This window comes from Oryctolagus cuniculus, chromosome 5, assembly GCF_051225735.1.
Source record: "Oryctolagus cuniculus isolate XC-2025 breed Fujian yellow rabbit chromosome 5, ASM5122573v1, whole genome shotgun sequence".
Lineage (NCBI taxonomy): Eukaryota > Metazoa > Chordata > Mammalia > Lagomorpha > Leporidae > Oryctolagus > Oryctolagus cuniculus.
Genome location: NC_142871.1, coordinates 125755890 through 125810635, shown reverse-complemented (window position 1 = coordinate 125810635; position 54746 = coordinate 125755890). Strand labels below are relative to the sequence as shown.

The window sequence follows — 54746 nt, the reverse complement described above, 5'->3', positions numbered from 1 at the left end:
ATATAGGGATGGCGTGAGTTCCAGGATTGCTCCCGGATGGCCTGGAGGAACTGGGAGTGGACCAAGGTTGTAGGCCCAGGGGCCTCTCAGCACCCGGTCCGGAGTCCTCAACCTCACAGGTGGTTGCCCTGGCACTTTTCTTGTCCCCTGAGTCACACTCCTACCACCAGCAGAGCAGGGCGGGAGTGGGGGCAGGAGGAGGCCAGAGGCAGGGCGTGCAGGAGAGCCCACTTCACAGGCAGCACTGGGAAGCTGCGTTGCCAGCCAGGATGGGGGTTCTCACTCCTGGAAGAGTTGAGGGAACTCTCAGCAGGGCCTTTGGGTTTCCTATCTTGCTGAAAATGTGTGGGGTCGGCCAAGATGGGAGGGGTAGGATTAACCCGAGATGGGGGGTGAGGGGGAGGCAGGAGGCAAACTAAGTCCAGACCCATTTCTCGGCCCCAGAACGGCCCCTCCCCCACCCCGCCCTTCCCAGCCCTATGGGGAGCTCCATTGTTATCAGAGACAATAGCTACTTCCTGTCCCCAGCCCAGGTCCTCCGAGCCCATCGCGCTGTTTACTGCAGACCCTGGTGGGGCAGGAGCATCTGGTTCCAGGCCCCAGGTCCCAGGACCCCACAGCTGTGGAAGCTGAGGCTGGGAGGGGTGGCCGGGACTTACCCAAGATCACAGCAACCGCAGACCTGGGCCAGTGATTGGCGAGGTCCCCAGAGGGAGCCCTGAATTCTTCATTTGTTTATTCTTATGGCCAAGCAGTGGAATCCTAGCAGCAGGCAAAATATGCGGGTCCTCAAGAAGTTCATGGGAATGTGTATTTTGAAAAAGCTAGTTGTGGATTTGAAGTTTTTCTGTATGAAAACAAACTAATCTTTTTTAAAGAATGTATTTATTTATTTTCATCTGCTTGAAAGGCAGAGCCACAGAGGGTGGCGGCAGGGACAGGGGAATCCTCCATTTACTGGTTCACTCCCCAAATGCCCACAACAGCTGGAACCGGGCCAGGGCAAAACCAGGAGGCTGGAACTCAGTCCAGGACTACAGAAGGCCCTCACTGACAGGCACCTGCTTGCTCCAAGCCTGTGGAAAGCGCAGGGTTCCTGTCAGGACAGGAAGCTGGCTGAGGATAACATTCTCAGCACACCAAGCTCCCACGCCTCTGCCTGGGCACCCAGAATCTCTTGTCTTGTCTCTGTTCTAAATTTCAGTTAGTGGATGGAGACATCTGTGTGTGAACTAGTTCTTAGAGGGTGACTATTGTTTGTAGGTTTTTGCTTTTACTGTCTGATTCCTTCCCTTCTTCCTTCGTCTCTTTCGGGTTCTTTGTCCTAAGAGATTCTCCTTTTGTCCTGTCTCATGTCCTGAGAGCTTGGCTTTTCGAGAGCACTCTGAGGTCTCTGCCAGCCCCCAGGGTTGCACACGTTGGCTGGCTCCAGACACACAAAGTGATTCGCAGCGTGCCCTTTGTCTGATCATGCCAGCTCTCAGGGGAGTTCGTCTTAAGAGATCCCGGTCCATAAGGGGCCTATGTTACTCAAACTTCGATGTTAGATTCCTGCTGGGAAAGTCCCATTCAAGTAACATCTGCCTGGTGTCACAAATATGCAGGTTTGTGCCTGGACATGTCCCACATTCCCCTGGAGACCAGAGACGCCATTGTCCCAAACACTGTCCTGAACCAGGTGTGGTAAATACTATCTTAGACTATTTCTGGGAGTGAACTTTCTGGATCATGAAGACTGCAACTTCCCACTAGTCTCGGTTGCTCCTCTTCCAGTCCAGCCCTCTGCTGTGGCCCGGGAAGGCAGTGGAGGATGGCCCGAGTGCTTGGGCCCTGCACCCGCATGGGAGACCAGGAGGAAGCACCTGGCTCTTGGCTTCGGGATCGGCGCAGCGCCGGCCATATCGGCCATTTGGGGAGTGAACCAACGGAAGGAAGACCTTTCTCTCTCTCTCACTGTCTATAACTCTACCTGTCAAATAAAAATAAAAGTGAGAGTCACACAAAGAGAGAAGGAGAGGCAGAGAGAGAGAGAGGTCTTCCACCCACTGGTTCACTCTGGCCACAACAGTCAGAGCTGCGCCGATCTGAAGCCAGGAGCTCCCTCTGGGTTTTCCACGCAGGTGCGGGGGCCCAAGGACTTAAGTCATCTTCCACTGCTTTCCCAGGCCATAGCAGAGAGCCGGATCAGCTGGGACCTGAACCGGCGCCCATATGGGATGCTGGCATTGCAGGCAGCAGCCCTACCAGCTACGCCACAGCACTGGCCCCTAAAGATTTATTCTTTAAAAAATGTTTACTTTATTCAAAAGGCAGAGAGAAGGAAAAATGACAGAGAGAGATGTGATATCTGCTGGTTCCTTCTGCAAACACGAACAGACAGCTGGGGTTGGGCCAGGTTGAGAGCCAAGAGCCCAGAATTCAACATCTTCCACTGCTCTCCCAGGCGCATCAGCAGGAAGCTGGATCAGAAGTGGAGCAGCCGGAAACTGGTGTCCGTACGGGATGCCAATGTTATGAGTGGCAGCTTGACCCGCTCAGCCACAATGCCCACCTCTACGTTACCTTTATGGACCCTTGTTATTAACATGTGTTCCAGAAATTGTATGAAATTCCTGGAACTCTGATATGCCCTGGTATAACGTTGTCATTCATAATTCTAGTTATCATACAGAGTTCATGTCACACACACACGGAATTTCCTTGTCAATGAACTTCCATCAGACATGTAACCATGGCCAATTCCAGCCTCTGTCATCCACAGCGATTATTTCACGCTGATACTTCCCTTGAAGGCTTTTGCAAGCAGCTGTAACCCTGTGTCTTCAAGGATATTCATGGCAAGGACTGAGAGTGACAGGTTGCCAGTAACTTTACCACCATACCATTGGACTGGATTTAAAGAAACCTTTAGCAATCCAGTAAAGTATACGTTTTGTAAACAGAATTGGAATGCTTACTTCTCCCTATGGATCCCTCCGGAATTTAGAAACTTTTAGTAAGCATTCTTATTTTCATGGCAATATTTTCATTTGCATAAGTTCAATCAGAATCTGTTCTTTCTTACAGGATGCAGTTGGAAACGTTGATTATATTTCCAAGACTTTGATTAGAGTGTCCTATTTAGACATGTGTGTCACTTCAGGCAAGACCAGATAAGCTTTAAGGGACTAAGCTGTCGTTATGGAGCCAATCAAAACTGCAGGGAGGGGTGAACATATGACACAGAGTTTAAGTCACCACTTGGGATGCCCACATCCCATATTGAGGGGCTCCCTGGGTTCAAGTCCTGGCTCTGCTTCTGATTCCAGCTTCCTGCTAGTGCACACCCTGGGAGGCATCAGATAACGGCTCAAGTACCTGGATCCCTGCCACCCATGTCGGAGACCCGCATGGAGTCCCTCAGTTCCTGGCTTCAGCCTGGCCCAGCCCTTGCTTTTGCAGGCATTTGGGGAGTAAAGCGGTGGATGGGATGGGTGATTGCTCTCTTCCTCGCTCTCCCTCCCTCTCATTGTCTTTCTGCCTTTCAAATAAGTAAAATAAAATAATCATAAAAATGTTGAAGTCCTGTCCTTATTAAAAGTTCCAGCAAAGCAGACGTGAAGAGACCCTAGATGCTGAGTCACAGTTTTAGCTGTGTTATGTAAAGAGGTCAAGTTCAACAAGACCAGCCTTACTGCCAATAGATCAGTCTTACCACATATCACTAGTAGAAAAGGGTACACAGGACACTTATGTTTCAGTAGAAAACGGCCCTGTGTCTGTTACTGGATTCTAGTCCTGTTCTTTGAGGATTCTTTACCTACTTGAACATTGGACTGGATCTTTTTTTCTCCTATAGATTTATTTATTTGAAAGCCAGAGAGGTCTTCCATACACTGGTTCACTCTCCAAATGGCCACAATGGCCAGAGGTGGGCCGATTTGGTGCCAGGAGCTTCTTCCGGGTCTCCCACATGGGTGCAGGGGCCCAAGGTCTTGGGCCTTCTTCTACTGCTTTCCCAGGCCATGGCAGGGAGCTGCATCTGAAGTGGAGCAGCTGGGACTTGAACCAGCACCAACATGGGACGCTGGCACTGCAGGCGGCGGCTTTACCTGCTACACCACAGCACTGGCCCCTGCTGGGTCTAAGTTCTAGTTTCCTCCAATGTCAGCTAGGCTTCTCCAAACTAACATTTCTAATGTCTTCCACCCTTCCACTTGGAATCACTAAGGACAAAAGTGGCCTTGCCCTTGAGGCCCCGCAAGCTGCGGCTGGGTGAGTGGAAGGACCTTGGCGAAGTCACCCAGGACAGCCTGGTGAATTCAGTCGCCATGGAGTCCACTCATGCATTCAAATTGCAAAAGGTGCTTTGAGCCCGGCATCAGACAATCTCAGCTGGCTGTCAGCCAGACTCTGTTTCGTGGTCTGCTCCGATCATTGTTTTCCTTTTGTTTCCCTCTTGAATGGGGACAAGCTACGAGCCGGTTGGTTTCTAAAATGTGAAACCACTAGGGAAAGATTCAGATGGGGAGTGTTGGGGCTCAGGACGTATCACCCCGGAACATGCCACCCCAAAACAGCCCTCTTTGGCAAGTTGATTACTTCAAGTGGGTTATTTTGAGAGCAGCTCTGGGAAGCCACCCTTTTGTCAAGGAAAGTGACATAAAGGACATCTTCGCGAGTGGGACTGCATCTGAGGAGAGCTGCTCTGGGGCCCTGGGCTTTCCATCTCGCCAGACATGCTTACTGACTACGCACTTCTCCCCCTTTCCCCTCTACCCCCCCAGAAGCCGCACAGCCCCATTCCCCTCTGTTGCTCAGGGTGGCAGCCATTGGACAGTTTGAATAGAAAAGCAACAGGGCTGACTCCTGTTGTAGAATGGTCATTCTGGTCACCATGGGGGAAAGCAAGACAGGAGCCCCAGGCAGGTGGTGACTGCTGCAATGAATGCCGGTGAGAGACGGCAGGTGGTCCCAGCAGCACCAAGGGCAAGTGCAATTCTCAATATGTTGAAAGGGAAGCTACCATGAAGTCAAGGGTAGCTTCCAAGGTTTTGGCCAGGTGAGTAGAAGCAGGTAACTGTCCCTTACAGAGACGGGACAGCCTGGGCCGGGGTGAGACAACAGATCTGGGGGAGAATGCGGCCACTGATCTGCTTGTGACTGGGTGAGCTGTTCTCTCCCTGAACTTGCTTCCTCATTTGTACCATGGTTATGATAACTGCTCCCCTGCAGGGTGGAGGTGGCGAGGACTGAGTGGGCCATGAACTCAGAGGCTCAGCATCTCCCAGCCACAGCCCTGGGCTAGCACACGGCCGTCACACCTCCACTTCCACAGCAAGCGATGGGAGGAGAGGAAGGGAACGCCTACTAATCTAGACAGAGACAGACGGTTCACTTCCAAATGCTGGTTCACTTCCCAAATGCCCACAACGGCAGAGGCCCGGCCAGGCCGGGAGTGAGCAAACCAAGTCACATCTCCTGTGAGGGTGGCAGAGACCCAGCTGCTTGAGCCCTCATCACCTGCTCCCTTCCAGAGTGCAAGTCAGCAGGAAGCTGGACCCACGAGGGGAGCTGGGACTTCAACCCAGGAACTCTGATACGGGATGTGTGGGATCTCACCCACTACACCAACTATCCCTGACCCCCACCGCCACCGCCACCGCCACCGCCACCCCCACCCCCAGACACATGTATTTGAACCAGGAGAATGACATACTAAAAAAAATTATATATCTATATCTATATCTATCTCCCAGGTTTATAAACCCACTGGGATATACCTGGCCACCTTGTGGAACCTCATTTAATCCAAGGCGGCTGAAGTGGGTGGAGGTCCTGTCCTAGGGTGAGACTGTCACTCAGCTGTGTCCAACTGTGGCCAGCTATGAGCTGGATGGGGCCTGCGCTTCTCTGCCCCATACACCTGCCCAAGCCCCAGGTTCCCTGTCCGTGTCACTCTGAGCAGGCCCAGGCTGTAGCCTGACTGCTTCGGAGGTTTGGGTGAACGGGTCTCACCCATGGTTCCATTCCAGTTGCTCGTCCCTGGTCCTCTCAGTGACTGGGGTAACAGAGCAAGGGCCTAGAGGCCAGAAGACTCAACACGCCACAAGTAACACGAGGAGCAAGTGCAGTCTGGGAGCCAGCTCTGAGGGCCGTACCCAGCCCCAGGAATTTCCTACACATGCCCCCTCCTCCCACACTACAGGAGGGGGCCAGCCTAGCCACTTCCCCCCCCCTCAGCCCCCAACATACCAGGTGCCGGGGTGACAGCTGTCTCTTTGCTTCTCCACCCAGGCAAGCTGTAGTGGGTGGGGCCGAGCTGGATGGGGCGACCCTGTGCTGTGTCCATGAGGCTGTCTCCACCGCAGGCAAAGCCAGCCTGGACTGACTGAGCAGCCGTTCTGACCGGTGAGAGCTGGGGGACCGGGAGGGTGGGGACTGTCAGGTCAGGGGAAATCAAGAGCCCCCCAAGGGAAAAACTAGAATTGGCGGGGGAAGAGCTGCTGGACTGGGGGGGACGGGGAATGTGGGGCCTGGAGACGTGCATGAGCAAGGGGGTTACAGCGACGGAGGGTGTGGAGGGTGGGGACAGTAGGAGCCCCTGGAGGCCCGGACCGGCAAGTTGCAGGCCCTAGCTCCAGCTATATCGCTGCCTTGGCTCCATCTCCCTATACCTTGCCAAGAGAAAGAGCTACTCGAAAGTAGAAAACAGTCCAAGAACTGAGGTCTGGCGCCGGCGCCGCGGCTCACTAGGCTAATCCTCCGCCTAGCGGCGCCGCCACACCGGGTTCTAGTCCCGGTCGGGGTGCCGGATTCTGTCCCGGTTGCCCCTCTTCCAGGCCAGCCCTCTGCTGTGGCCAGGGAGTGCAGTGGAGGATGGCCCAGGTGCTTGGGCCCTGCACCCCATGGGAGACCAGGAGAAGTACCTGGCTCCTGCCATCAGATCAGCACGGTGCGCCGGCCGCGGCGGCCATTGGAGGGTGAACCAACGGCAAAGGAAGACCTTTCCCTCTCTCTCTCTCTCTCTCTCTCTCACTGTCCACTCTGCCTGTCAAAAAAAAAAAAAAAAAAAAAAAAAAGAACTGAGGTCTGGGGAATGGGAAAGCAAGAGGCGAAGGGAGGAGGAACCCGTGGTCACCCCCATGTCTTTGCAGGCCGAGGCGGCAGCAAGAAGTGCCAAGTCTAGAGCCTGGGTTGCCTTCACAGGCGGTGACCCTGCCATGCCTGCCCCCCTGCTGCCGCTGCTGCTGCGAACGCTGCTGTCCCGTCTGCTGCTGCCCGCTGCCCGCCTGGCCCGCCGGCACCTCCTGCCCCTGCTGCGCCGACTGGCTCAACGCCTGGGCTCCCAGGGCACGCGCGAGGCTTTGCTGGGCTGTTTGCTGTTTGTCCTCAGCCAGAGACAGCCACCAGATGCCTCTGGGGAGGCCTCCAGAGTGGACCGACCGGAGAGGAAGGAGAGGTTAGGCCGCCAAAAGTGACGCTGGGAGTCCTGGCAGCAGGTGTATTCCTCAAAATGCTGTCTCTTGGATTAACAGAGTCCTGGCAGCAGCCCTGCCTGCTGTGTAGAAGATACAGTGGGGTCTAACACGAGACGGGGTCTGGCTTGGACGTGCCTCTCACCTCCCAGCAGAAGTGTGTTTCTGGGGGCCGGTGTCACGCTGTAGCAGGGTGGGCTGCCGCTGCAATGCCGGCATCCGTTATGGGCGCTGGTTCGTGTTGCGGCTGCTCCACTGCTGGTTCAGCTCCCTGCTAATGGCTGTGAAAAGCAGCGGAGGATGGCCCAAGTCCTTGGGCCCCTGCCACCCACGTGGGAGACCCAGAAGAAGCTCCTGGCTCCTGGCTTCAGCCTGGCTCAATCCCCAGCCGTTGTGGCCAATTGTGAACTAGTGGATGGAAGATTCTGTCTCTCTCTCTCCCTTTCTCTCTGTAACTCTTTCAAATAAATAACATCTTTAAAAAAAAATGTATTTCTGGAAGGCTACCCTGCGTCTAGCAGAGCCCTGGGCACTGCCCTTCCTTCCTCCCACAGGTCCTCCCAAAGCTCTCTTCTAAACCATCTCTGGCCTCAAGTGGGGAGGGGAAGGGACCTCCAGGCAACTGAGCAGAGGGAGACACCAAGGTGCCGTGGGGGACACTGCTTAACTAGCACGAGTCACACATAGCAGAGAGATGACATTTGAATCCAGGCTGTCTTCTAGAGACCTCCCTGAAAAGAGGAAGAACTCAGGGCCAGCATGCAGCAGGTGCTCAATAAACATTTGTTGAAGTCTCTGGCCAGGTAGTTGGGCTAGGGGTGGCAGCGGGGGCGGGGAGAGCTGAGGGCAAGGCTTCCTATGGCCACCTGTCCACGGTCGGTCTCGGTGCTCACAGCCTGGAGGTCTCTGCAGCATCTATCATCAGTCAGCAGGTGCGCTGTGACTCAGGCAGACGGCTGGCTGTCCCTCACAGCCGTCAGGAACACGCCCTGGGGTGAGTCTGCAGCCTTGGCCCCCAGCCGCGGTGGGGACAGGCAGATTTATTTGCTGAGGGATCCTGTGAGCCCTCCCAGGTCGCCGGGGTGGGGGAGACCGGAAGAATTCACTTCTCTACTTTCCTTCCCAGCCGGAGGCCCCCGGGGCTCCCACAGGGGCTGTCAAGCATATTTGCATCGCGGAGCCCAGGGAGTTTGTTTGATCCCAGGCAGTGTTTCCCAGTCCCAGAGCGAGTCCTGGGCTCCAGGTTGCGAGGGTTAGGAATATGGGCTCCTGTCGCGGTCGGGGGCAAGAAGTGAGACCTCAGCGGCGACTGCTCTCCACACACCTCCGCAGGTCTTTCCGCCAGCACCGCCCTCACCATCTGCTTCCTCCCGGCTCCTCAAAGCCTGTGCACGTGCTACCCCCACCCCGCCCCAGAAAGCGGCCTGCGTGCGGGAGGGAAGGGGAAGAGAACGGGGTAAAGGGGTCCGAGCCGCCGCCCCTCTAGCCCCGTCTGCCGGCGGCGCCTCCCTCTCCGGCCCCGGGGCCCCTCCCACGGGGCCGGCCCGGGCCTCTCTTCCCGCCCGCTTCGCGGAACGCCGCACGCCCCCGAGCGGCGAGCGGCGGGACCGAGAGACCGCGCCGAGGCGCGGGGCGCGCGCCAGGACTGCCGGTTGCAGCCTCTCCCGCCCCACGGCAGAGACGGGTCAGATCGGGTGCGGGCGGTGCTCTCCGGCCATGGCTGCGGCCACAGCCCCGAGGTGAGGCGGCCGAGAGGGGTGCCGGGAGTCTGCCGGCCTGGGAATTCCCGCCCCCTGCCCCCAAGTCCGGACGCCCCTGCAGGTGCGCGGGGGACGGGTGGGGGCCGCGGGCGGGGACCGGGCAGGCCGGGGTGGGGGCGGGGTTTGCGCGGGTCTCACGCCTCCGGCTGGGCGGGCGGGGCTGGGGGACTTCCCGGGCTAAGAGACTGTCCATCAGAGATGTCGCAAGCTTTGGTCTCTGGTGGAACGGCTACTTTTCTGGGACTTTGGAGGCCCGAGTTGGATGCCTGTCTCTCAACCCCTCCCGGCTCTCCCCCAAACACAGGTGCCCCAAGGTCAGAGGAGCCGTGAGGCCCAGACTAGGGAACAGAGTAACGCCTAGCTGAACCCTGATCCGGCAGCCACCCTGTGTACACACCTGCCTTTATTTACAACGTCTTATTCATCGGGGGTTCTTTGCATTAGCTTTGATTTAGAAGCATTGCATTGGATGCATCTTGATTTACTGAGTTTTTAGCACCCCCTTTTAAATTTTGTGCCTCGGGCAAGTGGCTCACTGGCCTCTCCCTAGTCCCAGCCCTGCGGTGAGGCTCCGGAACTCGAACGTGTGCAGCTGACAACGCCCCAGCTGCAGCAAACACGCTTCCAGCCAACACAGATGGCTTGTGGGTGACAGCTCAGAGAACATGGCCTGGGGTGGACAGGACGGTGTGCCCAGTGGTGGAGAGGCCCTGCTGGAGGCTGCAAGGGGAACAAGCCACAATCCTGAATAGGGTGTGTGGGGTTTGCAGCTGTACCAGCCCAGTCCTACCCACTCCACCCTGTGCCCAGAACCTGAGGGACTCTGAGTAACACTGGGCAGAGTGAAGAGGACTGGGCAGACGGACCCATGGCGAGGCCTGTTTGAGTCGGGCTCCCCAGGCTGTCCAGCAGAGGGCCCTAGCACCCAGCAACTGTTGCTGCCTGGGGACACGGATGCGCAGGGGTGTGGGTGCTGGCTGGGGGCCCAGGTATGGTGTGGGTGTGTGCCAGATGGGCCCGTTTCCAATAGCAGCCCTGGCTACTGCCGTCTGCCGAGCAGGCCAGGCCCTGTGGGGGTAGGGGAAGGAACCAGCCTTCCCCAGTTGGCCGGGGGACTATGACCACTTCCCTCCAGTCTCCATCCTCGTCCAGCCCCCATTGCACATTGCTGTAGCCAGTGGCCACCGGCCTGGGCATGCTCCCCGACCACCAGGCCTGCCACCCCCACAGGACCAGGGCAGGGAAAGGAAGGTGGGAGGGAGGCAGGGGGTCAAGGGAGAGAGAGCTGCGGGCTAAGAGAGGAAGGGAGGGAGACTGGACAAACACGGGGGTGGGCTGGAGAGACATGAAGCCACTGTGGGCCATGGGGCAGTGCCTAGAAAAACACCACCCAAGCCCTTCTTCCTGTCCTCTGTTTGCGCAGGGCCCGGCTGGGCTGTGGGTGGGGCACAAGCCCTAAGGCTGGGGGACATACTCCCTCTGGGATGGCTTGGGGGGGTGTCTGCTGATTCCAGGCAGAACTGCTGCTTTCCCCTCGGGGCCCCAGTGTGTGAGTCTGCACCAGCCCTGTGATGTTATTATAGACTGCTAATTGTTCATTTGTGTCTGTGGCTTCTCCCAGGGACAGGCCCCTTGGGTCACTAGGAGTGGCCTGGGCAGCCTGGATTGGATTTGCTCCCCCTCTGGCTCTCTCCAGCACTGAGTGCGGGCATAGGGGCTGCAAATCACACTCCCCCACACTTACACACACACACTTACACACACACACATACACACACACACACCCCTTTAATGCCCATCAGAAAAGGAGTCTCGCTCTCCCTGGGACGTTCAGGAGGGACCACCTCCGACCCCGTCCCCTGCAAGTCCACCCCTCCCTCTCCAGGCAGGGGGAGGATGTGGAGCAGAGCGAGGCTTCCAGGCAGACAGCAGCAAACATCCCCTGGCCAGGACAACAGGATTTGCTCAGGATGTAAGGCTGCTCCTGGCTTCCTCTCCTCCCCTCCCCAGCCGTGCCTCAGTTTTCCCAAGTGCTGAATTTAGAAAGGGTGAATCACCAAGGGGTTACCCCGTTCTCCTCCCCAACACACACTCACACACACTCTCTCTCACACACACACACACACACACACACGCGCGCGCGCGGGTGGTGTGTTTGTGTCTGTACCAGGAGGGGGTGGGGAAAGCTCACCACACAGGTCACAGAGGGGACTGCCCCCAGGGGATGGGGGTGGGCACAAGCCATGGAGAGGGTTCCGGAAGGAAGATGGGTGAACGGAACCTGTGAGGAGGGGTGAGGACCTGGGGGCGGCCCGACCTGTGGGAGCGCAGGCTCTGTGGATGGATGGGAGAACCCCTAGATGGAATCTGGGGTGGGGTGTGTGGGCCTAGCCCCCGCCCAGGGGGAGCCCAGTGTCGGGTCTGCACCCTCCAGCCCTATGTGCCCCATGATGGGCTAGGGCAAGACCCAAAGAGGTCCCACCCACAGAAATAGGAAGGGGACCCGGCGGCCAGGGAGCGCAGGGTCACGGGGTGGGAGCCCAGGGCGTCCGGCGCGGTCGTGGGGGCGGCGGGGCAGGCCAGGGGCGGGGCTCTGGGTGCGCCGCTTTGCGGGGAGGTGGCGGCGGGCGAGGGCCGGGGGCGGGCCCAGCGGAGGGCGGGTTTGAAAAGTGCTCGGGCGGGCGCGGGAAGCTGCGGAGAGGGCGCGCAGATCCCAGTGCTGGAAGACTCCTTCTCCGCCAGGTACTCCTCGGGGCCTGGATATGGGGTGCTGGGCACTGCCGGGGCGGAAGGCGCCGCTTCCCTCCTGCCACGAGGGCAGGGCGGCCGGGCCTGACAGCTTTGCGGCCGGGGGAGGGGACGCCGGGCGGGGCCCCAGCTCCCCGGTGCGGAGTCGCGCAGCACGTGGCGCGCACAGGCCGGAGCGCCTGGGGACCCTAAGGGGAGCCGGACCCCAGCAGCGCGTGGGTGGCTAGGCTCCCGGGCCCAAAACTGGCTTTCGCCACGCTGACCGCCAGGGGCAGGCGAGTGGACGGTTAATCTCGATCGATCTCCTTGTTGGTCCAGGGGAGGGGCCACGCCGCTAGCTGCGCCGATTAAGGGGGGATGGGGATGGGGGGCCGCGAATGGAGACGTGGGAGCCGGCCCTTTACCCCCCTACCTTTTACTGGCGCAACTCGCGTCTCGGGTCCCTTATTCCTGGGCGCCTCCTCGTTTACGATCGGCGAGTGGATGAGTGACACAGGGCAGCCCCCTCCCGCCCCGCCCGGGCTTTCTTCCCTGGGGTGAACAGTGATGGGTGAAGGCTGGCTCCCCTACTCCTGCCCCTGACTCCTCTCGAGGCCTCTCTCCAACGCCCTGGCCGCCCCTTTGCCCACTCCTCTCAGTAACCCGTGTGTGTGTGTGTGTGTGTGTGTGTGATGGGTTGGGAGTGTGGGATGCCTTACACCTGATGTTCAGGCAGGCTGCCATTGAACTTGGTCCCCACTTTATTTTTTCCCCTTTAGTTGGAGCAGAGCGGCTTCTGTAGGAATGGCTGGGAAGCAACCTTTGCACCCCTCCGCACCCCACAGAGCCTAGATTAATTAAGCTGTGCTTTGAGTTTGAATCGCAGCTCTGGCCCTAACTATCCCTGGGACCTTGGGCAACCGTCTCCACCTCTCTGAACCTAGGCTGGCCCATCTGTTCGGTGAGAAGGATCTGATACCAGTTTCCCAGGTTGTCAGGACAAAGGGGCATCTGCAGGTGGTGGTTGGCCCCGTGTGGGATGGGGGAGTGAGAATTTGAGGGTGTGTGTGGAAGCTGGGGAGCAGGAGCAGAAGAGGGGTCAGGAGTCTGGGGCAGGGAAGTCCTCGTTGGGTGACTGCTTCCTGGACTCCATCTGGGCAGGCCAAAGGCATGGCTTGGAAGGTTACCAGATGCCCTGGGCTGCTGTCAAGTCCCTGGTCGCTGCAGGGCGAAGATAGACAAAAACAAAAACATCTAGGCTGGCTTAGGCTTGCTGCGTGTCAGGATGAGAGCAGCAGGTGGGCCACTGTCCGTGGAGTTCACTTGTGTTCAGGAACGGGGGTGGGGGCAGCTGGAGCCAGGGGAGGCAGAAAGAAAGCCTAGGCCAGTTTCGCTAAGGGGAAGGGGCACTTTTGTCCCCCACCCCAACCTCCCATCTGCTTTGAGGCCGTACCTGCTCTGAACTGCCTGCGAGTTGCCTGTGGGGTGCAGGGTGGGGCACAGGTGTCCTCACAGGGTTGGGGTTCCCCCCCCCCCCGCTCCCATGCCTCTAGGAAATATCAGTGCTGTTGTTCAACACTCCATCTCCCGGTGCCTGGAGCAGTGCGTGGCTGGTGTGCTGAGGTCCTGTCTAGATATCAAGGGGGCTTCAAAAAGTTCATGGAAGAATGAATTAAAAGATGAATTTCTTTTGGTGCAAACGTTTCTAAAATCCATGCGTACAGAGAGAGGGTCTTTTAAAATGTCATGGAAAGTGCACGGGCTGAAAACCTATAGATGGATTTCAAAAAATTATGTACACCAAAAGAAACTCATCTTGTATTTTTATTTATGTTTTCATTCTATTTGAAGGACAGAAAGAGAGAGATCTTCCATCTGCTGGTTCATGCAACAAATGCCCATGACAGTTCCAATCAGGAGCCTGGCACTCAATCCAGGTCTCCCCCATGGGTGCCAGGGTCCTTGCCTACCAGGGTGCACATTAGCAGGATGCTGGGTTGGAAGTGGGGGAGCTGGGACTCGAACCCAGCAATCCAATATGGGATGTAGGCATTCCAAATGGTGGACTTAATACTTGTGCCAAACGCCCACCCTAAACTCATCTTAAAAAAAAAAAAAAAGGCAAGGTGTTTATTTGCAAGGCCATTAACAGAGAGAGAGAGATCTTGCCTCTGCTGGTTCACTCCCCAAATGGCCACAACCATCAGGGCTGAGCCCACCATGAAGCCAAGAGCTAGGAACTCATGAGGGTCTTCCACGTGGGTGGTAGGGGCCATCTGCTGGCTTTAAAGGTACATTAGCAGGGAGCTGGGTCGGAAGTGGAGCAGCCAAGACCAGCTTAGATATTCGACCCCAGCATCACAGGTGGCAGCTTAATCTACTGCACCACAATGCCAGCTCCTAAACTCATCTTTGAATTCTATTCTCTCGTGAGCTTCTGGAAATCTCCTTGTGTTTGTGGAAAGAACAATTGGAAGAAGCCCTCTGCCTCTGCCCCTCCCTCTCCTCTCTACCTCCGGTGTGTGCTGGGGTCTGTGGACGCCCTTTGGAGAGGCTGGACTTTGGCCAGGGAGGGTGGGAAAGTCCCCCCTTCCAGAGTCCCTGGGGACCAGCTGTGTGTGTTTGACGCAGGGCCTGGAGCGCACTGCACCTGCGAGCAGGCCCGCCCCTGCCCCCTGCTGAGACTCCTGCTCTCTTATCTCCGGAGCAGCAGGGTGGTTCTGTATCTCCTGGGAGTGCTTCTGTGCTGGCTGGGGAGGCTTCTGAGAATGAGGCCCGGGCAGCCTGCGGGGTTCTGCCCTGATAGGCCCAGTGCCACCCTTTTCATTCCGGACCCTCATCCAGGAGCCCACGGACAAGTCCTGTCGCCCGAGCCTGGGCTGGGACCACCTCCTAGGGACCGCCCAGGCCCCCTCTGCCTCGGCTCTTCTGCTGGCGAGCCTGGGCATCCGGTGAGTGCTAGACAGGGAGGGTGGGGATTCTGTCCTGAGACCCAGATAGTGGGCCAGGTCCCCTCAGGCCCGTGGGGGGGGGGGTGGAGGGCTGTGCTCCCAGGCCCCTCTCCCTTGCTCAGGCCAGCTGCAGGGGCGTTGCTGAAGCCGCTGGTGCTGGGGGCCCCTTATCTTCGGGGCCACCGTCAGAAAGGGGAAGAGGACAAGGCCTGGGACTGAGTCAGAGAGGAACTTAGGGGGGATGGGGTGGCCCTAGGGTCAAGCCTGGGGGTCGGGGGGGCTGGGTGGGAAGGGACCAGGCCAGGCTGTGGGAAGGGCTGTGTCCCAGTCCCATTGTGAAATCTTTTCTTGGGAAAGTGACCAAGGAACTAGGAAGTCCCTGGGCAGTAGCTGGCAAGGAAGGTTTAGGTGTCACCAGCAGAAGCTCCAGCTAGGGGGCACGAGGAGGGGAACCCCCCACAGCCCACCAGGAACGCAGGGGCTCAGCAGGGAGGGTGCAGGGGTCAGACTGGCAGAGGGACCTCGCCTTCCCCTTCCCCCACCTCTGCTCATTCCTGCCTTTGTGTCTGTCCTCCCATTGTCACCACGGTCCCTGACCCTCTCCTGTCTTCCCTGCCTCTCCGACTGTCTCTCCCTCCCTCTCCCTCCTGCTTCCTCCTCCTTCCCGCTGCTCTCCACCCTCCTGTCTCCCAGCTTATAAACTGCTTCGGCTGCCGGATAAAAATAGCGGTGGCAGCGGCCAGGCGGGGAGCCAGGTAGAGCCTGAGCAGGCAGGGGGCCCCGACAGGACTGGGCTGCTGGGCTGGGGGCCCGGGTCTAGGGGAGTGGGGAGCAGTGGCATGGTCCTAAGGGGCAGGGCCCCAGGGGGGTCCCGTGGGATGTTTCAGCTAGCTGCCCTGCTGCCCTGCCGCCCTGCCACCGCCTCCTCTCCACCAGGGACTCAGGCGGGCTGTGGGGAAGCAGGGCCAGGACAGGGCCTCACTGTGCTTCTAACCCCAGCAAGCGCCAGAGGGAGGGAGCTGTGAGCCGGGCACCACCGACAACACCGCCGTCACCATGACAACCAGTCACCAGCCACAGGACAGGTACTGGGGAGGGGACCTGGGCTGGGGATCCAGGGGGCTGGGTGCTTTGGAATCCCAAGGCCGGTGCTGGCTGGCCTTGCAGCCAGGTAGCTATGAGTCAAGTGCACCCCAGGGCTGGGGAGCCTGCATGCCTTGGCGGGGTCCTGGCCGGGGTGTCTGGGTTGGCCGCCAGAGTGGGCGAGCAGGCCGTCAGTGTTTCCACTGCTGCTCTGTGGCGGGCCAGCAGCTCGCGGCTTCTGCTGCCGACTCCGTGGGGGAGATGCTGGGCAGCGCCTCTTGTTCCAAGGCACACTGGTAGAACTGCCCTCTCCAGCCCGCCTGGCTCTTCTTGGACGGACCCAAGAAAGTGAACTGCGCCGTGAAGCCATGCCTGGGGCCCAGAGCACTCTCCTCCTTCCACCCTGAGCCCCTGAACCCTTCCCTTCTCCCCTACCTGAGGCTGTGGAACCAGGCCACTTCTTCTTTTTTTTTTTTTTTTATTTGAAAGGAAGAGTTAAAGAGAGGTCTTCCACCCGCTGGTTCACTCCCCAAATGGCTGCAAGGGCCTGAGCTGGGCCAATCTGAAGCCAGGAGCTTCTTCTGGGTCTCCCATGAAGGTGCAGGGGCCCAGGCACTTGGGCCATCTTCTACTGCTGTCCCAGGCCACAGCAGAGAGCTGGATCGGAAGTGGAGCAGCGGGGACTTGAACTGGTGCCCATTTGGGATGCCCGTCCCTGGAGAATGAAGGTCACTTCCTGGGAGTTATTTGGAGGAGAGGGGATTTTAGGAAGCATGGAGGAAGCGCAGGCCCTGGTGGCTCCCACACTTGGTGGTGCCCCAGCCCAGCCTCAGGTGTCCCCTGGCCCTGCCCTGAGTCCTCACTCCCCAGCCTCTATCCCGTGTGCTCTAACCTGGGAGTGTTCCCTCCATTCTGGGCCTCTGAAGCAAGCCTTTAGCTTCCCTATGGGGGCTGCAGTTGTAATAGCTCAGATCTGTCCACTTGGGGGCGCTCCTCCAGCCTCCCCCCAACCCTGCCCCCGTGAGGCCTGCTGGTGGCTCAGGCCAGACCTGTGTCCTCACTGCCTTGGGCTTGGTCCCTGCCACCTCTGCGCAGAGTGCAGCTGTTGGCCTTGAGGACGCTGGTGGGGGTGGGGGGACACATCTGGATATCATGATGGGAGGGGCCAAGGTCACTAAGCCCTGCCTGGAGGGCTGCAGGCCTGGCCAAAGCCAGGTGGCCGTCTTGGGCAGCTTGGTGTCCCTACAGTGAAATACCCGAGACAGGCCATCTCTCAGAAGGAAAGAGGCTTGTTTCAGCTACGGTCCTGGAGGGTTATAACCCGAGGCTGGGCGGACCCCATTTTGGTTTGTCCCCTGGGGGTGGGTTCTTGCTGGTGAAGTCCCCAGGTGGCACATGGCAGGAGACAGGGAGCATCTGTCCTTACAAAAGTCCCCAGATTGGATAATGAGGGCTCCAGCTTAATGTCCTAATCCGACCTGGGCACTTCCCAAAGGCCGGACCACGGTGCGGTGTTTTCCAGTCTTAGCACCACCGTTAGCATGTGACTCTGCGGCAGAACCGCCCAGTGCGGCGGCCAAGCCATGTCCAAGCCGTAACCGCGGCCCTCACTTGGGCTCAGGCCCAGCGGATGTCCAGGGGCCCTGTCCGTACCTCCTAGCCTGCCCCAGGTGGTATGACCTACAAAGCCGGTTCTGACTGGCTGGAAACAACAGCGCTAGCTCCGTCGCTTGCAGCCACCCGCCCGCCCGCCTGCTCCACTAGGTTCCAGAATGGTCTGGGAGTTTCCTGACCCCACAACCCTCTTCAGGGAACCACATGGTCTGGGTCTCTGCTCAGACGGCGTAACCGCTTCCAGCCTGCCTGCTGGGGAGCGGAAGACACTGCCTGCCTTCTGCCTCTCCCGCCCTCCCCAGCCCTGCAGCAGGCCCTCCACACCCCTCCCCGGATGTGTGTGTGTGGGTCACTCTGGTTCCCAGCCTGCAGGGTCCCCCGAGTCTTCCAGGGCTGAGAACCATGGTCCGTTCAGTCTTGAGTCCCTGGGCCCCTCCCCCTCGCCTCATCTGGCGCCCTATCCCCTGTCGGAGGACACCCCCCCACACACACACCCAGGAGGACGCAGGGGACAGCTGGGAGGACTGTCGGGCAGGGAGGGAGGGTGGCTCTCCCCAGCCCCTCCTCCTTGCATTGCAGATACAAAGCTGTCTGGCTTATCTTCTTCATGCTGGGGCTGGGCACACTGCTGCCCTGGAATTTTTTCATGACGGCCACTCAGGTGAGGCGGGTGGGCAGGGGGGTACTGGGCTGCAGGGTACATGTCCTCTAAGCCCTCAGGGCCTGGCTCTGTGCCTGCAGGCACAGGCAGAGAGCGAGAGTGTGCGCGCGAGAGGTTTCAGTGCCCCTCTGTGCAACCCCTGCAGTATTTCACAAACCGCCTGGACATGGCCCAGAACATGTCCTTGGTCACTGCTGAGCGGAACAAGGACATCCAGGCCTCAGATGCCCCCGCAGCGCCGTCGCCAGAGCACAGCCCTCTCAGTGCCATCTTCAACAACGTCATGACCTTGTGTTCCATGCTGCCCCTATTGCTTTTCGCCTGCCTCAACTCCTTCCTGCATCAGAGGTGGGCGCCCACCCCCTCCCCCGCCGCTCGCACCCGACCCCCGCCGCCTCCCGCTCCCCTCGGGGCTGAGTCCCAGGCCGGCCTGCCCTTCTGGCAGGATTCCCCAGTCGGTGCGGATCCTGGGCAGCCTGGTGGCCATCCTGCTGGTGTTCCTGGTCACGGCCATCCTGGTGAAGGTGCAGATGGACGCTCTGCCCTTCTTCGTCCTCACCATGGTCAAGATCATGCTCATAAACTGTAAGCCCGGGGCTGGGAGGGGCCGTGGACTGAGGCCTGACCCACCGTAGTCAGAGAGGAGCCCGCGGGCCTTGGGCAGCTGGGACGGGGCTGGGGGTAGGGACAGGGAGAAGGAGCTGGGTGCAAGGCTGGGTGACCGCCAGCCCCAGCTCCTCTGCCGACACCCACCTTGTTCCCAGCGTTTGGCGCCATCCTGCAGGGCAGCCTGTTTGGTCTGGCTGGCCTCCTGCCCGCCAGCTACACGGCCCCCATCATGAGTGGCCAGGGCCTGGCTGGCTTCTTCGCCTCAGTGGCCATGATCTGCGCCATCGCCAGTGAGTCCTCCTGCCTTCTTGCCGCTGCCCTGGGGGTGTGGGGGAGGGGGACGGCCGGTCTCTGACCACTGGCACCGTCCACCCCAGCTGGCTCGGAGCTGTCAGAAAGTGCCTTCGGCTACTTTATCACAGCCTGTGTGGTTGTCGTTCTGACCATCATCTGTTACCTGGGCCTGCCCCGGCTGGTGAGCAAATTCGGGGAGCTGGGGCCTGGGGGTGGCGGAGTCCAGGGCGCCAGACCCACGGTGATCTGAGGCCCACACCTGGGGGAAGGCAGGAATTCTGGGGCTCCTGCTTCTGACCGCACCGCCCCGGTGCCCACTGTTCCGCAGGACTTCTACCGCTACTACCAGCAGCTCAAGCTCGAAGGGCCCGGGGAGCAGGAGACCAAGCTGGACCTCATCAGCAAAGGTTCGCAGGGCAGGGGCGGCGGCGAGGACGAGAACGGGCACCCCGTGCTAGCTGGCAGCCAGGGCTGGGGGGCTGGGGGAGAGCCTGCACAACCTGGAATGCCCAAGGCATGTGGGCTGACGGCAGAGCGGTGGCAGTTTCAGGTCGGGGCAGTCGGGCCCTGGGGGACTGAGCTGCAGGTGCGGCCGAGGGCTCCGAGCGACCCCAGCCCTGCCGGGGAGTGTCTATGTCATATATCTCTGTCCTCTCCACAACTCAAAGACCCTCCACCACCTCCCCCTCCTCCAGGAGAGGAGCCGCGAGCAGGCAAGGAGGAGTCTGGAGCCGCAGCCCCCAGCTCCGAGTCCGCCAGCAAAGGCCACTCCATCCGAGCCATCCTCAAGAACGTACGTGGGTACTGCCCTCCCCTTCCTGCTGGCCAGACGGTGGTCCTTGCCCCCAGCTTCTCTCCCGGGTGGAGGGGTGGGGGTCGGGGGAACCTGGCGAATCCCCTCCCCCTTCCCCGTAGATCTCAGTCCTGGCTCTCTCCATCTGCTTCGTCTTCACCATCACCATCGGCGTGTTTCCCGCTGTGACCGCTGATGTCAAGTCCAGCATCGCCGGTGCCAGCGCCTGGGGTGAGGACGCTATGGGCGCCCAGCACGGGGAGTGGGGCACAAAGGGGCCCTGGGTACCTCCTCTCCGGGTGCAGTCCGCTGGGTCCTTTTGCCCCTCCTGGGTTGGGAGCTGAGGCCCCGTGAGGGCCAAGGTGGCCGTATCTGACCCTGGCCACCAGCGTCTCCTGTCGTCTCCTCCTTCTCCTCCAGGGAACTACTTTATTCCCGTATCCTGTTTCTTGACTTTCAACATCTTTGACTGGCTGGGCCGAAGTCTCACGGCCATCTTCATGTGGGTGAGTCGAGGCCGGGCTGGGGGTGGGGGCACCAGCTGTGAGACCCTGAAGGGGAGCCCGAGAGACGAGGGGGGTCCTTTTTCCTTTTACATCAAGGGGTCGTTTATGAATAGCCCAGGGTGTAATCTTAAGTGTGCAGCTTCCTGTAGAGACGCGTGTGTGCTCACATACCCTGATCAGGAGGTAGATGGGCTCCACAGGGCCCTGGGTCCCCATCAGTACCCCCGCCGAGTGCCAGACCTGGAGGTGGTCTCGGTGCAGGCTCTTGGGGGCTGAGGCTGTTCCCGGTGCCCCCCTCCCCCACTGCAGCCGGGGAAGGACAGCCGCTGGCTGCCGGGCCTGGTGCTGGCACGGCTGGTGTTCGTGCCGCTGCTGCTACTGTGCAACGTGCAGCCGCGCCGCTACCTGGCCGTGGTGTTTGAGCACGACGCCTGGTACATCTTCTTCATGGCCGCCTTCGCCTTCTCCAACGGCTACCTCGCCAGCCTCTGCATGTGCTTCGGGCCCAAGTGAGTGCAGGGGGTGCGGCGTGGGAGGGGCAGCCGAGGGAGGGGCGCACCATGGGGCTGAGGTCCTGCCCTTCCTTGTCCTCTAGGAAAGTAAAGCCGGCTGAGGCCGAGACGGCGGGAGCCATCATGGCCTTCTTCCTGTGCCTGGGTCTGGCGCTGGGGGCCGTCTTCTCCTTCCTGTTCCGGGCGATCGTGTGACCACAGATAGACAAAAGGACCGCACTGCCCGCCTACCTCCTGTCCCCTTCCCTCGTCCTGCCCGGGCTGGGCACCAGTGGCCTGGAGGTTTTCTCTTCTAGCTGACTTCTGCTTGCTGTGCTGGGCCTGGCTGCCCGGGCCTCGAGGTCGCAGCCTCTGTGGATGGACGTTGGGGACACTGTGGCCTTTTAAGGGGTGCAGTCAGGGAGGGGTGCAGCCTCTGCACCTGCGTGAGTACCCCCACACCTGGCTGTGAGTGATCCCTGCAGGACAGGCTCCTGGGCTCAGAGCGGATGTGTGCATCAGGTCCGTCTGTCTGTCTGCCTGGACGGGGACGGGTTGGGGAGCCCAGGGGACAGGACTGACCGTTGTAGGGTCTGATCCGATACCCCCTCCCTCCTTTCTCCCTGTGCCCGCCTGCCCTTCCCTGTGTTCCCCTTCCCATACTCCCACGCCTCATCCCTACCCATCATGCACCCTGTATAGTGCCGTTTTACTGCCTTTTTTATACTCGACAGAAACCAGGTGCCTTCAGAGGCTCTCTGATTAAATAAACATTTTTTTGGTCTCCTCAATGGTTCCTTGTGTCCTCCAGCCGTGGCTTCCTGCCCTGGTCACGAGCAGGATCCAGCAGGGGCTGGGTCTCAGAGGAAGGAGCCGCAGCGCCCCCTGCTGGGGCTTCAGGGGAGGGACCGGCGTGGAGCCAGGACACCCTGATTGTTGGTGCAGACTGCGGAAGGCCAAGTTTTTTTCTGCGGCTTCCTTCCCTCTTTCATAGGACTGGGGACAGACAGCTCCAGGCCTCTCCTTTGTCTCACTGCCACCCCCTTTGCTCTGTCCTCTGCAACCCTGGCCAGCTCCCCCCGCCCCCGCACCAGCCCCTGGCCGCACTCCCACACCACGGGCAGGCAGGAAAAGGCTAAGGCCTACCTGGCACCCTGCCCCTACACCAAAGCTTGGCCCGCGGCACTTCAGGGAAGCAAGAGCCCTACGTGGCTGCAGGGGGAGCCCTGACCCTTTCCTTCTCAACGGTGGGGGGTGGGGAGGTGAGGAGGGACCAGACTGTCGGAGCCTCTGAGTGGGGACTCCTGTCTGTGGTCTGCCCGGCTGGAAGTGGGCGCAGAGCCCTGGCCACGGTGCCCCCAACCCGGGAGCCCCTCCGGAAGCCTGTGTGTCTTCCCCGGTGCCTTCACCTCCTGCCTGGCCTTTCGGGACGTGCTTTCTGATCTCATAATCCACCCCACACGTGGCCACCAGAATAGCTTGAAAACAAACAGAGCCGCCGCCTGGAGCAGGCTGCTAATCTGAAGAGCACTTCCGGTTCCTCCTGCAGCCGCAGCCGCAGCCGCACCGGGCAGCTCAGGGTCTTCCTCTTGTGCCCCCTCAGCACTTTCGTAATGTGGGGACTTCCGTCACACTCTGATCTTTGCCTGGCTCCCAGACTGTCCGTTTGTGTGGTTAGGGTCTCTTCCTGGCGTTGCAGCTCTTCCGGCTGTAAGAGCTATCCCACAGCATGGCGTTCTCCACACTTCAGGGTTCCCACCTGTAAATTTGGGCGGGGGCGGGGGCGGGGGGGGGTGCAAAAAAGGGGCTCCCACTTCTGCGGCCGCCTGGCTGCAGTGACGATTCTCGGCCACAAGAGGGCGCGCTGCAGGCAAAGTCATGCTGTGGTGGGGGGGGCAAGGATGTTCTCTCTCAGTCCTCAGCATTTTGCCCCCATGAGGTTCGGAGGGCTGTGCATCCACCAGAGACCCTGGCTGGTTTCGCACAGAAGGGTCTGTGTCCAGCTCTGTCCTCCCTGGGGTGGCTGCCACTGCAATACACGATTGTCCCTCTTCCATGGCGAGATGTTGGGGCCTGAAGCTCTCTTGCAAAGCTAGGAGCCTGAGGCCAAGCAGCCAGGCTGGAAAGTGGCGAGGAAGCCTCAAGCACGAGCCGAGCCGGGAGTTGGCTGCATCCGTGAGTCCTTGGGCGCGAATATGGAAAGAGCGTGAAGGTGGTAACCCCGGGGGAGTGGCCGGAGGGCCCAGTTGTTGGCAAAACCAACTCAGTTACAGCTACGAGTGTTCAAAATGGAGGTGAGCAGAGACATGCAGAGTCACTGTAACAGGACCAGCCCCGCCTGAAACCCAAGGCCGGCCCACGCACAGACAGAGTGGCCAGCGAGTGGGCCAGGCCCGCAGTGTCCGGTCCCCGCCCTGGCCCCGGCTCCGCCCTCGTCAGCTGTTCTGCGCCCTCATGCACTCCTTCAGCCTCAGCGGGACCTGGCCTCTGGGGGTGGGGACCCTCGGCAGACCTGGGGCACCCTGTGACCCAGCAGGGTGGCATTCTGGCTCCAGGCTGCGGGGTGAGGGCTAAATCGAGTCAGCAGAGCCCCAGAAGGCGTTGCCCGCTCCCTGGTTGGGATTCAGGGCTCAGGATTCTGTCTTGAGCCCGCCATGTACCCGCGGTGCAGCCCTGGCTCCTCTCTCTTAAATGTCCTTAGAACGGGTCCTGATTTCTTGACGAGGCGCAAAGACCTGTCGGGGCCAACACCTGCCCCAGGAGACGTGTTAAAGACCCGCAGGGCATCTGCAGGACAGCCTGGGAGGTGAGGTCCCCAGAGCCACGGGGCGCAAGGGTCTGTGGGACCAACCTGGACATGGTCTGCCCAGCCCCCCACCCCGGAGACTCGCTTCCCTCCCCGCTCCCGAGCCTCCGGAAGCTTCCAGAACCAAGCCTCATTAATTCCACCCCAGCCATTTCCAGTGTGAACCAGTGCTCACGGGGCGGGAGCGGGCGGTCCGGACCCAGCGGACCCAGTGCGCAGCCGGGGAGGGGGCGAGGAGCCAACTGGGGCCTGCCTGTCCCAGCCCCACCCCGCGGGGGGTGGGGAGAGGAGGAGGATGACGGCACCCTCTGGAGCGCCCCCTGGCGGGAGCGCGGCCCCCACCCACCCTGTACATCTAAGTCCAGGCAGGTGGGTGACCAAGGATGTCAGACCGACTGCACTGCCCCCTTGTGTCCAGGTGACCTTGAAGCACGCACTTTCCTCGCCGCTCGCTGTAGTTATACTTGCCCTGCCTACCTGGCCGGCTGTGACGCTGCACTGAGATACTGAGCAGGGAGAGGACTTAACACTCTCTTCTGCTGTCACTGTCTTATACACCCGACCCCATCTGATCCCCCAATAATCCTGCAAAGTCATGACCACTGCTGTGCCCACTCCAGAAAGCCAAGGCCGAAAGGGTAAAGGATGCAAAAATATGCAAATTGCAAAGCTCCAGGTAAGTAAGTCTCCCCCGCCCCCACCTGGTGGTCCATTGACTCTGGACCCACCCAAGCTTCCTGGGACACTGAGCTCATGTCATCCTGCCCAGGTGAAACCAGCAGAGAGTCCTTCCTGGTGCCTAACCTGGGCCCCCACTGTGTGCCACTTCCTGTCTGCCCAGCAGGAGGTGAGCCAGTCAACAGCCCAGGAGCCCTGCGTACCCAAGAGGCGTGGCTTGTACCTGGACAGGCCAGGCGGCAGGCAGAACAGTTGAGTAGGGCAGGCTTGTTTGTGGTGCCACCTGTTCCCGCACCTCCCCCTGACTGTAACTCGCTCTGGGCTGAACCAGTGTGGGGTCCGGTTTTACCTTGGTAGTCAAGGGAGGCCCAGAACACCACACGGCCCTGCCACAGACGGAAAGGGGTGCCTAGTGCGGGTGATGGTGGAGGAGGACAGACATTTGAGACTGCGCCAGCAGTGGCAAGGAAAGACTGAGTCACACCGTCAGGCCGCTGGTGCCATGGCTGGCCTGGGCCAGGCGACACGCAGTCAGAGGCGTATTAATAGAGTAGGTTCCTGCACTTGGGGAGTGGCTCTCGCCCTCTCACCACATCCCTGAGTGATTTTGACCTTGCCCGTGACTGCAGCCGGCAGCTTGATGGTGCCTGGATCTGCAGCTGCAGGTTGGCCTCCCGCACATCCCTCTGCCTGCCTGCTGGCCGTCCCTCCTCAGTGCCCACCCCTCCTCCCGCGGTGGGTCTCTGCCCCGCGGCCCCCATCTCCATCGCTCTGCCTCAGAGGAGGCTCTTCGCTCCGCTCCTCCCCAGCTTTCCCACCTCCCTTCCTCCCAGCTATGGCCGGTGTCGCCAGCACACGGGTGTGTTCGCTTGACAGCATCGCTTTATTTAATTCAACAGCTGGAGGACACGGATTTTTGCTCAGGGACACATGGAGCATTTGCAGATATTAACCACATTCTAAATTACAAATTTTCAAGTACAAAAACCAAACCAAAACAAAAACACAGGGACAGGGGCTGGCGCGGCAAGGCAGTGGGTTAAGCTGCATCCCATATGGGCACCGGTTCGAGTCCCGGCTGCTCCACATCTGATCCAGCTCCCTCTTAATGCACTTGGGAAAAGCAGCAGAAGATGGCCCAAGTCCTTGGGCCCCTGCACCCACATGGGAGACCCAGAATGAGCTCCTGGTTTCCGATTTCAGCCTGGTCCAACCCTGGCTGTTGCAGCCATTTGGGGAGTGAATCAGTGTCTGAAAGATCTTTCTATGTCTCTCCCTCTGTCTTGTTGCTCAGCCTTCCAAATAAATAAAATGAGATCTTAAAAAAGAAAGGAAGAAAGAAAGAAAGAGTAAAACACTTTTAAATTGATCAAAAGAGATACCTTCAGGGAAATCAGAAAATCCTTAAAACTGAATTATAATAAAAATACTATAAGTTGGGGCTGGTGCTGTGGCATAGCAGTTAAAGCCACCACCTGCAGTGCTGGCATCCCATGTGGGCACCGGTTTAAGACCCGGCTGCGCCACTTTTTTTTTTTTTAATATTTATTTATTTATATGAAAGTCAGAGTTACACAGAGAGGAGAGGCAGAGAGAGAGAAAGAGAGGTCTTCTATCCACTGGTTCACTCTCCAGTTGACCACAATGGCTGGAGCTGTGCTGATACGAAGCCAGGAGTTTTCTGGGTCTCCCATGTGGGTGCAGGGGCCCAAGGACTTGGGCCACCTGTCGCTCCCCCTCTTCATGGAGGAACAACACTAAACCCTGCCTAGGCTTCATATCCGAGTCACGGCACCATTATGTCGCTCCCCCTCTTCGTGGAGGAACGACACAGGACCCTGCGCTGTTCTTTTGTCTGCTCAGCCCTTCCCGGGTTTGCTGCTGGTTCTTCCCGGGTTGGCTACCGACCCTTCCACCTCCGTGGAAGGGCGGTTCCCCCTGCCACTTTCCCCACTTCCGCGGGGGAGCGGCACACCGCCAGCCGGCTCTCTCGGGGGCTGCACAGGTGTTCCTTCAGATAAATGTTCCTGGTGCATGTTGTCTCTCTCCTTTATAGTCCTCTTCCACCAATCCCAACTCTGCTACCCACATGCAGAGTACGCTGCTCTCCTCCAATCAGGAGCAGGTCCTGCTGTTTATTGGTTGAACTGGAGGCAGCTGTGTAGAAGCTGTTTGCTCCTCTCCGAGCGCCATATTGTGGGAGAGCAGATGCATAGAATAAGTCTTAATTCAAGTAACAGTCTAGTCTGAGTTGCTCCCCACAGCCACCTTCTACTGCTATCCCAGGCCAAAGCAGAGAGCTGGATGGGAAGTGGAGCAGCCAGGACTCAAACTGGCAGCCATATAGGATGCCGGCACTGCAGGCGACAGCTTCACCCGCTACGCCACAGCGTCAGTCCCTGCTCCAGTTCTCTGCTATGGCCTGGGAAAGCAGTAGAAGATGGCCCAGGACCTTGGGCCCCTGCACCCATGTGGGAGACCCGGAGAGGCTCCAGGCTCCTGGTTTCAGATGGGCCCAGCTCCAGCCCTTGCAGCCACTTGTGGAGTGAGCCTGTGGATGGAAGACTCTCTCCCTCCCTCCCTCCCTTCCTCCTTCCTTCCCCCTCTGTAACTCTGTCTTTCAAGTAAATAAATCTTAAAAAAAAATCAAACAAACTATAAGTTGAAATTTGTGGAATGTAGCCAACATAGCACAGGTGCTCCTTGATTTACAACAAGGTTACTTCCTGTTCAGCCCATCGTTAAGAAGAAAGTGCATTTAACACACTGAACCTGCCCAGTGGCTCAGCTGAGCAACACAGCACATGGGAGGGCGTGTGATGTTTCCCACATGGTCACAGACTGGCTGGGAGCTGCGGCTCTTGGCACCACGAGGGAGAGGATCTTACCACGTGTGGCCCACCTGGGAAAGGTCAAAATTCAGAATCTGAAATACAGGGGCGGGCACTGTGACACTTGGGCCATCTTCCGCTGCTTTCCCAGGCACAGGAGCGGGGAGCTGGATCAGAAGCGGAGCAGCTGGATTCATATGGGATGAGTGCCCATATGGGATGGCGGCGAGGCAGCTAGTAGCTTAACCCACTGTGCCACAGTGCCAGCCCCAAATGAATGTCTTTTTTTTTTTTTTTTTAATAAAGACAGAGTTACAGAGAGGGATAGAGACAGAGAAAGAGGTCTTTCCATTTCCATCTGCTGGTTCACTCCCCCGGTGGCCGCAACGGCCAGAGCTGCGCCGACCCGAAACCAGGAGCCAGGAGCTTCTTCCAGGTCTCCCACATGGGTGCAGGGGCCCAAGGACTTGGGCCATCTTCTGCCTTCCCAGACCATAGCAGAGAGCTGGATTGGAAGAGGAGCAGCCGGGACTAGAACCCGTGTCCATATGGGATGCTGGTGCTTCAGGCCAGGGCGTTAACCTGCTGCACCACAGCGCCGGCCCCATGAATAAGTCTTTAAAAACATTTTTTTTGATGATGTATTATAAACAAGAAACATGAGCTTTAAAAATTGTTTTTGAAGTACACTTTCTGTGAAAACCGTTTTCACATCGTCGTAAGGTCAAAAAATATTACGTTAAGGTCGGCGCTGCGGCTCACTAGGTTAATCCTCCGCCTTGCAGCGCCGGCACACTGGGTTCTAGTCCCGGTTGGGGCGCTGGATTCTGTCCCGGTTGCCCCTCTTCCAGGCCAGCTCTCTGCTGTGGCCAGGGAGTGCAGTGGAGGATGGCCCAAGTGCTCGGGCCCTGCACCCCATGGGAGACCAGGAGAAGCATCAGGCTCCTGGCTTCAGATCAGTGTGGTGCGCCAGCCACGGCGGCCATTGGAGGGTGAACCAACGGCAAAGGAAGACCTTTCTCTCTCTCTCTCTCACTCACTGTCCACTCTGCCTGTCAAAAAAAAAAAAAAAAAAATTACATTAAGCCATCTTGGGTCAGGGACCGTGCCTGCCTGTCCTGAAGAAATTTGGAGCCTTAAATCCTTATGTGGGGAAGGGGCAGAGGCTGAGACTGGATGTGCCAAGTGTTGAGGTTAAGATCACCCACAAGCAGGTTCTGGGAGAGAACACCGAATGGCAGGTGATGCAGGTGCAGCAGGAGGGCCCCGGAATGGGAGGCCACGGAGGCATCTGGGGCTGCTGTCACGGCTGGGGTCGGGGCTGGTGAGGCCGAGGACAAGGAGTGGCTCCCTGTCACCAAGCTGGGCTGCCTGGCCAAGGACAGGAAGCTCAAGTCCCCACAGGAGACGTCTCTTCTCCGTGCTAGTCGAGGACTCTCAGGTCGCTGGCTTCCTCCTGGGGGCGGCCCGCGAGGCTGTGGTTTTGAAGACCTGGCCAGTGTAGCAGCAGGTGCGGGCCAACCAACGGAGCAGGCTCCAGGCATTTGTTGTCAGGGGACTCCAGTGGCCAGGTCAGCCTGAGAGTGACGTGCTCCAAGGAGGTGGCCACCGCCATGCGAGGGGCTGTTGTCCTTGCCCAGCGTGGGCGGAGAGGCTGCTGGTGGAACAAGATCTACAAACCCCACGCCGTGCCTTGCAAGGTGACAGGACCCTGTGGCTCTGTGCTGCTGCCTCAGTCCCGCTCCCAGGGGCACTGGCATCGGCTCGGCCCCTGTCCCCAAGAAGCTGCTGCTGCTGGCTGGCACTGGCGAATGCCACACCTCAGCCAGTGGCTGCATGGCCACCCTGGGCAACTTGTGGTGCCATCTCCTCGGCCTACAGCTCTCTGACCTCCGACCTCTGGAGAGAGACTGTGTTCACAGACCATCTTGTAAAGACTCACAGCAGGGGCTGATGCTGTGGTGTAGTGGGCTAGGGCCTCTGCCTGCAGCACTGGCATCTCATATGGGCACCGGTTCTAGTCCCCGCTGCTGCTCTTCTGTTCCAGTTCCCTGCTGTGGCCTGGGAAAGCAGCAGAGGATGGCCCAAGTGCTTGGGCCCCTGCACCCACATGTGAGACCTGGAGGAGGCCCCTGGCTCCTGACTTTGGATCGGCTCAGCTCTGGCCATTGAGGCCATTTGGGGAATGAGCCAATGGCTGGAAAATACCTCCCTCCCTCTCTCTTTTTGTCACTCTGCCTTTCAAATACATTTTTTTTTTTTTTTTTTTTTTTTTGGACAGGCAGAGTGGACAGTGAGAGAGAGAGACAGAGAGAAAGGTCTTCCTTTGCCGTTGGTTCACCCTCCTCCAATGGCCGCCGCGGCCAGCGCGCTGCGGCCGGCACACCTCGCTGATCCAATGGCAGGAGCCAGGAGCCAGGTGCTTTTCCTGGTCTCCCATGGGGTGCAGGGCCCAAGCACCTGGGCCATCCTCCACTGCACTCCCTGGCCACAGCAGAGGGCTGGCCTGGAAGAAGGGCAACCGGGACAGAATCCGGCGCCCCGACCGGGACTAGAACCCGGTGTGCCGGCGCCGCTAGGCGGAGGATTAGCCTAGTGAGCCGCGGCGCCGGCCTTCAAATACATTTTTTAAAAGAATGACATGAAAGACAATTTCAGGAATGAAAAAGAAGACATACTTTATACAAAAGAGCAGTTCAATGGTACCCATGGGATAGGCATTTGCTATAGTAGATGCCAGCTTCCCGGAGTGCCTGGTGCCAGTGGGAGGCAGCAGGTGGTGGCTCAAGTGGTTGGCTCCCTGACACACCAGGTGAGAGGCCTGGATCACTTCCCAGCTCCTGGTTTCAGTGTGGCACTCTGGGCCTGCCTTGGTGAGCATGTGGGAAATGAATCAGCAGAAGTGAATGCTCTCTCTTTATCTGTCTCTCTGCCCTCAAATAAATTAATTAAAAGATACAGGGATAGGTGTTGGGGCACAGTGGGTTAAGCCCCTTCTTGGGTCCACATCCCAGCTAAGAAGTGCCTGGTTCAAGTCCTTGCTACACCACGCTTCTGATCCGGCTTCCTGCTAATGCACCTGAGAAGCAGAGGATGGCCCAAGTCCTGTTTCCCTGACATCCATGGGGAAATTCCAGGACGGAATTCCCAGCTCCTGGCTCTGGCCTGTCCTAGCCCTGGCTGTTGCAAGCATTTGAGGAATTAACCAGCAGGTGGAGGATCTCCCTCTCTCTCTCTCTCTCTCTCTCTCTCTTCCTCTTCCTCCCTCCCTCCCTCTTTCCCTGTCTCTCAGCTTTTCAAATAAATAAGCAAATTTTTAAAAATTAGATAAATAGGGGCTGGTGCAGTAGCACAACAGATAAAGCCACTGGCTGTGTTGCTGGCATCCCATGTGGGCTCCTGTTTGAATCCCGGCTGTTCCACTTCCCATCCAGCTCCCTGCTAATGCGCCTGGGAAAGCAGCAGAAGATGGCCCAAGTGCTTGGGCCCCCGCCAGCCATGTGGGAGACTTGGGTGAAATTCCTTGCTCCTGGTTTCTGCCTGGCCCAGCCCTGGCCATTGTGGCCATCTGGTGGATGAACCAGTAGATGGAAGATAACTCTCTCTCTTTCTGTCATTGTACCTTTCAAATAAAAAAAGAAAAGTACTTAAAAATCATTTCAGTCTTGTGCTACAAAGTCTAGGCAGCAAGAATCTGGCATGATGGTTAAGGCACTGCTTGAGATGTGAGCGTCCCGTATCAGAGTGCCTGGGTTTGAGTCCCTACTCTGCCTCGGATCCTGTTAACGCACACCCTGGGAAGTGGCAGATGCAAGATCAAGTGATTGAGTCCCTGTCTGTCATGTGGGAGACACAGATTGAGTTCCTGGGTCCTGGCTTCAGCCTGGCTCAACCCAAGCTGTTGCAGGTATTTGGGGAGTGAACCAGTGAATGGAAAATCTCTCTCTCTCCCTCCCTCCCTCCCCACCCCCTCTTTCTCCATCTTAAACAAAATAAATTTTAAAAAATTTGACATATGAGGCAGGTGTTGTGGCGTAGTGGGTTAAGCTGCCGCCTGTAGCATCAGCTCCCAGGTGGGGGCCAGCTAAGAGTCCTGGCTGCTTTGCTTCTGACCCAGCTCTCTGCTAATATGGCCTCGGAGAGCAGCAGAGGATGGCCCAAATGCTTGGGTACCTGCACCCACATGGAAGACCCAGATGAAGCTCCTGGCTTGGCCCAGTCTGGCCACTGTGGTCATCTAGGGAGTGAACCAACAGACGAAGACCTCTCTCTCTGTAACTCTGCCTTTTGAATAAATAAATCTATAGGCCGACGCCACGGCTCAATAGGCTAATCCTCCGCCTGCAGCGCCAGCACACCGGGTTCTAGTCCCAGTCGGGGTGCCGGATCCTGTCCCGGTTGCCCCTCTTCCAGGCCAGCTCTCTGCTGTGGCCCGGGAGTGCAGTGGAGGATGGCCCAAATGCTTGGGCCCTGCACCCCATGGGAGACCAGGAGAAGCACCTGGCTCCTGCCTTCGGATCAGCGTGGTATGCCGGCCACAGTGGCCATTGGAGAGTGAACCAACGGCAAAAAGGAAGACCTTTCTTTCTGTCTGTCTGTCTCTCTCTCTCTGTCTCTCTCTCTCACTATCCACTCTGTCAAAAAAAAAAAAAAAAGAGAGAGAGAGAGAGAAATAAATGTATAAAAATGTAAATATGAAAGCAGAGGCAAAGCAGCAGGGCCCACACTGTGTAAATGGCCCGGTCTATCTGAAGGCCAGGCTCCTTGGCACGGGACACAGTCCCCGTGGAATTCGGAGATGTAAGCCCCATGGGAGTGGGAAGGCCCGGGAAGTCACAGGACACAGCGGATGGGCACGAGGTTGGCAGGTGGCTTGTTCCAGGCTCAGGCTCCACGGCTGCCCTCCTGTGGATACAGTCCGAGGCCCTGGTGCTCCAGGTGTTTTCTGTCTGTTGAGCTTTATCTCGCACCCCTCAGCAGCCTCTGTGACGCCCTCGCACAGTATTCCCTGGGCAGAGTCTCTGCGCTCCAACTGAGACTTAGCTTTGTCTAGTGCAGGGCTGTTTTCTTCTTTTTCCTTTCCTTTCTTTTATTTATTTATTTTTTTAAAGATTTATTTGTTTTACTTGAAGGACAGAATTAGAGAGGGAGAGGCAGAGGCGGAGAGAGAGAGAGAGGTCTTCCATCCACTGGTTCACTCCCCAAATGGTCGCGACACCTGGAACTGGAGCAGTGTGAAGCCAGGAGGCAGAAGCTTCTTCCAGGTCTCCCACAGGGGTGCAGGGGCCCAAGGACTTGGGCCATCTTCCACTGCTTTCCCAGGCCCTAGCAGAGAGCTGGATGGAAGAGGAGCAGCCAGGACTTGAACCAGCGCTGCAGGTGCTACACCACAGCGTCCACAGGACTGTTTTCTATAAGAGGTAAGAGAGTAAGTATTTCAGGGCTCGCAAGCTATCTAGTCTACTCACCATTGTCCACTCTGCTGCTACAGCAAGATGCCATGGAAGCAAATGAGTGTGGCTCGTTTCCCTAAAGCTTTATGGCCACCAACATTAAAACTTCATATAACTTTCACATGTCAAAATACTATCTTTTGGCTGCTGCCGGTGATACCAGCATGCCGTGTAAGTGCTGGTTTAAGTCCTGGCTGCGCCGGTTTCCATCCAGCTCCCTGCTGGTGCACCTGGGGAAGCAGCAGCAGATGAAGCCAGTGCTTGGGCCCCTGCACCCACGTGGGAGGCCTGGAGGCCCAGCCTGGCCCAGACTCAGCCATTGCAACCATTTGGGGAGTGAACCAACAGATGGAAGACCTCTTTATTTTTTTAAACTTATCTCTCTTTTGCTTTTTTTTTTTTTTAATTTAATTACTTGAAAGAGTTGCAGAGAGAGGGAGAGACAGACTGACACACTGATACAGGATGCTGGCAACATAAACAGCAGCTTAACCTGCTCTGCTGCGCCATAATGCCGGCCCCTTTTTTATTTATTTTTTATTGCAGGAGCTCTTACTTTATTTTTTAAATATTTATTTATTTATTTGAAAGTCAGAGTTACACAGAAGAGGAGGAGAGGCAGAGAGAGTCTTCCATCCGTTGGTTCACTCCCCAGTTGGCCGAAATGACTGGAGCTGTGCCAATCTGAAGCCAGGAGCCAGGAACTTCTTCCGGGTCTTGCACGTGGGTGCAGGGGCCCAAGGACTTGGGGGCAGCCTCTGCTTTCCTAGGCCATAGCAGAGAGCTGGATGGGAAGTGGAGCAGCTGGGACTTGAACCGGCACCCAAATGGATGCCGGCACTGCAGGCAGTGGCTTTACCTGCTATGCCACAGCACCCGCCCCTGCCTCTTTATTTTTTAAGGTATTTTTCCTTTATTCCATTTGTAGTACTCAAAGCACTTTATATATCCTCCTATCCAGGAAGCAGGAATCCGAGGCAGCACTTAACTGCTGCAGTAACCACATGGCCCTGGGTAGCGCTTCTGAGGCCTGACGTGGAATAAAGCGGGCCTTGGGAACAGCAGTGGTTGCAAGTGTTGCCGGGAAAAAGGCTCCTGGAGACTGAGCGGGTCTTGTGCCTGCCTTTACCAGCCCTCACCCTTCAGGTCAGAGCTCGGGAGCAGGGCATGGGCAGCCCTCTGTGCCCTAACGCCTTTTTGCAGGCCCCCTCAGCGATTCCTGTGCTATGGTCCCCTTGTCTTTCCCTTTCCTGGGAGTTGTCCTGTGCTGTGGCCTGGCTGGCTGGGGCCTGCAGTTGTCCCCCTCCCCAGGGTAACATGGGACCCTCTCACAGTCCTCAGTGGGTTGGGGGCTCCCTGGCCTGGCTGTACAAGGCTCCCAGGGTCGGGGGAGGGGAGGGGACGCATCAGTGAAGGGAAGGGATGAAGCTCCTGGACTCAGGCAGCCGTCTCCTGCAGGGCTTCCTGGGAGAGAGGCTGGATTCTGAGATTTAAATTAAAAAGACGTCCTCAGGGAGCCTCCGGGATGTCTCCGGTCCTGGCCCTGCTGGGGTCCAGCTCAGGGAAGTCCATCCATCCACAGGGGTGGTTTCTGGTCTGCTCCCTGAGATGTGGAGAGCGGACCCCCACTCCAGCGCTGGAGCAGGGGTGTCAGCTGTGAGCTGATGGACTCTGGGACCTGCACTGTCCTGTTCCTGGGCCCTGCAGACTCACTTCTGGGGGCTCACTGCAGGGTGGGGGGTGGGGCTCAGGAAGCCTCTGGGCACTGGGAACAGAGTTATCATTAGCCAGGTCCCCTGCAGTCAGAGAGGGAGGGCTAGATGAGAAACCATGCAGATTTGTTTAACTTATTTGAAAGGTGGAGTTCCATGGAGGCAGAGGGAGAGGTCTTCCATCCACTGGTTCACTCCCCAATTAGCTGGAATGGCTAGAGCTGAGCCAATCTGAAGCCAGGAGCCAGGAACTCCCTCCGGGTTCCACGTGGGTGCAGGGGCCCAAGCACTTGGGCCATCTTCTGCTTTTCCAGGCCATAAACAAGGAGCTGGATCCCGGGTTGCAGGCCCGGGCTTCGCCCGCCACAGCAGTGCCAGCCCTGCTCCTGGTGTCTTTTTTTGTTTGTTTGTTAAGATTTTTTGTTTACTTATTTGAGAGGTAGAGTGGAAGATGGTCCAGTGCTTGGGCCCCTGCGCCTGTGAGAGAGACCCGGAGGAAGCTCCTGGCTCCTGATGGGCTCAGCTCTGGCCGTTGCAACCAACTGGGGAGTGAACCGCTGGATAGAAGACCTCTCTCTATCTCTGTCTCTCTCTGTAACTTTACCTCTCAAATAAATAAATAAAATCTTAAAAAAAAAAATAGGTAGCGTTAGAACCTAGCACCCTGAGGCCTTCCGGGCAGGACCCGACGCCTCCCCCACCCCATTCAATTCCCCCAGCCACAGGCTTCTCACAGACCGCGGTGAAAGGGACAAGGACATGGAGAGAGACCCTTGGCCCAGTGACGGCCGGGACGACCACGTGGACAGCGCAAAGAAAAGAAGGGTCCTCCTTTGTTCTCTGGAAGCCAGCATGCGGCCAAAGCGGTTAAGGAGGGGGAACCGGGTGCCGGGGCTGGCCGGCTGGGGAGCACGGAGCAGGGCGTGGCCAGGGTCTCCTGGGAAGGACGCGGGTCCAGCAGACTTTCAGGGGACCCTTGGGAAAGGCAGGTCCGCCGGCAGCCGGAAGGCAGGCAAAGTGTCCAAACTGGGCCAGGCGGGCGCGACCCGCGGCTCCCTGGGCTGCCGCATGGCCGAGGGTCGCAAAGGAACTTGGTTCCCACGGGGCAGGCGACCACCTGCAGGGGTCCCTGGAGACCCTCCCCTCCCCCTGCTCCCGCAGCTAGAGACGCGAACGAGGGCGTAAAATCCGAAACCAGCTTGGGAAATAGCTTGAGGTGACCCTGTAAGCAGGGCGCCTCAACCAGTGTTTAGGGATTGGGGGGCTGCCACGAAGGCTCGGGAAGGGATGGGCACCCCCAGTCTCGGCTTGGATGGAGGCGCCCGAAAAACATTTCCGCTGCCCGAGGTGTGCGGCCGGCGGGAGAGGCGGAGGGCCAGGTGCCCCTCAGCCGCGGGGCAGTGCCGCGCTCCGGGGGCGAGCGAGGCGGGTAGCAGGGCCGAGCAGCGGCAGCCCACCCGCTCCGCCCAGGGGTCGGCCCGAGCTGCAGTACCGGCACGGCCCGGGCCGCAGCGCGAGAGGAGGAGCCTCGAGGGGAGGCGGCGGCGGGGGCGGGGCCGCCGAGACTGGCCTGGAAACTGCTGGAAGTGGCCGCAGCACCGCTGCCGCCGCTCCTTCCGCCGCACGCCGGCAAAGAGTCCCCTCCCTCCCGGGCCGGCGCCCCTCCCCCGCCCCAGGGGGCTGCAGGCAGCTGGGCCGTTCGCCGGGAGGAGGGGGGATATATGTGGCAGGTCCTAGTTAGAAGACTGGGTGGGAGTGACTACCTCTGCTCGCTTCAAGTCCCCGTCGGCTCGGCCTCCTGGTTGTGGGAGGGCTTTTGGGGGAGCCGGTGGGGTCCTCGCTCGCAGATCCACTGTTGAGGCATATGAGCACTCTCAGTCCCTAATCGTGGCAGGGGTCACGCCCTGGCCGTGCAGAGAACAGGAGCTCACGAGCCCACACCGAGGCTGGCGGCTCTGGCTCTTCCCCGCCCGCCCCCTATTCCGGACCATGACGTCAAGGTGGGCGGGCGCCGGCAGGTGCGGGGCTCGCGGGCGTCCGCCTTTAAGGCGGAGGGATCCGGGGGAGGCGGCTGGGCTGTGCTTCGCCTTATATAGGCCGGCTGGGGGCTCCCAAGAGCTCTCTTGAGTCACCCCCGCGCTGCCTCGTGCCGTGTGCGGTTGGCAGTCCGGGCCCTCCGTGCTCTCTCGTGCTCGCAGCCCTTTCCCTTCAAGGTAAGGCAGCCGCGTCCCTGCAGGCCGTTCCCCCGCGGGCGCTGTCGCTGCGCAGCTCGGGGGCCAGACGCCGCGGTGCGGGGCGGCCCGTGGGTCCCCGCGCGCTCGGGCTGCGGGGGTGGTGCGTGGAGGCTTTCCAGCGTCCGGTCGGCCTGCACCGGCGTGCCGGGCCGGCGGCGCGGGGCCGCGGCGGGGGCCGGCTGCACGTGGTGGCCGCGCCGGCCCGGGGCGCTGCCATGTTTGCCCCTCCACTTCCGGACGCGGCTACGGGGGCCGCAGGGCCGCGAGGCGGCCGGGTCTGCGCGCGGGTGACTCAGCACTGCGCGCCTGGGTTGCCGCTGCTGCTCGGCCCTCGAGGTCCGTGCGGGACCCGCCGCGGGCAGAAACGCATTTGGCGTGTGGCAGGTCTTTTCCGCAGCCCTCGAGTGGGAGGGGACAGGCTCTGGAAGATTCATAGGCTCCCTCCCCCGCCCCTCCCCGAGCGCGGAGATTGTTCTCGAAGCTTCTGGAGCCCGATGCTCCGCCCCAGTGCCCGGATGCTGGGGCGATGGCGAGGCGCGCTGTGGCGCCCCCTTCTCGCGGGGTTGCGGCCGACGCATGTCCGGCAGTGACGAGGGTCGGTCCGCGGCCCCGGGCACCATTTTACTTGGGTGCGAGCAGGTGCTGGGGCGTCACGGGGCAGCCTTCGCCTGCTCTGTTCTTTGTCCCGCGTGGACTGCGCCGCGAGCCGGTTACCGCTGTTTCTCGGGTGTCAGTGTGCCCTGCCGCGTGGGGCTGCGATCGGGCCTTGGGCGCATCCACACTACAGGGGTAGAAGAGCTGCCTACGGGCGAGCAGTTTGAGAATAAAACCAGCGCCCACATCAAAGAGACGTGTGGTCAGTGATGCTGGCGTTTGAACGTGGGGCGGGAGTCCCTTGTCTGGGTTGGGACCAGCGTGGTGAGCGGCTGCTGGTCACCCCTGTTCCATGCTACCTGCTTGTCTGGTTGAGGAGGGCTTTGCTCTTGACCTGACTCGGTGGTTGTTAGTATTCACCCCACAGGTTTTAAGAAAGGGCGTGTCTTCAGTAACCCCGCCCAAAGCAGTTTAAACACCATCTGAATTTCAGAAGCGTCAGTTCTGGGGCCGCTACCTTCCTGATTCTTGACCCTCCTGTTCCAGATGCCCGAGGAAGTGCACCATGGAGAGGAGGAGGTGGAGACTTTCGCCTTCCAGGCGGAAATTGCCCAACTCATGTCTCTCATCATCAACACCTTCTACTCCAACAAGGAAATCTTCCTGCGGGAGCTGATCTCCAACGCGTCTGATGTGAGTTCCTTCGTGTTTCATGGCTGGCTGGGCTCCTCCCGAAGGGGGAAAACTGATTGCTATTGAAGGGGTTTGTCCGGGTGCTCCCTGGACGAGCGGGCCAGTGTGACCACGCGGCTCCTAGTCCAGTGAGGCCCAAGGTTCTCACTTCCAGGGGTATTTCAAGGACGCAATTTTCTGTTACCATTAAATGGCACGTTTATTACTCACTCTAAGAGTTCACAGTTCGTGTAGGATGATGGGGCAGTCAGAGTTACAGCGTGAGAGTAGCAATCCAAGAGGTTCCTAACGCTGAAGAGATAGCTAAGAAATCCGCTGTTGGTGCTGCCTTGCAGGCCCTGGACAAGATCCGCTATGAGAGCCTGACGGACCCCTCCAAGCTGGACAGCGGCAAAGAGCTGAAGATCGACATCATCCCGAGCCCCCAGGACCGCACGCTGACGCTGGTGGACACCGGCATTGGCATGACCAAGGCCGATCTCATCAACAACTTGGGGACCATCGCCAAGTCGGGGACTAAAGCCTTCATGGAGGCTCTGCAGGTAGGTGGCAGCCAGCCCTCGACGTGCGGCCGGGCCTCTGTTCTCTGCAGGACACGAGTCTGACCGTTCCCGCTTCTCTGCAGGCTGGTGCCGACATCTCCATGATCGGGCAGTTCGGCGTCGGTTTCTATTCTGCCTACCTGGTGGCCGAGAAGGTGGTCGTGATCACAAAGCACAACGATGACGAGCAGTATGCCTGGGAGTCTTCTGCTGGGGGCTCCTTCACCGTGCGCGCCGACCACGGTGAGTGGCCGGGAGGCGCTGCTTCACAGGGCGAGTGTGCAGCAGGCGGTCCTGGGGCAGCTCGCTCACCGCCTGCCCTCCTGGTCTGCAGGGGAGCCTATTGGCCGAGGCACCAAGGTGATCCTGCATCTCAAGGAGGACCAGACTGAGTACCTGGAGGAGAGGCGGGTCAAGGAGGTGGTGAAGAAGCACTCGCAGTTCATAGGCTACCCCATCACCCTCTACGTGAGTATGCTTCCCACGGAGGCAGCCTGCCTGTGCTTCTGGTGGGCTGGGCCATTTGCTTGCCCTGAGGGTCGGTGCTCAAAACTGACGAGTGTTTCTGGGTGCTTTAGTTGGAGAAGGAAAGAGAAAAGGAAATCAGTGATGATGAAGCAGAGGAAGAAAAAGGGGAAGAGAAAAAGGAGGAGGAAGATAAGGAGGACGATGAGAAGCCCAAGATCGAAGATGTGGGCTCCGATGAGGAAGATGACAGCGGCAAGGACAAGAAAAAGAAAACCAAGAAGATCAAGGAGAAGTACATCGATCAGGAAGAACTGAACAAGACCAAGCCCATCTGGACCAGAAACCCTGATGACATCACCCAGGAGGAGTACGGCGAGTTCTACAAGAGCCTCACCAATGACTGGGAGGACCACTTGGCAGTCAAGGTGAGAGGCCTTGGGAGTGGGCCGGGGTGGAGAGGCAGGGGGTAGCCCAGCTGAGAACCGGGAGCATCGCTGATGGCCCTGCCCGAGGACCTGGCTTTCTCTCCTGGTGGAAGTTCAGGATTTTATGCAGCTGGGACCAGTGTAGGTGTGTTTAGGGCATTAGGAATCATGTCGCAAGTGCTTGGGGGACGATAATTCCAGGTTGGAGTCTAGTTGGGACTGAAGGGCACCCTGGGCCTGGCGCGTCCTGCTGGCTTACCTTGGGTCTCCTGTCGCAGCACTTCTCCGTGGAAGGTCAGCTGGAATTCAGGGCTTTGCTTTTCATCCCTCGCCGAGCTCCCTTTGACCTCTTTGAGAACAAGAAGAAGAAGAACAACATTAAGCTGTACGTCCGCCGTGTGTTCATCATGGACAGCTGTGATGAGCTGATCCCAGAGTATCTCAGTGAGTATGGCCTTGGCCCGGTGGCGTTGGAGGGGGCTGCAGGCTTCATCCCAGATAGTGGTCCAGGGAGAAAGCCGGACCTCGTGTGCGCATCCGGGTGGCTCTGTCCAGTCTGGGCTGGTCTTGACCAAGCTGCCGCACTGCCTGGTTGCAGACTTCATCCGTGGCGTGGTCGACTCCGAAGACCTGCCCTTGAACATCTCCCGCGAAATGCTGCAGCAGAGCAAGATCTTGAAAGTCATCCGCAAGAACATCGTGAAGAAGTGCCTCGAGCTCTTCTCCGAGCTGGCGGAAGACAAGGAGAACTACAAGAAGTTCTATGAGGCCTTCTCCAAGAACTTGAAGGTGAGGAGCGAGTGGCTTTCTCCCTTGGGGCACGTTTGGGTACGTGGTAAGTGGGTCGTTCAAAGTTCTAGCCCAGCTGATGGTGGTTTCTCTTCCCGCCCTTAAAGCTTGGCATCCACGAGGACTCCACCAACCGGCGCCGCCTCTCTGAGCTGCTGCGCTACCACACCTCCCAGTCTGGAGACGAGATGACTTCGCTGTCTGAGTACGTCTCTCGCATGAAGGAGACACAGAAGTCCATCTACTACATCACTGGTGCGTGCGCGTCTGGGTCTGAGGCGGGCAGGGGCTGGGCAGGGCAGGGGCATTCGTGTCTGAGTCCCATTGAATGACCTTGCAGGGGAGAGCAAAGAGCAGGTGGCCAACTCGGCTTTCGTGGAGCGCGTGCGGAAGCGGGGCTTCGAGGTGGTGTACATGACAGAGCCGATCGACGAGTACTGCGTGCAGCAACTCAAGGAGTTCGACGGGAAGAGCTTGGTGTCTGTGACCAAAGAGGGCCTGGAGCTGCCTGAGGACGAGGAGGAGAAGAAGAAGATGGAGGAGAGCAAGGCAAAGTTTGAGAACCTCTGCAAGCTCATGAAGGAGATCCTGGATAAGAAGGTTGAGAAGGTGAGCACCTGGGGCTCAGGTGTTCCGCACTCCTTTGGAGGTGCAGCTTTGCGTGCTTGCTGTGTGTGTCAAGATTCAAGGGCAGGGTTGGAGAGGGCACAATGGCTTGGGGTAAGCCAGGCCAAGGAGCCTGGAACTCCAGGTCTCCCTGGGAGGTGGCAGGGGCCGGAGCTCTTGGGCCATCTTCCTAGGCACATTCGTAGGGAGCTGGCTCTGAAGCGGAGCAGCTGGTGATGCCAGTGGCCCTGCAGTGAGTGGTTTTATTCAGGAGTTAGGTGTGAGCTGTCTCTAAGGCTTGGCAAAGATGTAAGGCTGACCTCCACACACACCTGAGGTTTGCTGGCTGTTTGCAGGTGACAATCTCCAATAGGCTCGTGTCTTCGCCCTGCTGCATCGTGACCAGCACCTACGGCTGGACAGCCAACATGGAGCGGATCATGAAGGCCCAGGCACTTCGAGACAACTCTACCATGGGCTACATGATGGCCAAGAAGCACCTGGAGATCAATCCCGACCACCCCATCGTGGAGACGCTGAGGCAGAAGGCCGAGGCGGATAAGAACGACAAGGCAGTCAAGGATCTGGTGGTGCTGCTCTTTGAAACTGCGCTGCTGTCCTCCGGCTTCTCCCTGGAGGATCCCCAGACCCACTCCAACCGCATCTATCGCATGATCAAGCTAGGCCTAGGTATGGAGTGAGCAGTGCCTGGGTCCCGGGTGGGGACACCCTTCCCTCCCTCCGTGCTGTGTGGTTGGAACCTCCTATTTTCTGTTTCCTAGGCATTGATGAGGATGAGGTGGCAGCAGAGGAACCCAGCGCAGCTGTTCCGGAGGAGATCCCCCCTCTCGAGGGAGATGAGGACGCCTCCCGCATGGAAGAAGTAGACTAGGAACTCCTCGGAAACTCCTGCCCTCTGTATAGTGTCCCCGTGGCTCCCCTGCTGATGTCTAGTGGTCTCTCTCCTGTCCTGTGTCTTATGGCAGGAAACAAAGGCCTCAAGCCCCATCCCCTCCTTAATTTGACAATGGGGTTGGATGTTGTGTATTGTGGTTTTTTTTTGTTTATTTTGTTCTGAAATTAAAGTATGCAAAATAAAGATGACGCCGTTTTATACAGTTCTGCTCTCCCTTGTAAAGTGGATGCACTGCTTTTGGTGTCCAGCAGTTGTGAGCACAGAGGGCTGTGCTGGTGTTGCTCACCCCAAAGCTAAGGGGGTAGTGGGGGTGCCCACCCTGCAACCCTGTCCTCCCAACCCCTTCAGTCACCTGACACACAGGACTTGTCCACTGCAGCAATTTAATAAAATTATAAAGAGCAAAACGACATTTCCAGAGTACCAAAGCCTGCACTAGCTCACGGAGCCAGCTCCCTCAGCACCCTGTCACCCGCCTTGAAAAGCAGCACTTGGCGCCCCAAACACTTGTGCTGTGCTTTTCCCCACAGTTAAACGCAGGTGTGGGAGGGAAGTCCCCGATGTAGGGGCTAAGCACAGGTGAAGCGCTGGTGACAACAGGTAGGCTCGACACCCCCCCAAGCCCCTCAGGAGGGCTGTCAACAGGTGACTTAAGGCCAAGGGGAAGTCTGCCTCGGGCTCCCCGCCCGCCAGCTGCACATTTTGCCCTAGAGCCAGTGCCACCAAGTAGAGGAGAGCCTGGGTGGTGGGCGGGGCCCCTCCTGCCTCAAACCTGCTGCACTGGGGCCTCCCCAGGCACCACCTTCTTTCCCCTCTGCTTTAGTCGCCCCCGGGCGTAGACTCTGAGCAGGAGCGCAGCGAAGACCACAGCCACCCCCAGCCCGCCCACCACAGTGACCGTGTGGCCATAGAGGAGGCAGGAGAGGAGGATGGCAAAGGCCTGGCGCAGGGTCATGATGATGGTGAAGACCGCCGCCCCGAACTGGCCGATGGTGTAGAAGATGAAGAGCTGGCCGCAGGCTGAGCACACCGACAGCAGCAAGGCGTGGGCTGCAAACTCGCTGTGGCGCCCCATGAAGCGTGTCCCCTCCAGGAGGGCCCCCTGCTGCAGCAGAGAGCCAACCGTGAAGAGGCAGGAGAAGAGGTTGACGCCGAACATCATCTGCACCGATGACATCTTATAGGCAAACAGGGCATCCTGCCAGTTTGAGGTGAAGCTGTCGAAAGCAATGTAGCCTGCCAGCAAGATGAGGCCTGAGAGCGTGGTGGCCGGGGAGCTGCGGGGCTCAGGCCCGCTGGACAGCAGGAACATGCTGACCCCGACCGAGATGAGGCCGGCCGTCAAGTACTCCCAGTGTTCATAGCTGCGCCGGGACACCAGCTTCCCCATCAGCATGACCGGGATCACCTTGGAGGCCTTGGCCAGCACCTGGGTGGGGAAGCTGACGAACTTGAGCGCTTCATATTGGCACCAGCTGCTGAGCACATTGGAGAAGCTGGCAAAGGCGTACCGGTACATGGGCGCCCCGTGCCGGGGCTGCTTGCACAGGAGGCAGTAGAGGCCGGCCACGATCAGTGCCAGCACACGGTTCATTAGCACCAGGAACTGGGAGTCCGTGAAGCGCTCACCTGGCGACGTGGCAGTGGCCCCATAGCTTCGTGTCATCACCCTCTCCTGCAGCACACCCCAGGTCAGATAGGACACCTGGGAGGGGAAGGCGGGGACAGGACACAGTAAGCAAAGGCAAGGCTCAGCTGCCCCCTTCCAGGGGACGGCTACGCGACAGAAGGGACAGCACCTTTTGAGACTTCTCTGCGCTCCAGTGTGCAGGGAAAACTTCATTGGAACAAATGCTTTAGGGCCGCCCAGGCACTTCCTGTCCGCACGGATGGTACAAGGGTATGTTAAAGCTGACTCCACCCAAAGCAGTCTCCCAGCTAGATACTTTGAACCAATTCAGGGCGGGAGAGGCTCGGTCGCTCCCAGTGCCGTCCCACCGGCGTATGGGGGGTGGGGCTGGTCCCCAAGCCACAACTGTGGCCAGGTCCCTTATCTTAGCGCTCCTGGAGTACAGTGCTGGGGGAAGGCTGCATGGCTCCCCCAGGCTCCCATCGGGGGCTCACAGCACAGGACATGCAGCGGCCCAGGGCAAATCAGAAAAAAAAGAGGTTACACGAGGCCCGTCTTCAGTACTAGATACCCCAAAGCCACGGCGGCAGTGTTGGCAAGGCGCACAGGGACAAGGGAAGGAGGTGGGGCAGGGAACCCACCAACCAGCCAACCATCGGGACCAGTAGGGTGAAAAACCTGGTTTCACACTCCCTGCCCATTGGAACCCGGCCAGGAAGAAGAGCAAGCAGGCCCTGCCCACGTACCTGGAGCCCCGAGGCACAGAAGAGCAGCTTCAGGGCCTGCCAAGTGGGGGTGGTCTCTGCTGTCTCCGGCCGCGGAGCCAGGGGAACCTCATCAGAGGCCTTGGGCTCATTGCCAAACACACAAGCTTTCACCAGGGGGAAGCAGAGACCCCTGCCTGAAGAAGGCACACACAGTCAGGTCCCAAACCTTCTTCACAGCACCTGTCTTGCCCAGAGCAACCAGCCCGTCCTGCCTCCCCGCCTCCCCTCCCGGTGCAGCGCTGGCCAGCAACCTACAACCTGGGCCCAAGCCATGTCCCCACCCTTTCTTCACACACCTGTCTCCAGGTAGTTCTTCCGCTTGAAGTACTGCACCAGAAGGTAGCCAGGTACCATAAAGCTGGCATAGCCAGCAGCATTCACCAAAAAGCGGAAGAACCATAGCTGGGTCCAGGACTCCGGAGGGGCTTCGGGGGTCTCCCCACCTGCGCCCAAGGCGGGGAGCGCGGCCAGCACCAGCACGGCCCACCACCTGCTGGGAGAGCCGACACCAGGGTTAGGGCGCGCTTCTTCATTCCCTCGGCCCTGCAGAGGGGGCCACGCTGGAGACAGGCCCAGTCTCCTCCCCGCCCCCCTCCACCGCAGCCCAGCCCGGACAAAGAGCCTCTCTCTCGGGGGGTTCGGCGAGAGCCAGGCAGGGCCTCCTCTTTCCCGGGGGGCGGACCCGCCTCTCCGGTCACACAGGTCTCCTCTGTTCCCTCCAGCGCCCGCCGGCTGTTCAGGCCAGAGGCGGCGCCCCCTCCCCCCACCACGCCACCCCCACGTTCCCGGGGCGCCAGGGTCCCCAGCCCCGCCGCCTGACACTCCCGCAGCCCCCCAGGGAGCACAAGCCCACGCCGCGGCCCCGACCCGCGCCGGCTCCGAACAGCGCTCTGCGGGCCGGCAGCGGGGGACCCCACCCGGCCCCCCGAGCCGAGGCGCGGCAGTCACGTGGCCCGGGGGCTCGGTCACGTGGGCCGGCCGCTGCCCTAGCCCCCCACCTGGGGTCCATGGTCCGGGCCGCGTGGGGCGGAGGGGGACCGGGGAATGGAGTCCCCGGGCCGCGCTCGCCCTCCGCTCCCGCCGCCGCCGCCTCCGGGAGCAGCCAGTGAGCTAGCGGCTAGCGGAAGTGCCGCGCTCTTCCCGCCTCCCTCCCCGCGGCCGCCCTCCGCCCCCTGCCGCGACCACGCAGCGCCCGCGGCCGCCGCCGGCTCACAGCGCCCCCGTGCGGCCCGGAGGCAGCCTCGGCTCGGTTCCCCGGAGCCGGCGGGGCTGGGAGCCCCAGCCCTGGAGGGGTGTCCGTGGCCTCGGCGGCGTCATCGCCCTTCGCGCTCACGCTGCGACTCTGCGTGCCAACAAGCACTGAGCCTCATGTGAGCGTTCCCGCTTTCGGACGGCACGGGGAGATGGCCTGCTTTTTGCGGCCGGCACCCAAGTTCTGCGGTCCCACTCCCCGGGACCTCCGTGGCACGCCGTGACCCGTCTTGGCTTCCTCGCCCACCCCTTCTTTAAGACACCAGAGGCCTTCCCCATGCAGTGCGCCCATCCGTGCGCCTCTCAGAGGGCTGAGAGGATAAGCACACCTAAGTCGGCTTTCTCAGCAGGTGCTGGCAGCTTGGGGAGCTGCAGTGAGGGCCCATAAAGGCCCCCCTAGCACGTGGAATGGGAGAAAAGCCCTTTTCCCTGTGCCCAGCTTCCCCTTCTCCCCGGGTTGCTTCAGATGCCCCGCGCCCCCCACCCTCCATTTCTCCTCCCCCTAACCCCCTCAGCACGTTCACAGCCAGGACAAGCCCCCAAACTTCACCCGGCAAGGCCCCACCGGGCTCTGGGCTCTGGGCCCTGGGCCCTTCTAAAAGTCCCCGGCGGCGCATACAGCCATGCACGTGCACAGAACGACTCTGGCAGGGAAAATCTTTCAAAAAGTCTGCATTTAGTGTCATGTTACTGAAACTGCCCTTCCCCGATGCTCAGTTCAGGGCCTTGGGTGGGAAGTCTTTAAGCAAATGTTGGAGCCCTCAGGGCCTGCTGGCTGCTCGGTCTCTCTGTCTCTCGCCAGAGTCCATGTCTTCCCATTGGCCGGCAGTTTCAGGCCCGCCCAACGGGAGCAGGAACAGGAACCACAGCCCCCACCCCGCAGGCGAGGGAGGCTAAGGGGCTTCACCCAGGACACCTGGGGCTTTGGGGCTCTTCCAGGAACCCCCATCCACCTTGGAATCTCTTCCTCCCAGACTGGCTCGCGCTCTCACTGGCAGTCCTCCTCTGCTCGGACTGCCCTGGCCCCTGGCTCTGGCCCCAGCAGGGCCTAGGACCCCAGAGGGGTCTGGGTCTGCATGTGGTCTGGGCTCCAGCTGCAGCAGCGGTGGTCCCAGGTTCCCGGGGCCGCGGATCCTGCCCTGGCTTCAGTCAGCACACAGCAGCGGCTTCCCTGAGATCTTGAGGTCATCAAAGGGCAACAGAGTAAGGGGCTGAGAAAGAAAGCAGAGAAGCAAGATCAGAGGCCCAGAGGCCCTGGGGAAAGGCGTGTGGGGAGGTGACCTAGGGGAACCTGCTGGGCCACTCCCTCCCTGCCAAAAGACAGCTGAAGACCAAGGAACAGGTCTTCAGAGAATTCCCCAAGCAGCTGGCCCCTCTGGGCAGAGCCCTGAGGCCTTGGGCAAGCTGAGGCCTTGGGCAAGCTAATGCCAGAGCTGGGAGGGACATCAGAGCCGGCCCATTGAGCTTTCCTTGGCTGCTTTTGGGGGTAGGGGAGTGCTCAGAAAACATTTTGACTATCTTTCTACATTGAACTTTTGTTCCCACAGTAGGTGAATGGCAGAGTCCTGGTTTCACGGCAGGCCCTTTGGGCTAATGCACCTGTCTCTGCTGTCAGTGAGGGCAGCCCTAGAGAGCGGAGTGAGGGCAGCCCTAGAGAGCGGAGCGGAACGCACGCCTCTTACATCCTCAGCGAGGTCCTGGGGCGTCTCGTCCTCCACGTTCCTCAGCAGGGAGTCAGCGCCCGCCTCGCACAGCGTGGCTGATATGCTGCCGAGGCCCCGGCCGGCTGCCAGGTGCAGGGGCGTGCAGCCGTTGAGCATACGGGCGTCTACTCGGGCCCCGGCCTGCAGCAGGAACTGCACCAGGCCCCGCTCCTGGGTTTCCACGGCCAGGTGCAGCGCTGTCTTCCCACTGGTGCCCTCCTGCAGGGGGAGGAAGGGTGTCAGCATGCCGGGCTGGGCTCTTGATGAAGTTGGGCGTGCCAGCACACAGGTAGGGGCAGGGCTGTGGGCCCCCCCCGCAGCACCTCACCTGTGCGTCAATGTCGGCTCCGTTCTGAAGCAGTAGCTCCATGAGTGGCTGGTTCCTCTGCAGGGTGGCGATGTGGAGACAGGCCAGCCCTGGGATGGGGGAGGGTACTGCTGATCTTCGGCCACCACTCCCACCCTCCACCCCCCCCAGGCCCCAAGGGACCCACTGCTCACTCGGTGCCTCTAATCACAGGACCGTTAAAATGCACACCAAAAACTCCCTCAAAAGTCTGAGGGGGAAAGGAACTCAAAGTTTCCAGCTTTTCAGTCATGTTATTGAAACCTTCATGCTTCAGGGGGCAGGCTGCTGAGTGCCGCCCCCGGACGCACGCCCCCTCCACACACACACACACACACACACACACTGCACCTGCTTTCAGGCCAGGCTGAGGCCACATCTCTGAGAGTCTCTCAGGGATCCCCGGTTCCCAGCCCTCCCCAGGCCCTGTCTCCTCCTGCCTGTAGCCTCCCGCCCTTTGTGCTACTGCCTCCTGCCGGGCTGGACCCCACCTCTGCTCAGCGTACGTCCTCCACCCCTACAAGTCTCTGATCAGATGTCCCTGGCTCCACGATGCCCTCCCTGACCATCCAATTGTCAAAGCACATCCAGGGGGCTGGCACAGAGGCACAGTAGGCTAAGCCAGTGCCTGCAGTGCCGGCATCCCACAGGGGCGCTGGTTTGAGCCCTGGCTGCTCCACTTCCATTCCAGCTCCCTGATAATGCACCTGGGAAAGCAGTGGAAGGTGGCACAAGTCCTTGGGCCCCTGCACCCATGTGGGAGACCTAGAGGAAACTCCTGGCTTCAGATCAGCCCAGCTCCAGCCACTGCAGCCAACTGGGGAGTGAACCAGCAGATGGAAGACCTCTCTTTCTCTCTCCCCCCTTCTCTTTCTCTCTTCTGCTCCCTCTATAACTCTGCCTTTCAAATAAATGAATAAAATCTTCAAAAGGAAAAGCACACATCCACTCTCCAGCCCCCTCATCGCAGCCCCTCTCCCTCTGCTCTGCTCTGCCAGCGCTCACTTCTCTGACTGTAGCTGTACCCTCCAGTTAGGTTTGCTGGTTTGCTGCCAGTGGCACACTGGCTCTGCTGGCTCCCAGGTGTAATCGCTCCCAGGATAGTGTTGGGGGTGCCTGGAAGGGCCCTTGGGACATTTCTGGTGTATGAGTGAATGAGTCCTCATGACCTCTGGGAAGCTGAACTCTTAAGGGCCAAGATCCACCTTTCTGATCAGCACACGACAAGCGGGGGATAAACTCTAAATCCAACCATTCACTCATCCCTTCCTTCAGTACCTATGTGCTTGGAGCCAGAGGGGTGGGGTGGGGAAATCTACGGACAGCAGGGGGCCCCTCCCCTCCCCCCTCCTGTCCCCGGGGACTGCCCGCACCTTGCCAGTTCTGCAGCTGGAGATCCAGGGAGTGAGGCGGTCCTCTTCCTGGTTCCGGCTGGCCCTCCAGCAGGCAGCGGGCACAGGCCAGGTGCTGGCGCTGGCAGGCCACATGCAGGGCCGTGTCACCGTGCCGGTCCTGCAGCACCCTGCTGGCCCCCTTCAGCACCAGTGCCTGCACTGCGCCCGGCTGGTCCAGGTGCACAGCCAGATGGAGGGCCGTCTGTAGGCACAGACAGAGGGTCACCGGGGGCAGGCGCCTCCCTCGGGAATGTCTAGGGGGCCACCCTCTGTGAGAGCAGCTTACAGGTGCCACAGCCCTGGTCTTCCAAGGAAATACTACCAAGTCTTCCCTGCATCAGCCCCCCACCAAGTTCCAGGACTCCAGTTTGGGAAGCAGGGTGAGGTCCTCTGCTCTTCTTGTGGGTCCCCATTAGCCTCCAGAGCCAGAACACATGGGGACAGACTCTAGCCCCTCCCACTGTGGGGAAACCCCTGGGCAGGAAACAGGGCTTAGTTTGAGGTTGGAAAGATGGGGGCATCAGGCAGTTTCTACATGGCAAATGCCTCTTTGAAGACTCCACTTAGAAGCCACCTCCTGTGGCTGGTGGCACCCCCTGGCTGCTTCACGTGACACCCCCCCTCCTCCCCCGTCACCGAGCTGCGTGGCTGGAGTCCCCAGCCTGGGCTGAGGGCACTGTGGGTAGAGGCTGTGCCTTATGCATCACCAGCCCCAGCTCCTCGCTCTGTGGCTGGCACTGGGTTACCCGCGCGAGCGGCCAGGGCAGACGTGGGCACCTGAGCACTGGCCCTCCTCCCCACCCACCTGGTAAAGGTTGTTCTGAATGTCCAGGACCTCCTGTGGCAGCAGAGCCAGGCAGCACAGCAGCACGGCGGGGGCTTCGTGGATCACTGCCAGGTGTACCAGCCTGGAGGAGCAGCGCAGGGCTCAGGGTCAGGGCCCGGGCCGGGGCCGGGGCCGGGGGTGGGGTCTGGGGACTCGGTACAGAAGGCACACAGCAGCCTCTAACTAGCTACCCACGGGGTAGGTGCAGGAAGTGAGACTTTGAGCCAGGAAGTGAGGGTTGGTGTGGAAAGCCAGAATCCCGTGGGTGGGAGCTCCAAGTTCCCATCCCTGGCCTTCAGGAAGGCTTTGGCTGGGTGGGCACATGGGCAGGGTGCTGACGGCACAAGGGCCTTCCTGTCCGGCCTGCCCACACCCCACTCTCCTCTGCCCCCGGGGCCCTGCCCGGCCAGCTGCTGCTCCGGGGCAAACTGAAAGCGGCCGGCCTGGTGAAGAGGGGGTTTTCCACAGCCCAGCGCCCCACCTCCTCTCCCCAACAGGGAGGCCAGCGGGAGGCCGATGCGGGGTCCCACCCTGGCCTCTGGGTGTCACAGAGTCCCAGGGGAGGCAGCCAGCCCTGCTCCCACAGCACTGCCCAGAGACCCACCCCTGTGGTGTGCACCACCAAGGGGAGGGCTGGGCAGTGCACAAAGTGTGTGGCAGGGGCAGGCAGGCGGGGGCCCAGAGCTTCTGCCCCGGGGTGAGGGGGGCGGCTGCAGGGGAAGTTCCAGTCCTGGGGTTTCCCCACATCAGGTGGGGAAAATGAAAGCGGAGCTGGAGGGTCTCAGCCAGGACAGCTGCCTCAGGCACGAGCCAGGGGAGTAGCTGCCTGGGCTGGGGAGGGGGCTGCTCAGGCAGGAGGGGCCAGGCTTTGGCCCAGGACAGAGTGAGAGGGAGGCAGCAACGGCTCTGGAAATCCCCTCGGCCAGGGCCTGCCCTCTGGGTCACATTCCTGCAGCCACCTCCCTTCTTCCCTGCAGCTCCCCGCCCCCTGCCCCCTCCCACTTCCTTTTCCCACTTCCACACCTCCTGCGGCCCAGACACCTCCAAGGCAGGCAAGGGCCCCTCCTCTTCTTTGGTGGCCGCGCTGGGGAATCCTGACACTTGTCCCTCGGCTGGACCCAGCACCTGGCGCTAGCCAGAGCTGGTAGAAAGGGTGGCGTTAGGCAGTGTCAGAAGGCTCCACTCCCTGGACCGAAGGTCAGCATGGAGCCACCAGCACCTTGGGGTGCTGGGCCTGGGGGCTGCTGATCCAGGCTCAGAGTCCCAAGAGGCCTGTGGTGATCTCTGTGAGTGTTCAGAAGTGCATCTCAAGGAGGCGAGACGGGACAGGAAGCTCCTGCCTCCCCTGCCCGTGCATCTCCGATCTGGACTCCAGCCCTCCCCTACTCCCCTCCCCAGTTTTGGAGTTCAAAATCCCGGCCACTCCCTCTTGTTGCTGGTTTTCTTCTTCCTGGGGGCCAAGATCTTAACTGGCTTGTCCATCCCACCCTACAGCTGCTTCTAGTTCAACTGCCCCCTGTCCGAGTCCCCGCCAAATTCCACCTGGGCCCCGGGGAAGGGTAAAATGAGGGCGGAGCACAGCACACAGAGGGGGCTGGGGGGCTCAGGAGATGGAGGCTGAGAGGGAGTCTGGCTGGCTCCAGCCCTCACTTCCCCTTCGCCAACAGACAAGGAAGTAGGCCCGGGGCATCCAGCTGCCTGTGAGTCTGCTGGGGCCAGTGCCCCAGGCTAGCTCGTCCCCTCCTCCTTAGGGCCAGCCCCAACCCTAGCACCTAGCTTTCCCGGCCCTGACAGCAACCTGTAACTGGCACCTCTTGTTCCTTGAGACAGGGCATTCTGAGGTCAGGAGCAAACAAGGATGCCCCCTCCCCCAGCAAGAAAACAAAGCTGGACTGGTCAGGGGAATTCTCTCTTCCCAAGAGTGGGTTAGTGGTGATTTCCAAATGCTGGCCGCCTAGGTGAGGGCGTGCCAGCGCTGCCCATCCCCTGCCAGGGGGCCGAGTTAGGTGTGGAGTGAGTTAGGAGCTAGGTGTGGACAGTGGGGCTGTCCCTCCCAGGGCGGGTGCCTGCAGGGTCCCCCCCCCCCCCAGGTGCAAGCCTAGCTCCCCCACTCACGTGTCTCCGTCTTCTGAGATGTAAGTGAGCGCTTCCAGCTGCTGAGGGCTCAGCGGCCCCGCGCGGGGCAGCGGCGAGCCTGGGGCCAGGGCCTCGGCCTCGGCTTCTGGGCCCCCCAGCAAGGACAGGGACTCCGTGAGCGAGGAGGAACCATAGGTGGAGTCAGCCCGCTCCCCGTCGGCGTCTTCCTTCTCCTGTGGCACCTTGGTGGTCCCCCGAGGATGGGTCCAGGGCTGGCGTCCGCCGCCGTCCGAGGGCGCAGCGGCTGAGGTCGGCGTGGGCTCGGGCAGGGAGCGCAGCGACCGCAGAGACTCTATGCCCGAGTCACACTGGCCCTCGTCCGCCTCGTCCGGCTCCTTGCGCGCCTCCGACATGCCCGCGGCGCCGGCCCGCGGGGCCCGGTGCGCGCAGGAGCTGGTGCCGACCCCGCCGCGCCGCCTTTCCGGGTCGCCGGTCCGCCTGGCAGAGCGCGCGCCCGGCCGCAGCGGCCTCGCTCCCGAGCCGCCGGAGTCCGAGGGGTCCGCGAGCGCCGGCGGGGTCCGCCGCAGCGGGTACCCTGGACAGCTGGACCGCCCAATCGGGTCCTCCCCGGGCCCCGCCCCTCGGGCCAACGAGGGAGCCGCGCGCCCGCCCCGCCCCCGACGGGCGCTTCCGGGCCGAGGCCCCGCCCCTCCGGAATCCCCCTTTCCGCGCGGCGTGCGTAGGTTCGGGGTCTGTGGTTAGCTGGTCCTGACTCACTGCTCCGGGGACGAATTCGGCCGGCCGGGCGGCCGTGTGTCCGTGCGTCCGTCCGTCCGTCCACTCCTTTTTCCTTCTCCATTCTGCGCCTTCATTGCATCCATTCATTCTGTCCTAAACTTCTGTGCCTTGATCCGCTGGTTTGATTTAGGGGGATGTTTCTTGGTCGTCTCCACGGGCTGGGCTGCTGCTGGTGGGGTGGGTACGCGGCTGGTGGGATGGGCTGGCGTGGCTTCCTCCCGTTTCTCTCCATTTCCCTTGCTTTCTCATCTTTCCTTATTAGGACCCAGGAGTCTGGGACGGGAGGGGGAGAGGGCACCTGTTATCCTAACGGAAAGGGGTGGGAGGGGCAGTTTTTCCTTGGGGTCCCTGTGTCGGTTCCCCAGGTCACGTGGATCGGGCATGGCGAAGTGCTTTTGCAGAGTGAGCTTTCGCAGGCCGACTCTTGTCTGAGCAGCACAGCGGGGCAGGGGGTTTCTGGCCTCAGGCGGTTACAGCGTCTGGTTACCCCTCGCGGTCAGGGACGTTTAGTTCCTCGTGGTGGGGCCAGGATGGGGAGGCCCCAGACATGCCGGGCTGCACTCTGCTGAGGTCTCCACCCCGCCCCAATCCCAGCCCCCACGACATCTGCGCTCCTTCCCTGTCCCTGCTTTCCCAGGCCGGGGCGCCACCCACAGGTGAGCCCCAAACAGGTGCCCCATGATTTACTCCTTTGTTGCTTCTTCCTGCTCCCAGTGCACTGCCAGCCTAGGGCCAGCGATGCCCGTAGGGTCTCATCACGGACAGGTCCACCACTCTCCATCTCTGGCAGTGGGGAAGCAAGCTGGGGTGGGTGTCGTGGGCACTTGTCCACTCAGCCACGGGACAGCCATGGACAGAGTTTCTGCGTGGCTGGAGGTGGAACCAACTGTCACAGCAATGACCAAGGACCTTCACGCCCATCTGCAAAACACCTCCCACCCCCTCCCTGTCCTCACAAAGCCCCCCTGGCAATTCCAACAGAGGGTGGCTGTGCTAAGACCACAGTGAGAACAGCTGTTGTGGGGACACAGAGTGGGGCCAAGCCACCCACTGGAGTGAGGGGCTGGGAAGCTTCCCTGGGAACAGAAATGGGAAGGGAAGTGGTGGGGGCAGGGTGGGGGGGGGTAGAGGCTTCCCCAGAGTTTTGCATCCCCTGGAGGACCGGAGTGGGAGGATGTGTCAGCATGAGACAGCCAGGAGCCCCGGATGGGGAGAAAGCCCCAGGAAGCCATGTCCCTCCCTCCCTTGGGGTCACTGATTTCAGATGTCCTCAGCCTCCTTCCCTGACGTGTTTCTCTCCTAGACTCAAAAGCTGGAGCAGGACCCAGCGTTCAGCCCGGTGGTTAAAATACGGGTTGTCCACATCCCGCAGCAGAGTGCTTGGGTTCAAGTCCCAGCTCCATTCCCAGTCCCCTGGGAGGCAGCAGCAGGTGCCCAGGGAGCAGGTAGCTGGCTCCCTGCCGACCATATGGGAGTCCTGGATTGATTTCAGGCTTTGGCCTGACCCAGCACTGGCTGCTGCCAGCATTTGGGGAAAGACCCAGCAGATGGAAGCTTTCTCTCCCTTTCTCTCTGTCTGCCTCTTAAGTAAATTAAAAAAATCTATTTATGATTGTCAACTTGAAGGGCAAAGCAACACAGAGAGGGGGAGGGGAAAAGATAGAGCTATCTTTCATCTGCTGATTCATTTCCCAAATGCCCACAATGGCCAGGGCTGATCTGAACTCCAAGCCTGGTCTCTCACATGGGTGGCAGAGGCCCAAGAACCTGAGTCATCTGTTGCCTCCCAAGATGCAATAGCAGGAAGCTGTATCAGAAACAGAGTAGCTGGGACTGGAACTGACACTGATATGGGTGGGTGTTGCACGAGCAATGGCTTAATCCACTGGCCCACAACACATGCCCATGCCCCTCAAATACATTTTTTTGAAAGGCAGAGCTAGAGAGAGACAGAAAAGGAGGTCTTCCATATGCTGGTTCACTCCCCAAATGGCCACAATGGCCAGGGCTGGGCCAGGTGGAAACCAGGAGCCAGGAGCTTCTTCTGGGTTTCCCACATGGGAACAAGGGCCCAAGCACTTGGGCCATCTTCATCTGCTTTCCCAGGTGCATTAGAAGGGACCTGGATCAGAAGTGGAGCAGCTGGGACATAAACCAGTGCCAGTATGGGATGCTGGTACTGGGTGGCAGCTTAACCCACTATGCCACAACACCAGCCCCAATACATTTTTTAAAAAAGCATTACTTATTCTTTTTGACAGG

The 54746-nt window shown here is 59.7% G+C and overlaps 5 protein-coding genes across 14 annotated transcripts; 3 read left to right on the top strand and 2 right to left on the bottom strand.

The window, feature by feature from the left end:
- Positions 1–6267: 6267 nt before the first annotated feature.
- MYMX (myomixer, myoblast fusion factor) lies at positions 6268–7945 on the top strand. The gene is made up of 2 exons (XM_017344865.4): positions 6268–6390; positions 7137–7945. The coding sequence occupies exon 2, from the start codon at positions 7203–7205 to the stop codon at positions 7458–7460; it is 258 nt and encodes an 85-aa protein (XP_017200354.3). The 5' UTR covers positions 6268–6390; positions 7137–7202; the 3' UTR covers positions 7461–7945.
- Positions 7946–8866: 921 nt separating this feature from the next.
- Positions 8867–21737, top strand: SLC29A1 (solute carrier family 29 member 1 (Augustine blood group)). Of its 7 annotated transcripts, none has more exons than XM_008262976.5 (14): positions 8867–9278; positions 14789–14895; positions 15895–15980; positions 18172–18253; positions 18399–18601; positions 18699–18838; positions 19018–19152; positions 19240–19337; positions 19485–19563; positions 19852–19949; positions 20072–20180; positions 20370–20455; positions 20765–20964; positions 21051–21737. In XM_008262976.5, the coding sequence occupies exons 3-14, from the start codon at positions 15952–15954 to the stop codon at positions 21160–21162; spliced, it is 1371 nt and encodes a 456-aa protein (XP_008261198.2). In that variant the 5' UTR covers positions 8867–9278; positions 14789–14895; positions 15895–15951; the 3' UTR covers positions 21163–21737. The 7 variants fall into 7 exon arrangements, with proteins under 7 accessions (XP_008261198.2, XP_008261199.2, XP_089190012.1 ...); XM_008262977.5 differs by having other exon boundaries at positions 9013–9196; XM_089333886.1 differs by having other exon boundaries at positions 9069–9278; positions 15832–15980.
- A 14814-nt stretch (positions 21738–36551) lies between these two features.
- Positions 36552–41895, top strand: HSP90AB1 (heat shock protein 90 alpha family class B member 1). 2 transcript variants are annotated; one of them, XM_002714447.5, is made up of 12 exons: positions 36552–36639; positions 37801–37947; positions 38283–38489; positions 38573–38732; positions 38824–38957; positions 39068–39382; positions 39661–39826; positions 39981–40171; positions 40279–40426; positions 40512–40780; positions 41134–41467; positions 41560–41895. In XM_002714447.5, the coding sequence occupies exons 2-12, from the start codon at positions 37801–37803 to the stop codon at positions 41667–41669; spliced, it is 2181 nt and encodes a 726-aa protein (XP_002714493.1). In that variant the 5' UTR covers positions 36552–36639; the 3' UTR covers positions 41670–41895. The 2 variants fall into 2 exon arrangements, with proteins under 2 accessions (XP_002714493.1, XP_089190011.1); XM_089333885.1 differs by having other exon boundaries at positions 37748–37947.
- Positions 41896–42059: 164 nt separating this feature from the next.
- SLC35B2 (solute carrier family 35 member B2) lies at positions 42060–45290 on the bottom strand. Of its 3 annotated transcripts, none has more exons than XM_051854678.3 (4): positions 45089–45290; positions 44387–44583; positions 44070–44224; positions 42060–43398 (listed from the first exon to the last, which is right to left on the bottom strand). In XM_051854678.3, exons 1-4 carry the CDS (start codon positions 45097–45099, stop codon positions 42460–42462), a joined length of 1302 nt encoding a protein of 433 aa, XP_051710638.1. In that variant the 5' UTR covers positions 45100–45290; the 3' UTR covers positions 42060–42459. The 3 variants fall into 3 exon arrangements, with proteins under 3 accessions (XP_051710638.1, XP_051710639.1, XP_051710640.1); XM_051854679.3 differs by having other exon boundaries at positions 44387–44580; positions 45089–45250; XM_051854680.3 differs by lacking the exon at positions 45089–45290 and adding an exon at positions 44958–45051 and having other exon boundaries at positions 44387–44580.
- A 708-nt stretch (positions 45291–45998) lies between these two features.
- Positions 45999–52340, bottom strand: NFKBIE (NFKB inhibitor epsilon). The gene is made up of 6 exons (XM_008262985.5): positions 51726–52340; positions 49590–49692; positions 48764–48986; positions 47373–47461; positions 47024–47263; positions 45999–46552 (listed from the first exon to the last, which is right to left on the bottom strand). Exons 1-6 carry the CDS (start codon positions 52097–52099, stop codon positions 46487–46489), a joined length of 1095 nt encoding a protein of 364 aa, XP_008261207.4. The 5' UTR covers positions 52100–52340; the 3' UTR covers positions 45999–46486.
- Positions 52341–54746: the final 2406 nt, after the last annotated feature.

Bases quoted from the DNA above. Each gene is read 5' to 3' on its own strand.
- HSP90AB1 (XM_002714447.5), top strand. From the start codon at position 37,801: ATGCCCGAGGAAGTGCACCATGGAGAGGAGGAGGTGGAGACTTTCGCC. The intron at 37,948-38,282 runs GTGAGTTCCTTC...GCTGCCTTGCAG, and splicing joins TGATCTCCAACGCGTCTGAT to GCCCTGGACAAGATCCGCTA. The intron at 40,427-40,511 runs GTGCGTGCGCGT...ATGACCTTGCAG, and splicing joins GTCCATCTACTACATCACTG to GGGAGAGCAAAGAGCAGGTG.
- MYMX (XM_017344865.4), top strand. From the start codon at position 7,203: ATGCCTGCCCCCCTGCTGCCGCTGCTGCTGCGAACGCTGCTGTCCCGT.
- SLC29A1 (XM_008262976.5), top strand. From the start codon at position 15,952: ATGACAACCAGTCACCAGCCACAGGACAG. The intron at 18,254-18,398 runs GTGAGGCGGGTG...CAACCCCTGCAG, and splicing joins TTTTCATGACGGCCACTCAG to TATTTCACAAACCGCCTGGA. The intron at 20,456-20,764 runs GTGAGTCGAGGC...CCCCCACTGCAG, and splicing joins TCACGGCCATCTTCATGTGG to CCGGGGAAGGACAGCCGCTG.
- SLC35B2 (XM_051854678.3), bottom strand. The intron at 44,225-44,386 runs GTGTGTGAAGAA...TGCCTTCTTCAG, and splicing joins GAAGAACTACCTGGAGACAG to GCAGGGGTCTCTGCTTCCCC. The intron at 43,399-44,069 runs GTACGTGGGCAG...TTCCCCTCCCAG, and splicing joins TCTGTGCCTCGGGGCTCCAG to GTGTCCTATCTGACCTGGGG.
- NFKBIE (XM_008262985.5), bottom strand. From the start codon at position 52,099: ATGTCGGAGGCGCGCAAGGAGCCGGACGAGGCGGACGAGGGCCAGTGT. The intron at 49,693-51,725 runs GTGAGTGGGGGA...CTGCTCCTCCAG, and splicing joins ATCTCAGAAGACGGAGACAC to GCTGGTACACCTGGCAGTGA. The intron at 48,987-49,589 runs GTGGGTGGGGAG...CTGTGCCTACAG, and splicing joins TTCAGAACAACCTTTACCAG to ACGGCCCTCCATCTGGCTGT.